Source organism: Anabrus simplex, chromosome 11, assembly GCF_040414725.1.
Source record: "Anabrus simplex isolate iqAnaSimp1 chromosome 11, ASM4041472v1, whole genome shotgun sequence".
NCBI lineage: Eukaryota > Metazoa > Arthropoda > Insecta > Orthoptera > Tettigoniidae > Anabrus > Anabrus simplex.
Window position 1 is genome coordinate 83,452,986 of NC_090275.1, and position 72,089 is coordinate 83,525,074.

At 40.3% G+C, this 72,089-nt stretch overlaps 1 protein-coding gene across 1 annotated transcript; it reads right to left on the bottom strand.

The window, feature by feature from the left end:
- Positions 1 to 1,070: 1,070 nt before the first annotated feature.
- On the bottom strand, positions 1,071 to 34,333 carry LOC136883363 (uncharacterized). Its single transcript, XM_068229613.1, has 6 exons — positions 34,249 to 34,333; positions 27,548 to 27,630; positions 25,066 to 25,195; positions 22,547 to 22,644; positions 15,980 to 16,133; positions 1,071 to 1,573 (listed from the first exon to the last, which is right to left on the bottom strand). Exons 1-6 carry the CDS (start codon positions 34,331 to 34,333, stop codon positions 1,494 to 1,496), a joined length of 630 nt encoding a protein of 209 aa, XP_068085714.1. The 3' UTR covers positions 1,071 to 1,493.
- Positions 34,334 to 72,089: the final 37,756 nt, after the last annotated feature.

Sequence of the window (72,089 nt, forward strand, 5' to 3'; positions counted from 1 at the left end):
TTCTGATCACTCCAGCTGGTCATTCTTTGTTCTCTGCTCAAGGTGCAAGATAAAGGTTTGTTTTCAATATTTTGTGAATGTCCATGATGTCCATTTTGTCAATTGTACCAAATACATACAGAAGGTTGTTCTCTGCATCTGCCATACATTAATTTCCTGTTGTCCTCCTATGCATCTGGTGAGTCACTAACAGGGTAGCGCCCTACCCTAGGCACTCCAGTATATAACACACAACTTCGTGAAGAATTATACATGAATTGTACCTTAAAATCCTTTTAGAAGAGAGATGTGTTCATTACCAGTGCCAGGGACCCACCAACCCGCCCAAAAATGTATGTTTACTTTTATAACAGAACCAAAGTTTTTCACGCGCCATCGACCATTAGCCGGCCAGCTACGAGCACGGCCATTGGCCGACGTGACGTCATTCCCATAATTCGTAACTCGCTAGTTCCGTTACCAACCCGCGCAGAATAAAAAACGCAGCAAGAAACACACCAAGAAAAATATGTAATTTAGTAGCTGTAACCTATCTTTCCAAATCCAGGCCAAGCTCTGTCATGAGAACAGTGGCCCCCAAGGGGGCCACACTCCCTTCGAAAGGCTCTTAACTATCGCCATGGCGCATACTGCCCGCACGGCAGGAAGAAACTAATTTAGTAGCTGTAACCTATCATTGCAAATTCAGGCCAAGCTCTGTCATGAGAACAGTGGCCCCCTTCGGGGGCCACACTCCCTTCGAGAGGCTCTTAACTATCGCTGCGGCGCATACTGCCCGCACGGCAGGAAAAAAAGTAATTTAGTAGCTGTAACCTAACTCCCTTCGAGAGGCTCTTAACTATCGCCGCGGTGCATACTGCCCGCACGGCAAGAAAAAAAGTAATTTAGTGGTTGTAACCTAAAACAAATTTCGCAACAGTCCGGTGGACATTTCCTTAACAGTTGGCAACAGTTCGCAGATCGCTGGCAGATTGTAAAGTACGCTTCTATCGGCAATCCCGTGAACTAAAAAAAAAAAAAAGAGCATCACTGGCCGCGGAGCTTCCGTGTACAGCAAGCGGAGTGAGTGGAGTGCCTACACTAGGGCTATGCCCACTAACAGCTAATATTTTTCTGTTGCCATTGTTAGTACAAACATTTTTGAATGGTCCTAACTAGACAATGCACTTGGACCTCACACTTAAGAAGGTTCCTTGTAAGTTTTATAAAATTGATTAGATAATAATTAAATATATAAAATATGGAGGGGGAACAAAAAGGAATGTGTTATTTTGTATGTATCCCACAGAACCTGTTTCTTACTTTCAAATTGAACTTACAGTGTCAAAAAAAAGTTTTTTCAATTTAAGTTCATTAATTTAAAAGAGCACATACCAAAAAAAAAAACCTCTGTAAAATATACAGACTAACTGATGACAAAATGTTCTTATATTACATTTTAGAGCAAAGCTCCATTTATGCAAGGAATACCTTTCTTTTTCTTTACACACCAGTTAAACTTTACAGGGTAATGTACTACCTAGTAGGTAATCATAGTAACTGTAGACCAGAATTATGAAGTAGAGAAGGATTCCTGAAAGCAGAAAGAAAAAAAAAACCCATAATCATTCTTAGGTTTAGTAAAATTTTGATCTTAAAATACAGAGGACATGGTTGCTTTAAAACGAAAATTCAAGGGAACAAATTTTCTTTCTTTGTAGAATATGATAAAAGTATTACATGTTACTGTATTCATAATTAGGACTATTTAGAAAATTTGGAAGAAGTATGATTCCAAAAAGTAATCACACATAATACCACTAGAGATTTTCTTTTTTGTCAATAAATTCACTAACAAATGGAAACTTAAAGTAGTACTTAATATATTTTGCTAAATTTGTTACAAATAAAGCCATTTGTTTTCAGTATCAAATTGGTCAATATACAAGGCATGTTTTTTAAGTATCGTTTTGATATAGAAAAAAGTAATGCAATTTTTTAAACAATTCCTTTTTTTTTAACATGTAACTCTGTATCTTAAACAAGTTTTATTAAGCAGTGGCGGACAGTGAACTGTTAGGTCGGGGGAGCGGCCACAGTACTTTTTCCACACACCTCTTTCTTGACTACTTTGACAGAAAAGAGAAGAGCAAATTGATATCTGAAGTCTGCCTTTATCAGCTGTTTTTGCAATTTGGATATACAATGATGATTACATTTAAATGATACGATCATTGAGGATGTGATGTAAAAATTAGGTATACACACAATTAGTAGAGCTTTATTTGCTGAACTAGATTAACTGGAGGTAAATAAGTCCCCTGGAAAAGTAATAGCTCAGAGCCATGATGATTCAAATGTGATAAGCGGACAACACACAGACGTACAGGCAAAAAAAGAGGCAGTGTACAAAATGCGCACTTTATTCATTGTTACGTCCATCAATTGAACTTGATTATCGAGCGCTGTGCAACCCAACAAGCAAGTGAAAGGTTTTTAAAATAGCAATTTAGAAGGATTTTTTTCAAAAAATCCTTCAAACAGACAGCCGTACTAGATGAGATTGTTTAGAAACGAGTTCCGAAAATTTTCGCAACTAGATGGAATTTTAGGGCAGGATGTAAGAACTGTTTTTGTCTCTAAAAATTAACTGAGTAAAGATTTTGGATGACTGTAATGGTTATTCCGGTTGTCTCAGAGAAATCTCCATCACATATCAACTGAAAGCGTGCAGAATAGATTGAGTCTAAAAGCTTGTTTAAATTACCCAACTCACGAAAAATTGCAGGATTATGGGATGAATTGGTTTCATTGTGTCCTCGCAGTGCGAACTCAGATTTTCCACAAAACTTAATGCAGTCACAATCGGTTTACTGAGTATGTAACAGTTTTTTTATACGTCCTCATTGAACTGTAATTTTCAATCTATACGCACTATCTAACTGGCACCTGATGTCTACCTTACCAAGCATCGCAAACTGAATACTATTGTTTATATGCTTTTAAGTAGATTTATGTGGGTTTTTTAACTCATTCAAGAGTTTTAGATCTGTAACACCAGTTAATGTCCATGCGAGATCACGAGAATTCATAGCCAAACCCATGTAGCAAACAAACGCATTTCTTATCACACCCACACAACCAGCAAATATTCTGAACCTGTGTAATATTTAAATCAGGTTTTGGAGGTCGTAGCCTTTTCAGTTCTAATCTTCTGTCAAAAGAAAGATGTCCGCTCTTGAAAATAGTGTCCACAAAATTCATGTTCAAAAGCAGGGATAATTAATCACCCTAAGATGTAAGCATTGTTAGAATAAGTATGAAAATTTTAAAAAGGAAAGACATTTAAGATTTAAGCACCAGTGGCATGCACTGAATGCTTTTTATAATGTTTAAAAAATTGTGAACATCTAAGCCAAGCCAAGTACAGCTGTCTCGACAATCCGCTCGCACTACCGCAAGGCTCTAGCGAGCTGGGTTTCCTTGCCGGCGCAAGAGAGAGCTACCCCAGTGAAATTCAAGGTTGTTTGGGTGACTCATGCACTTGAAGCTTCCTTGTCCTGGGAGCTGGGTGGATCTGTAGGCCCTCCCCCGACAGCATTTACAGTGACAGGCCAGCTAGCTTAGGTAAGGTAATGTTAGTTTTAATACTTGACACTCGAAGTCTTCAGAGCCACACACACACTAGAGACTGCAAGTAAAATATCAACATCATCTTGCTAATAAAAATAGAGCCAGTATATGAAATCAATTGCAATATAGAAGAATATATTTTAGTCTTGGGTTTCAGCATGAATACAGTTTTTTCGAGCAATTCATCGATGGCACGTGTGGAGTGTGTTCCGATAGCCACAGAAAAATATTTAAGCTGCCCAGCATGAACACAGAGTTTAGCGCGAATGGTTGTCTCTGATGATGGTATACAGTGAATTTTTGTAGTGTTCCTCTTGGATTATAGCTGAAGGTTTCGCGAGTTCTGTAGCATTCTTCATGAATATAACGTGTGTTATACGTCGTGAGGAATATTTTCCCTCATTTTTTGTTGATGCACGTACACTCAGTATGCGAGTGAAACTATAAAACTTCAGCGACGGTAAAATACCAGTTAAATTTTGCTGATTAGTTTATATTAGGCTTTTTAAGTAAAAAACAGTTAGTCCCAGTGTATTTTTGTGAAAACCATAACTCTACTATCATGAAGTGTCACCGGATGAAACTGTAAGTACATTGTTTAAAATCTGCAATAGATTAAGTTATGAGGGTGTCGTCACTGCCGTGGATATCAGTTTGGAAGTATGTGCGAGCGTGTGGTTGAAAATATTCTTGAAAGATCTTTCTCAGGTAGACCTTTCCACGGAAAACGCAGCCTTATAAAATGGTAATGTTGACCTTAGAGAGTGTAGCGAGGCTACGATTGTTTATATATATATAAACGTTTTTGCAGCTGGGGTAGTGAATATGTTCACTGCACGCCACTGTTATGCACTGTGAGCACAATTCACCAGTTTCAACTGCAGAGCATAGCAACATTATTATTATTATCATCATCATCATCATCATCATCATCATCATCATCATCATCATCATCATCATCATCATCATCATCATCATTAAACACAAATAAAGAAATTGTGAGGATATCACTATCACCACAAGCGGTTCCAAATCACAGTCGCACCGGTAAATTAACACACACTACTTTCAAAGCTTAATAGTGTACCGGTACAGAATAATCGCCATGAAGCACGAACATAAAAGAAGGTTACAGACAAACAGTACAACTACGGATCAATATCACCACACTCATTCAAGTCTTCCACGCGAAAACGAACTCCCTCACTGCTGCCTACCCTAACGAAACGCGGGATGCAAGCCAGAGGCCTGTGTTACTTCACCTTTGCAATTTGAATTGACATTCCTGGTCTCAAAAATGTTACATTTCATTATCACTTATTATTATTTTTCGTCTTCAAATATAATTAAAAATAGGGCAGACAAGGTCATGAATTATTATTTTAATGTCATTATATGCAGTCATTGCTGGCGCAAGCTCGTAGAGGGGTTTGTGAAGATACCTTTACTCCTACGGACTCGGCCGAGCTTACAGCCTCTTCCCGCACCCTTCATCCCGCCGAAGCTGTCCACCAGCGCGCTTCCCCCTTAGATCTCTCTCCCCTCACCGTCACTATATCCCACTATATCCTGGGACGGAAGCTCGAGAGTCCGTGCCTTACTTTCAACCTGAAAACATTTACCAGTGAACTGCGTGCTAAAAGTCACTTAGCTAAGTTTGATATTACCTAACATTCTTCCTTATTGATGAGAATTTACAGTTTTACAATGAAATGTAATTTTCTTCGCGTTCTTCGAGTCCAGGTTTTGACTTCAAATATCAAAAGAAAAGAAAAGAAAAGAAAAGAAAAAAACCTTTTGGTTTTCTAGAGAGGACACCGTCCGAGAGTCCTAATATTAAGGCACTTTTCATATCGTGAAACCAGCTTCTGAGTTCCATCCTCATAGAAATCTGCCATCTGATGTGCCAGCCACTCCAGCATGGTCATTTTTAGGTCATCATCGTTGTGGCACTGACTTAATGATTTTTCAAGTGCAGGAACAAGTGCTAGTCACTAGGTGTTAGGTCAGGACTATACGGAAGATGATAAAATTGTTCCCAACCAAATGAAGTGATAAGGACTCAGGTTCGATTAGCCATGTGAGGTCACGCAGTGTCATGAAGCGCAAGAATCCCCGTTGTGAGCATGCCACGCAGTTTGTTTTTTTGGATTGCATGACGGAATTTATGTAAGGTATCTCAATAAGTCTCGACATTTATTGTGTCACCCCGGTGCAAAAAAATCCATAAGCAACACTGCCTGCTTATCCCAAAATACAGTTGACTTGAGTTTGGGAGCTGAAATTGTTTGCTTGCACTTCACTTTCTTGGATGATGTTGAGTGTCTCCATTCCATGGAGTGTTGTCTTGATTCCGGCGTAACGTAAGCCACCCATATTTCGTCGCCAGAGACAATTTGGCTTAGAAACGCATCACTTCATTACTGTACTGCTCAAGAAAGTCACAGCACTGCCTATGCGCTTCTATTTGTGCACCTCTGTCAGCACCCAGGATGAGCACAACTTCGACAATCTAAGCGTCCTGACACAATTTCATAAAAAGCACTCCCTGAAATTTCAGGCAATTCATAACTTAAAACCCTTTCCAATGGAATATCTTTGACTCACTGTCGGGCGAAACCTAGAGCAATAATTTGCTTGTCAGTTATAGTTGTGGAGTACCTTCACTAAACAATTTATTCTGTGAAAACCACTTAAGAAATCACTTTCAAATTTTGTAACAATGGAAAATACACTATAGTTATTCTAAAATGATACAATGAGATCACCTAATTACACACAAGACACCCCCCCCCCCGTTCAGAATGATACATCTGAAGGCATCCAATATGTTGCACAATGTTAAACTGCTTGTTCTTGAAGTCAGTCTAAATTGCTGGACATGATGGGGCTCTTATTTTCTTGGTAATGCAGAGAACGCAGGAATTCACCCTGAATCTCCCAATTTATTTCATTTTCAGGATCAGTCGGATGAAGATATTTAGATAGCAAATCGTGTTTCCTCTCGGACATCCAAACTATAAACAATTTTTGACTGAATGGGATTGGAAGATAAATTGACATTAGTTGGAATAGGCTATTATGTAATTAAGTAGAGGCTCATAGTCCAAAACAGAATTAACTGAAGAATTAAAACTGATAATTATGTTTTTTACAAGTAGACCTAATATTTTAAAAGGAGACAGTACCTGAATGAACATTTACTGTCCTATGCTGTATTTCGATTTCTCTCAGATTCATATCCTGTCCCAAATACTTCCCATACCATTTTTATTATCATACCTACAACTTCAAACTCATTACCATTGAATTTGTCAACATATTGATCTAATTTGTAACAAATATCTTCCGCATTCAACTGGTTATGAGCAGCCATGTTGCTGCAATGTGTTTACATTCAGTCACTTGTCTGTTCTATCTGAGAAAACATAAAAGAACACTATTTTAGGATTCCGTGCATGCCAGTAGTATCTAGGAAGTGTAGGGAATTCACTGGTTCCAAAAAGTTATATGTATAGGAGACAGATGGCAGAGGAAGTCGTTTTGAAAGTCTAGTAAGCTTTACTATGCAACCCGCGGGAGAATGTGCGACTTCAGTATGCTTTACTACGCAATCCGCAGGAAAGAGTTAATGATGAAATCATAAAGCATCTGTTTTCTCAAACCTTTGCATCAACTTTTTGCAGATATGACAGATAGTCGCCCACAACGGATCTCATCGTGGACATTAGTATGGCCTTCTTTAAATGCTCTAACCCATTTTCTTACTGTTCCTTCGCTCATAGTGTGTTCTCCATACACTTCACTAATCTGCTGATAAAGTTCAACAGCTTTCATGTCTTTTGCATTTAGAAAATGAATCACAGCACGTACTTCACACTCGGCGGGACCGTTAATTGCCCAAGGCATTTTCAATACGCACAAACAAACATAAATATGGGCAAATGTTTCTGTAATGGCGTTTGTGGCTAGCCAGCAGTTGTATGTACTGAGCACACGTGCTCTGAATGATGAACGAAGTCTGCAGTGGCCATATTTAAAAACGGTACCGTACTTAAAAAACATGCTCCACAACTAGTGAGCTTTTCAGTCTTTCAAACACAAATAGAACACTATAAAATACCTGCAAAGGAGTAGAATGACATGTTTTTTCTACAAGAACATCCTCAGATTCTAACAAATCACTTTTTATCATGCATATACACTGAGTGGCCAAACGTCATGGGAAGACACTGAATGTGATGTTAATAACGAGTTGCTCCTCCCTGAGCCCTCAAAACGGCAGCAATACAGCGAGATATCGACTCTGCAAGGGGTTGGAATCATTCTGAAGGGATCTGGTCCCACGCACCTTGCACTGTTACCAAAAATTGGTCTTGTGTGTACAGTAGTTGGTGCAGGGTTCATGGAGTGTACACCAGCATGGACAGCATCCCATAAATGCTTGATTGGATTAAGATTGGAGGATCTGGAGGGCCAATCCATGGTCGTAACTTCACTGGAGTGTTCCTCCACCACAGAGCAGTGACATGGCATATTGCCCTGTTGAAACATGGCATCTCCATCAGGGTACTCTAGGGCCAGAAAGGGATGCAGATGGTCTGAAAGAATGTCCACATAATGTGCAACTGTCAATGTTCCCTGCAGCTGGACAATCAGGTCTAATTGGGACCATGAGAATGCCACCCAGACCAGAACCGAGCCACCTCCCGCCTGGACATAACCTTGTTGACACGCAGGATCAATAGCTTCATGGGGCATACGCCACACTCTCACGCGCTCATCAGCTCGATACATTGGAACTGGGATTCATTGGACCATACCACATATCGCCACTGCTCCATGGTCCATTGCTGATGTTCACGGACTCATGCACATTGTTGAGCTCTGTGCCAAGGTGTCAGCAAAGGGACACGAGTTGGTCGTCAGCTGGTGAAGTCTATGCGGTGTAGTTGCCTCCTTACAGTCCAGGTAGAAATGGTATTCCTGACTCCCAACATTCAAATGGGCGGTGATATGACTCCATTCGTTGAATGCCTGTGGTCTTCCCGTGCGGTGGTTTATGTGGGTGGTAACATTTTCTCTGCAATATTCAAGATTTACCTTCTTCGACACTGTTGACCTCTGAAACCCGAATTCGCATGTACTTTCTGCAATGCTAAGACCCATGCGTCACGCGCCGATGGTCATCTCATGTTCAAAGTCGGTTAACTTGCCACGTGTTTCCATCTTCACAATACTGGTGTTTATGACAGACTGCTCAGCTACGCCACAGGTAGCCACAATGCTCAGGGGTCATACATGGCACAGTTTCTGAATGGACACCCCTTTCCCTGACGTTTGGCCACTCAGTATATATTAACGTACAAGTTTGTTTACAATGCGTAAACTCATCAATGATTGTGAATTGCTGATATTAAACAAATTAGATGAAATCATGAATCTAGCAATCCTTTTACTGACACATAAGTAACTTTGAGACAGTTTGTGTACTTATCTGTGACCAGCTATCTTTGGCACCAACAGTTTGACTGAGTCCAGGTTAGTTGCTTGCTGTCATGGTTTGCTAACCATCTTGTCTGTGGGAGTGTGAGAGCAGGTGATAAGGTAGCCTCTTTGTTCAAATGAGACATGGGGAATGCTGCTTGGTGGCCATGGTTTATTTGTCTTTATGAATAAGACTTTGGACAGGAAAAAAAAATGTGCTCATGAATTAAAGAATACCTTGTATGACTTCTTAGTGATATGTAAGTTACCTACATAATGGTCTTGAGTGGGAAGCTGCCATCTAAATTCAAATAATTTAGAACAGATAAAGATAACTTAACCCATTTTTCAGGTGTTCTTTACATCAAAGTAACCTCTAGAGGATTCATTAAAAAGTAATGGAAATTAGTGTGAAATGTTGTTTTACTATATTCATTGATTTAAGAGCACAAATAGGGGAATTTTTCAGATGTGTGTTTGAATCCTTATGTTCATTTAAAGATTTGTTCCATTTTACTATGTGAACTATTTTAGTAGCATGAAGAAAGGGGAGTTATTCAGATGTGTGTGGTCATTGAGGTTGGCTTGGTTGGTCTTTTCTTGCTATGTAAATTTAAATCACTTCGTTATGTTTAATGATTTGCTTTTATTTTTGATGTGTAAAATTTTTAGATCTGTGCTGATGTTTGTGAAGTTGTGTGAGTTGTTGTCTACATGCTCCTCAATCGCTGAATGCTGATTATATCTAATAGCATTTTTGTGTTCTTTTTATCTGGTGTGGAAATTGTATTTTGTTTGGCCTTTATAGGTGGTATTGTATATTCATTCGACATTTTACTTCATAAACTCCTGATTTTGGAGAAGAGGTGCGTTTTGTTCAGGTTGCATTTGCTAATGTGTCATTGTATTGTGTTGTTCATTCTGTAGGCTATTTTATGATCTTGCTTTTTGAAGATGGTAGCTATTTTGCTTGTTCACATAATTGAGGACTATGTATTTCTTGTTTTCAGATGTGGTTTTTTTGCATTGTTTTTATTAATTGATCTATTGTGTTGGTTCCTTTCTTTGTGTTTTATTTTATTTCGTTTTTGAAGTACGTTGTGTTCATTGGAATGGTTATTGCTCTGTGTGTCATAGGGATGGTTGGATTTGTTGTCTGTTGTATGTTAAGTTTGAGTGGGTTTCCTGTATGTTTTTTATGCCAGGTTGTTGTTGTTTATTCTGATTGTGATGTCTAAAGTAATTGTATTAGTTTCTGGTTCCATTGTGAATTTCATTGAACTGTATCAGGAATTCAGTGTGTTTAATAAGTGCTGTGTGTTTGCGATATCATTATCATATATGCATATTGTCATCTACGCATCTGCTCCAGTGTAAAATTCCTTTTGATAGCTAATTGATTAAGAAATTGTTTTCAATGGTATATAGGAATATGTTCACTATTATTTGTGATAATTGTGATCCTATGATTAACCCTTTCTTTTGACAATAGATTTTTGTTGACGAGTGCAAAACTGCTTGTTGTTCATAGAAGGTTAATTATTTCATTTACTTCCTGTATTAAATTGTTACCTAGTAGTTTTTCTATAATTATTTTAATTGATTTGTCTATTGGTATGTTGGTGTATATGTTGATAATGTCGAAGGATATCATTCATGTGCTCTGTTACTTTTAGTTTATTAGGTTCTTTGGTTATTTCTAAAGTGTTCTTTATCGGCCTGTATCCTTTGATAGAGATTTTTCCGTTTAGAATTTGGATGAGGAGTTAGCTTACTGTTTTTGAAATTTACTATCAGTCTGATTGGACATTAGTCTATGTATTTTGTGGAGGGCTCTCAGTGTGGGGAGTTTGGGGTTCTTTTTTCTTCCTGTGTGAGAATTAGGTCCGTGTTTTTGATGGCTTGTTTTACCTAATTTTGCAATTTATTGTTGGGTCGATCTTGACCTGTTGTAGTCGGTTGTTAATGAATTACCCACGCCCCACCCTACCCACTTTTTTTTTTTTTTTTTTTTGGATTGCTGTTATGTTCTCTTTAATCTGCTTTTGTGACAATTAGGTTCTCATTTTTAATTTAGTTCTGTATGGTTTTTAATGGCTGAGTTTTGAAATTTGGTTATTAATTATTTTAGTGGTTGGTTAGTGGCTATGCTTTGTATTATTTCTCCTTGTGCTGTGGTTATGTTCTCACAAGTAGTTTCTACGTCTGTGATTAGTTGTTTTATGTCGTTTTTGGTATGCCATTCATAGCAATTTAACCTGAAGCCTTTTCCTAGCATATTTATTTCCTTATTTGAAAAGATAATGTTGCATCTGTTAATTACTCTAGGGTGAAAATTTACAATTTTGTTGTAGTAGTTGTTTTCTAGTTCAGTTTAATTTGTTTATTAGGTTACTGATTTTGTTTGTTTTTGTTTTCTGATTGCTTCTTTTTTAATGCAATCGTGCAAAAAGTAAGAATTGGAAGACCATTGAGTGAGATGCCAACAATTGTTTAGGTTTAAATGAAAATATCAACATCTCAAATCTCAATCATAATTGCTAAGGACCAAAAAATATTTTAAAGAATTGCATATATAAAAATACAGAAGAAATTAACAGACAAATATTACACATTCATTTAAACCCAAGCAACTTTCGGTACGCTACTCAATAGACTTCCTACCGGGTGAGTTGGCCGTGCAATTAGGGCGCGCAGCTGAGAGCTTGCATCTGGGAGATAGTAGATTCGAACCCCACTGTTGGCAGCCCTGAAGATGGTTTTCCATGGTATCCCATTTTCACACCAGGCAAATGCTGTACCTTAATTAAGGCCATGGCCACTTCCTTCCCATTCCCAGGCCTCTCCTATCCCATCATTGCCATAATACCTATCTGTGTCTGTGTGACATAAAGCAAGTTGTAAAAGAATAAAAGTCTTCCTATAGTAACGTTATGCGCAATCATGTAAAAAAAAATCAGTCAGAAAACAAAAGATCAATGACAACAAAATTAGTAACCTAATCAACAAACAAACTAAACCAGAAAAGCCGGTCTGAGTGGCTCAGATGGGTTGAGGTGCTGGCTTTCTGACCTCAACTTGGCAGGTTCGATCCTGACTCAGTCCAGTGGTATTAGAAGGTGCTTAAATACATCAGCCTCATGTCAGTAGATTTACTAGCATGTAAAAGAACTCCTGCGGGACTAAATTCTGGCACATCGTCAAAAACTATAAAAATAGATAGTGGGGTGTAAAATAAATATTATTATTATTATTATTATTATTATTATTATTATTATTATTATTATTATTATTATTATTATTATTATTATTAAACCAGAAAATGACAATCGCAAACAAAATTGTAAACTTTTATCCTAGAGTAATCAACAGATCCAATACAACCTTTTTCCAATAGGGAACGGCATATCAAAATCACCATAAAACAACAACTAAACACTGACATATAAATTGCCTGTGAGAATATAACCACACGATAAAGAGAAATAATAAAAAAGTGGTTGCTAACAAACCCTTAAAATAATTTATCATTAAAGTTTTGTTAAACATCCAAATTTCAAAACTTAACACTTGCCAATAAAAAACAATAAAGATCAAACTAAAAAACTACAGCCTAATTATCTCAAAAACAGATAAAGAGAACACAACAGTCAAGAGGCCAAGCGTGACCCAACAACTAAATTCCAAAATGAGATAAAACAAGCTATCAAAAATACAGATCTTATTCTCACACCACAAAAAAGAAAGATTTACCATCAAAAACCCCAAGCTCCCCACACTGAGAGCCCTCCACGAAATACATAAAGACTAATGTCCAAAAATTTCAAACATGCACCAAGTTAAAATGTACGCAAACTACTCAACCAAATGCTAAAAGAAAATATCTCTGTCAAGAAACAGGTCGAGAGAAAAAAATGCCCTAGAACTAAGCAAAGAACCTAATAAACTATAAGTAACAGAGCACACGAATGATACCTTCTGACATTATCAATATTTACACCAACATACCAACAGTAGAATTATTTAAAATTAAAGAAATACTTGTAAAGTTAACAATTCAATATAGGAGACAAAAAAGCTTCTAAGAATGACATTAAACAGAGAGAGTTTCGCATTGAATGACACAATCTATTGTCAAAGAGTTAACCATGGGGTCACCATTATCAGAAATATTAGCGAATATATTCCTAAATAACATTGAAAACAATTTCTTAACCTACTAGCTATCAAAAGGGATTTTACACTGGAGCAAATAATTAAGATGACGTAGTATGTATATATGATAATGATGTCACAAACGTACAGCACTTACTAAACGCACTGAATTCCTTATACAGTTCAAATTTTCAATGGAACCAGAAAGTAACAATAATATAATATTTTTTGACATCACAATCAAAAGAAATAATGACCACCTGTCGTACAAAATATACAGGAAACCCACTCAAACTTCATACACAATGGACAACAAATCCAACCACCCAAACATGCTCAAATTAGGACTAAATACAATGATACCTATGAACACAACATATTTCATAAACAAAATACAAACAATAAAACAAATTGCAAAATAAAACAGCCAACACCCCTGACACAATAGATCAATTTAAAAAACAACAAAGAAACATGAAGAAACCACACCTGAAAACAACAAATTCATAGTCCTCAAACACGTGAACAATAACGCATACAAAATAGCTAACATCTTCAAAAAGCAAGGTCTTACAGTAGCCTACAGAATGAACATTTCAGTACAAAGACATCAGCTAATGCAACCTGAACAAAACAGACTTCTCCAAATCAGGAGTTCATAAATTAAAATATCAAGAATCAAACTGCAATGCCACATATATAGGGCAAACAAAATGCAATTTCCACACCAGGTACAAAGAACATGAAAACACTATTAGATGCAATCGACATTCAACAAATGAATGATCTAAAAATTGTACACATTGAAAACAGAAACAAATCATTAAACATTAAGGAACCAATCGCATAAAAAAAAACAACCAAAGGAGCTTCAACAACTACATATCTGATTTGTGCTACTAAATCAATTAATGTAGTAAAATAACATTTCACACCAGTTTCCATTACCTTTTAATGAATCTCACTGGAGGTTACTCTGATGCAAAGTACCTCAGGAATATGGGTCAGGTTATCCTAAACTGCACTAAATTCTATGAATTTAGAGAGTGGCTTGCCACTCAAGACTGTTACGTAGGTTATTTATAATATCACTAAAAATAAAGTCATACAAGGTACTGTTTAATTCATAACCACACATTTACTCCATCCACTGTCTTTGCCATGCATTCATTCTATCACATGCTAAGACAAATAAGCTACAGCCAAGCAGCATTCCCCACGTCGCTGCTGAACAATGAGATTACCTTATTGCATCCCCTGGCACCCAAAGACAATCAGGTTAACAAACCATGATAGTAAACAACTAACTTGGACTCCTGTGTACCTGGAAGTAAACCAGAAATTCAAAGAGAAATTAAAAAAGGGCAATTGAAGACGTTCCCTTTCCCCGTTGAGATGTAAATGAATCTGTTGCCACTTGCTCTTAATGACTGGAATTGAGGAAAAGTTCAACCTATTCAATACTAAGTATGTCGTATAAGATGTTTACAACATGTTATGTATTATTTATGTTGTCACGTTCACCACAAGGCTATACTCTGCACACTATAACAGGGCAAACACGACTGAGGGAATATGGGGCGCAGGCACTGGCTGCGCTTACCTTGCAGTTACCCCCCCCCCCCCCCCTCCTGTCTCTTCCACCACCACTCTACCACACACCCAACTCACTCGCGTCCATCCATGCTCAGTCCATACCTCTTGTCACAACACACAACAATTACGCTGAACAAGGCGAGTCCCATATTCCGTCATGTGTGGCCATGAATTTGCTTTACCCCTATTTCAAGCAATCTGCTTTACTAACCTAGTTCTTTCTTTTTAGGCTTACTATCTATACTGAGCTGAGACAACTTTAATTTAAATTCAATCTCATTCAACCACCCAACTTAAGGTGTACCAGCTAAAAACAAATATCAGATGGCCTTGCCAACCATACATTATACTGGACCTTGACTTATATCTCCATTGATATTAACAGAAGTGTGGACATTAATTTTATTTCATAATCATATACATCAAGACTTTTACTCTCACTCACCAACTTTTAATATACAACACCAGTGTACCATACTAGACTATAATGCCTGTAGTGCGTTACATCACTCCATCATATTTTATCCATTGTTTATTTAGTCCTAAATGTAAAACTGTAACCACTTGTACTTTGCATTGCATGTACCATTGTACACAGTAATATGTTATGTATCTTGCCCATCTTGTAACTTCAAGCTGAAGATGACGCTACTATGAGTCAAAATCAGTTCTTTAAACTAATAAATAACATGTTGTAAACATCTTATACGACATATTTAGTATTGAATAGGTTAAATTTTCCTCAATTCCAATTGTGAATCTCAGTTCAATACAGAAAAATGAGTTTTTTTAACTTATAATAATTTGCTCTTCATATCAAACACCGTTTAGTGTCGAGAACGCCAGGAAAATCTCTGTTATAGAACAGGTGGGAACATAAAAGCACTGAAGTGCTCCGAGTCATGGAAGGGAAAACGTGAAGTAAATAAGTAGAATGAGTATGTTAATCCTTTCAAATGTGTATGAAACAATGTAACCGAATGGCAACGCAACATACAGCAGAATACAAAAGTAAATTTTTTGTGTGCTCATATCTATCCCTCAAAATTGTGAAGAAATCTCTTAACATTAGCACAGGACAAAGTTGAAGATAAGCATTACATGTATGAAAAGTTGAAAATAACTTTACCTGATGCTGGAACCATCCCAATAAGTACAGCTGCTCCAACACCTTCCAAGCCCAGGACAAATGTTAATGTTGCAAATGCAAAGTAAGTTGCAATCATCAATAACGTCATTATAGCCGAGAAGAAAATCCATGGTCTTACAAGTTTAGGATTTTCCTGAAAATAAAACAAATAGAAATGCACCAGCTGTCACAAGAAAGGCTGATCTGGCTGAGTCTAGGAGGGGTGATAATACTACCGTGTTGGGGGAAAGCGAGGAGAGCCTTGAATCAAGAAGGTAAAGAACGAAAGCAAGAACGTTGGACTGTACTTAAATATCAAGAATACTAAGATAATGGTGACAGCAGAAAACACAAGATAATAATGATAATGAAGAAATAGAGGTAGTTAAGGATTTCATCTCCCTTGTTTCTAAAATTAATCGCAAAGATGAATGCATCCCTAAAGTCAAGAGGAGGCAGGCGCTTGGAAGGAATGATAAGCCTGAAAAAATATCTGTAAGAGGAGAGAAATCAGTGAGAGAACTAAATGCAGACTGGTCAGTGCCATTGCTTTCTCTATAAAAAGTAAAACAAAGTCATCTCCATACGGACAATGAAGGCCCTGGAAGGGGTGGAAGGTAAAGGCTTCCACTATCCGTAACCTTAGCACTTGGTGGGGTAGAGTGGTTAACTCTACGCCCGGCCGCCTTTGCCCCCAGGAATTAACCTGGTACTCATTTTTGGTGTAGGCTGAGTGAACCTCAGGATCATGTGCATCTCCAGAATTGGAAATCTCATAATTTTTAGACTTCCTGGTGGGGAATTGAACCACATCCTTCCGGATGAACTGATCATGCCTTTATCACCTCAGCCAAACAGCCCCTGTTATTCTCCCTTTACACAGCTTAGTTATGGCTGCAAAACATGGATCCTGAAGAAAGTTGACAGGAGACAGATCGATGAATTTGAGCTTTAGTATTGGCAACGTCTACCGAGAATACTACGGACAGTCAGAATTAGTAATAAGAAAATCTTGGACCAGGTCACATAGTAGCCCTGTGTGGAGAACTAAGATGAGACTCCATAATTCCTTTCTCTAAGCTGGCTCTGTGGATCAGCGGTAGAGTGTCGGCCTCCGGATCCCAAGATAGCGGGTTCAAACCCGGCAGAGGTAGTCTGATTTTTGAAGGGTGGAAAAAAGTCCATTCGACACTCCATGTCGTACGATGTCGGCATGTAAAAGATCTCTGGTGACACAATTGGTGTTTACCCGACAAAATTCATTAAATCTCAGCCATAGACGCCCTAGAGAGTTTCGGTTTACTCGGTCTGCCATCTAGTGGGGGCCTAGAGTAAAACGGAACGTCGAAATTGACGAGCAGACAGCCAGATGGCGTCAAATTGAAATGTCTGCACACGGTAGCTGAGGCCATACGATTATTATTATTATTATTATTATTATTATTATTATTATTATTATTATTTATTTATTCCTTTCTCTATGTATTTTCTATTTTTTCTTTTCTCTTTGGAATGTACAGCATACTGTTGATAGCTGACTGTCGGAAAAAGAAGATGGATGCGCTGTAAGACGTATTATCATTACACATGAATCTTAATATCACATCACACCACGAAACCCAACACCCTGAAAATGTTTTTTCCATGGTTCCCCTTTTCTGCAGCAGGCTAATGTCCAGTTCTTCTACATCCATTTCTTCTCAGCTTTCAGCAAGCTCGTTTCTGCTCCTCAGCTTCACCAGGAGGGCGGGCGTTGATATTCATGCCATCTTGATAGATCTTCAGTCTTGACATGGAAAGTGTAGGATAAAAGGAAATCCAGCTAAGTAGTAAAAGAAATGGGAAGAAATAAAGATAAATACATGTAATAAAAGATTAGAAACACAGTGCAAACACAAAAGAAGACAAGGATCCCAAGAGGACAATACGAGGAGAGAGCCTATCGGTTTGAAGACAGCAGTATAAAATTATGTGGAGATTGTCCTTGTCTCCTATTCCTATCACTCTCTCTTTTGACACTGGCCTTTCATTGTGATAATTCTATAAAAAGGGTGAAAAATTAGAGCCTTGTCTAACCCCTGTAACTACTCTGAAGCAAGAACCATTTTTCACTGGGGCCAGATTGTCGACATAAATGTCTGTGATTGTCTGTTATCTAATAACCCTACCCTGACTCCATAATCCCTCAGTATGCCCAACATCCTTTCTCTTGATATCTGTCATATGCCTTCTCTAGATCTACGGAACATACATTTAACTGTCTATTCCCCTCGTAACAGTTTTTCAACTACTCAAAGCATACTAAACATTTGGTCCTGACAAACCCTCTGGAGTCAAACCGTATCTGTTTTTATCCAACAAATTATCAATTGTTGATGTTTGAGTCATCGATCCATAGATCCATATGCTAATCTTTTCATTTCTATATAATTTCTACATCCTACATCTGCTCCAATCTGCTTGTCCTATTCATATCTTGGTCTACCCCCACTATTCTCTCCACCTACGCTTCCCTCAAAAACCAACTGAACAAATCCCGGGTGCCATAAGATGTGTCCTCGGGGCCGATGACGATGTTAGGCTCCTTTAAACAACAAGCATCATCATCATTATCATCATCATCAAGATGTGTCCTATCATTCTGTCTCTTCATGTCAAATTTAGCCGATTGGATCTACCTATCTCACTTTCAACATTCTTCTGTAACATTGTCTTTTTTTCTGAGCTAGTTATCATCCATGTTTCACTTCCATACAATGCCACGCTCCAGATAAAAGTCTTCAAAAACATCTTTCTAATTCCGATATCAATGTTTGAAGCGAGCAAATTTCTTTTCTTAAGAAAGGCCTTCCTTGCTTGTGTTAGTCTGCATTTCAATGTCTTACATCTTATACTGACAACTTGTCCATCCTTTACCAATTTGATTAATTAATTACCATTCTCTTTTCAGCTGATTTTAAAAAGTAGATGTAGTTCACAAAACGGGTAAAAATGTTATTTCATGATATATATAATTTCATAAATGAGATACAAGAAAACAGCACAGCAGGAAAATGACTTAAGCCTACAAATTAAAACTGTGAAAATTAGAGCAACTGTAGAACATAAGACGTAGACGTCCACTGCTGAACTGCCATCCTCTGCTGGGCAGTCTGTATCCAGTTCCTCCTGGCTTGACATTGAATAGCACCATGCAATCTTGCTTGTGGTTGGCTGACACTTCTCCTCGACTCTCAGAGTACCTCCTGTACCTGAGCTTTGGGCTACTTGAGATTTCTTCTTACTACATGACCCATCTTATGCCATTTGAGCCTCGTCACCTGCTCCACCACACCTGCGATTCTTGTCCTCCTCTACTGATCTCCTCATTCCAGGTATCCCCCTGTGAATGGGGGTGGTACAAATACGCATGGCATCATCTGCCTGTCGTAAGAGGTGCTAAATGAAGGGCCAGGGAAGCTGAATCTGGCATTGCTTCCACTTACTTGTGGCAGGCTCCTCACCTTCATCTGTCCTATCCGACCTCCCCTGGTCAACTTTCTTTTACTTGATATCTTCATTTTTTGAGGACCTCTTCCCTTTTTTTTTTTTCCCTCCGATTAGTGTTAATAGAGGATGATTACCCAGTTGCCATTTTGGGCCCAAAGGCTGTGGCAGGCAGTACGTCCTCTTGATGTCACAGGATTTTTTAATCCAGGAGGATGTTAACCAAAGGCCGCTCTGGTCAAGTCTGGTAATCTCAGCTGTCTGGTTGTGTCACCCAAGTTTGACGTTGTGCCCTAGGTACACATAATTGAGAACTTTCTCAAGGATATTATTGTTGATGGTAACCTAAATGTTGTTTACTACAGGTTCATTTTCAGCTTTACAGCTTGGGAGGATTTTTGAAGTTCATGCAGCATTATTTCAAGTTCACCAGCATCACTGCTGAAGAGGAAATCGTCATGAGCGAAGAGAATGTGGTTCAGATATTTTCCATTGATTATCTCTGCATAGAATACTGAACACATTTTCTAGCACCGAGCTGAAAAGTTTGGCTGAGATAGTATCACCGTGTTTGACACCTCTCTTCATTGGAACCTTACCCTTGATCCATTCCTCGTAAATTTCGTTTGCATGGTTATAGACGTACTTGACCATTCAAAGGTATAAACTTCATTATGGTTCGGTATTGAACTGAGATCACTAAGTTAAGATTCCAGTCAAGTTCCACCTTTTCAATACAAATGTAAGTTGTACAAGAGGTTGTCTACAACATGGAGTCATGGGCCCCTCACAAGCCATGGGCTTCCCCGCCTTGCGGGGTCAGCGGGGTCCTTATCGCCACCACTGGGTACTGACTGAGGCTATGGAGAAGAAATTGATAAATAAATGGTGTAGACAACATCTTTTACAACTTACATTTGTATTGAAAAGGTGGAACTTTACTGGAATCTTAACTTTGTATTTGACCAATCTCGTATATCTGGAGTCGATGTTGGCTGCGTTAAGTACTGCCCAGGTCTCAGTAGAATCAAAGGGAGAAGAAATATTTAATGGTTATTACATAATTTTCAGTTAATACAAATAATAATATTAAATTAAAATCACTCTTCAGCTACTGAATTCAGAAACAGTCATGGGCCCCTCACAAGCCATGGGTCTCCCCGCCCCGCGGGGTCCTTATCGCCGCCACTGGGTGCTGACTGAGGCTATGGAGAAGAAATTGAATGACTGGAAAAGGAAAGTGTTGAGAAAGATATTTGGCCCAGTAAAAGATGGAGAGATCTGGAGGATTACAACTAATGAAGAAATAAGAGTCTTGAACCTGACATGGTAGCCTCAATCAAAATAGGAAGAATAATATGGTTAGGGCATGTGAAACGAATGGAAGAAGATACCCAAAGGCTCTAACAGGATATCCTGGTGGTAGAAGAATGAGAGACCGACTCCGTGGGAGATGACTGGATGAGGTGGAGGCAGATTTGAGAGCTATTGGAGTGAGGAAATGACATAGATATGCAGACGTATGGAAGTACGTGATCAAGGAGGCGAAGATACTCAGAGGACCATAGCATGAGTGAGTGAGTCAGTCTGTCTTTTCTTGTTCCTATCATAAAGGAGAATGATTTGGCTAAATTTGACCAGAAGAAGAAGAACTAGAATGATAAGACGCATCTTAAGACACCTGGGACTTGTTCAGGGAAGTGTAGGCAGTACGAACAGTAGGGGTAGACCAAGGCATGAATATATGAGAAACAGATTAGAGTAGGATGTATGCCTAGTAGTTACGTAGTAATGAAAAGGTTAGTACAGTACAGGATAGGAAGGCATGGAGCGCTGCATCAAGCCAGTCCTATAGACTGATGACCCAAACAACAACATATTTCATATTATATATGTTAAGACGAATGCTTTTAAAAGTTTCACTATTCAAAAACACCCACTGTCTTAAAAACAGGCAGCTCAGTGTATAGAAACTGGTTAAAAAGTTGAACACACGTGTGAAAAGGCTGGGAAAAAAGTCGAAGCTTTATCTGACCCTGTAATAATTAAGAGGGAAATTCCTCAAGGCAGTATAATGGGACCTTTGTTTTCTTATATATATAAATGATATGAGTAAAGAAGTGGAATCAGAGAAGGCTTTTTGCAGATTATGTTCTTCTGTACAGAGTAATAAATAAGATACAAGAATATGAGCAACTGCAAAAAGACCTCGATAATGTTGCGAAATGGACTGTACGCAAAGGTATGATGATAAACGGGGTTAAAAGTCAGGTTATGAGTTTCACAAATAGGAAAAGTCCTCTCCGTTTTAATTACTGCGTTGATGGAGTGAAAGTTCCGTATGGGGATCACTGTAAGTATCTAGGTGTTAATATAAGGAAATAACTTCATTGGTGTAATCACATAAATGGGATTGTAAATAAAGGGTACAGATCTCTGCTCTTGGTTATGAGGGTGTTTAGGGGTTGTAGTAAAGGAGAGGGCATATAAATCTCTGTTAAGACCCCAACTAGAGTATGGTTCCAGTGTATGGGACCCTCACCAGGATTACATGATTCAAGAACTGGGAAAAATCCAAAGAAAAGCAGCTTGATTTGTTCTGGGTGATTTCCGACAAAAGAGCAGCGTTACAAAAATGTTGCAAAGTTTGGGCTGGGAAGACTTGGGAGAAAGGAGACGAGGTATGTTCCGAGCTGTCAGTGGAGAGATGGCGTGGAATGACATTAGTAGATGAATAAGTTTAAGTGGTGTCTTTAAAAGTAGGAAAGATCATATGAAGATAAAGTTGGAATTCAAGAGGACAAATTGGGGCAAATACTGTATTTGTTTATAGGAAGGGGAGTTAGGGATTGGAGTAACTTACTAAGGGAGATGTTCAATAAATTTCCAATTCCTTTGCAATCATTTAAGAAAAGGCTAGGAAAACAACAGATATGGAATCTGCCACCTGGACAACTGCCCTAAATGCAGATCAGTAATGAATGATTGATGATTTACAGTTCTGAGTTGTTTCATAAAAAAAACTCATTACTGAATCTATTAATTTTAGAAGAATGTTTGTACATTTGTTTTGATACTCACCCTGTCAGCTCCGTACAGCAGCAATACACTGAGTATCAGTTGAATCACTCCAATAACTGCAAGTGCTATACATATTGACTTGGGGTCTGCAGATAAAGCTGGGGAAGAAATGTTAATGAAATACATGTTAGCAATCTCAATAAGAAAACAAATAATGCATATCTATACTAGAATTGTAAAGAAAGAATGGCTGCGAGTTTGTTTGTATGTAGAGAGAGAGGATTAAATTTCAGAACACAACATATTATTTTGGTAAATCTTTCACCATTGGTAAGCGTATTTCTTCCAGAGGGGGTATCAAGAAAATAGCCAGAATTAATTTTAGCTCGTAAATGCTGGTTGCCTTCATTCACATTCACTAACAGACATTGAAAGTATTTACCCTCGGACAAAATACAACATTTCCAACATTCAGTCTGCTGTTCAAAACACTCCCGCAAGCCCTTCTTGGATAGTCTGTTGAGTATACTCAAAACTGTATAGTTTTAACTCCTGATCGCTATGAAAATGATGACTCTCAAGCTCCTTTCTTCACTGTGAAAAACACATTGGTCGGTCGGTCGGTTGGTTTATAAAGCACAAGATACAGCTACACTGAACACATTTCACTTGTACTGTCGACAGACTAATTAACAAATGTAAACTTCCATAATAAAATATAAGAAACATAACAAATCAGTAACAAGATCAGGTACACAGCCTCCTAATAACAACTGTTCAAATCAAAAACCACAAATTGGCGTGAGTCAAGATGGCGGTATAACCATTTCACATCAACTTATATTATTTACACACCTCTGGAATATACTATTACTTGATGCTACATCAAGCTCTCATCCACTATTAATAGGGGGGGGTAATTGGGAGGTGGTTTAGAAAAGATTGTAGAAGTATTGTGTGCTGCGTGTGGGATGTGAAGATGATCTTCGATTCTAGTGGAGTGTAAAGGAATGCAGAGAGAGTGAGACAAGATATTCCTGATGGCACGATGAGCGGGCACATTGTCCTGATGAAGGATCCTTCCTTTTTGAGCAAAGGTAGGTCATTTAGTAGCAATTTTCCACTTTAGTGGCCTCTGTAGTACTTCACAATAATAGTCAACAATAACAGTGTGTTGTTTCTTCATCACATGATCGTACACATCCTTTGCACGAGGTTTATGACCTTTCCCGCACTTGCTTCAACCTTGGCCTTCTTAGGTCTTGGACTTGAAGGATGTTTCCATTCGGCCTTTCCTGTTTTGTCTCTGGGTCATAAATATTAGGGACCAGATCTTTATGCACTAACGATGTAGAAAATATGCAATAAAAATTGAACAATATGCACTTAAGAATGAGCCAATTCTATTCACGGGAGGCTTCGGTTTTACATGCGTAATAAGTAGTTGTAGTTGGGGTTATGCTGTGTCAAGAAAACAAGGTGAAACTCTCTACATTTCACAGAGAACTTGGCTCCGCATCTTCAGGAGAGAATGTCAACTATCAAAAAGAACATATTCGAATTGACCAAGATTAGTGTTGATTGCAGTTTTCGAGGTCCCTCGGCTGGTTGGTGACAGTCCCAGTGACAGCTGGAAACGTGTACATCATATCTATAATGCAAAACATAATAAAATAAGTTAGAACGTAATGCATTTATTTGTTTGAAAGGATCAGCTATTTTCCAGGCAATTTCGGCTGCCACAAGCAAATAATTTATTGTGATCTTTTTAATCTCAAACTGAAATGTAAAATTATACAAATAATATTTCCAAATCCACAAGAGTGTTCATAAACTGTCAATCAATTCACAATTAAAATAACTTAAAAAAACACTTCAAACAGTTACCGGTAATAGGTAAAAGGTGTGAAAGAGAAAATGACCGAGATTATAGATGTGTGTGTGTGTGTGTACTACTTTGAAAAGATACCGGAGCTGTAATACACCCTTAGCAATCCTAGGGGAGGGAATGACATAAGAATAATTGAAAACGACCAATATTAGCATCGAATTCATACTTGCTGCGACTACTGAGATATATTATGACACTCTGGATGCAGTTTAAGTACCAGTTCATCTGCATAGGCATAGTGAGAAGTGGTTATGAAGAAAATGTCCAAACTGACAGATTAGTTTAATTAACGAGAAATCTATAACTAAAACTCGAAATTAAATACATAACAATAACTCCTAAATTATAAAGTAGTTCTTAAAATATCCGTCAATGTCACAATAAATAAATCTACAAAAATTCTCTTCACACATAATTAACACGTAATGAATTACCTACAAGTAGGCTAAACAATCAATTAAGTCCCCGGGTAGCTCCGGGTAATATAGCTTAAAAGAAACTTTAAGACTTAAGACAAAAAAAGTCCCTTTGGGCCTTCTTCAACCTTAGAAAACAAAATATAAAGTTAAAAACAAGCATATGACATTAACATTAAAAACGCCACATTAAAACAAGAACAATGAAAGCAAGTTCAACTTTCTCCTTCTGAATGCAGTGATGTTACATGAAGCTGTTCACGGTTCCTTACCTCTGATATACCTGTTCACTTGTGCCACCTCTTCATCAGTTAATCCATGGTTACGCCCTGAGAAGACAGTGATATTCCCTGGTCTGTAGGCTTTCACTGACATAGAAACTGACAAACAAGATCCACCAAGCTGCAAGAAGAGATACCGGTACACTTCAAGATTCAAACTGATTAGAGTACAATAAAATGTTATTAATTTCCCTTTGGAAAAATCAGATGATCATAAATATGTCTTTCAAAAATGTGTGATGCGATGTTACCTAGCAACCGTGCAGGCTGTGAAGTGAAGTACTAATGGATGGCCATGACATACAGATCCATGGCCTGTGCAGCTCTCAAGGTACTGTTGCTATGAAATCACGTCACACACATTTTGTTGCACAAATTTTCGGTTGATCCCATATTTACTGTATGTCATAATAAATAAACTGTAAATCTCTTGCTTTGATAATGATGGATTTATACACTCGGATATGAGGTTTAAGATAACTCTACCAAATTACTTCATCTGTAATCTTCATAAAATGACAAAACCATACTTAAAAATTGCTCTTCCTGAAGAAAAGGTCCTGATTATTATTGAATTAATTAATTGCTGAAAATATATATTCTACGAGGGCTGTACATAAAGTACTGACAATATTGTTAGAACGCAATATTCAATTAACTAACAAGTACAATTGCATTATATTCGTTCACTGTAGTCACCCGAAAAGTCTATTACCTTTAGGGCTGCCACTTTTCGATACACAAAATAAGAGACATTTAGCAAAAAAACACGGGATTTTTTCACAAAAATAAGGGACAGTTCATAAATACTTGAAAAGTCAAACGTTAGGTACTTTTTTTTTTTTTTACAATCTGCTTTACGTCGCACCGTCTTATGGCAACGATAGGATAGGAAAGGCTATAGCGTTAATTAAGGTACAGCCCCAGCATTTGCCTTATGTGAAAATGGGAAACCACGAAAAACTATCTTCAGGGCTGCCGACAGTCCGGTTCGAACCCACTATCTCCCGAATACAAGCTTACAGTCGTGATGTTACATATTTTTTAAACTTTTTTTCACAATCTATTCTAATATATAAAGAGGGACTGTGAGTTTGTGTCTATGTAACGGGTAATCTCAGAAACTACTGGACCTAGTTTGAAATTTATTTTGCCAAAATAGGGCCTATCATAATTCCAGGTAACATAGGCTATTATCATCATCCAGGAATATCAAAGGGTTCCCGCGAGAATCGTGATTTGGGCCCTTTAGCACAACCACGTTTTAAGTCCCTACAACCAACTGTTTTCGAGATATTGACAACACTCCCCATCTGTATGCATTAACAGAATAAGATAATTGCTGAAATTCGTAAAAGAAACTAACTTACACCCTCTTAACAGTAGATAGAGTACAATGCATTAGATATGACAAAACATGCAGAAAACAGATTTCTTCTGAGGCTTCAAAGAGGAAAAAAATGGAGCTACTGTGAACTTTAATGGCGCTCAAAACAAATACGGATTATAAATATTTAGAGACGACAAACGCTAGTTTTTACGGGACAACAGTTCATAATACGGGATGCAAATGTTTCACATCAAGTACGGGATGTCCGGTACAATACAGTACAGGTGGCAAACCTAATTACCTTCTGCCAAATGTCGGCAAGGCGTTCTCTGTGACGGAGCGCCCTACTGCACGGAGTGCAGGTGCCATGTCAGGAAATACGCAGCGTCGGAGGAGTTCCTTCAACTTCGGAAACAGGTCGATGTCACAAGGACTCATGTTTGGTGAGTACAGTGTGTGTTCCACGATCTCAATGCGACCCGCACAAACGCCTTGACCCATCGTGCAACCATCCTATACGGCAGTGCATTCTCGCTATAGGCTTCACGTAATCCTCGGTAACATTCTGATGCATTTTTGCAACGGGCAACCTCGAATTTAATCCACGATCGCTGATCTCATTTTGAAAACATGCTTTAAAACTGTGAAATCGACACTCTTCACTTCCACGCATCACAGCAAAAACACTCCCATATCGTATTTGCGCATGCCCGATCTCCTGCGAGTGTTTGGACTACGTTGCCACATCTTTATTTACAGCCCTCGCATTTAAAACTCTAGCATGACATAATTTGAATCAAGCGCTGCTTACAAACATAAGACACTAAAAGCAACACACAATACAAGATAAATAGCCAACTCACAATAACATGTCGCATGTTCAACCTGTCCTACTATTTTCGGGAATACATCCCTCGTTATAACACCATCGTGTAGTTGGCGCAATAAAGAAGTCGGTATTAAATCGAGGTCTCGTTTTGAAACATTAATTTGAATAACTTACGCTATGTAGTGATATACTGTACAGGGATTATCTGGAATAGTATTAAATAATTCCACATATAATTGATGTAAGTATTTTGTATTCGGACAATACCGTGACAGATGTTACATGCAAGTTAAGGATGTAGATGATTTACTTACCGCTTGTAACACAGCCACGATTATAGTTCCCGTCTTTAGGGAACACCCACAGCAGCACTGTGACACTTTTAGCACCATTTTGTCTGAAAAAAAAAAAAAAAAAAAAAAAACCATTCAGTGACCATGGTAACACAAGGAGCTACAGTTCGAAGCTAGGGCAGGGAAAGAAGTACACTCAGATTCTCGATTCTCTCTCTCTCTCTTTTTTTTTTTTTTTTGCTCGTTGCTTTACGTCGCTCCGACACAGTCAGGTCTTATGGCGACGATGGGACAGGAAAGGCCTAGGAGTGGGAAGGAAGCGGTCATGGCCTTAATTAAGGTACAGCCCCAGCATTTGCCTGGTGTGAAAATGGGAAACCACGGAAACTCAGATGCTCTTTTGATGATGATGATGATGATGATGATGATGTTGTTGTTTGTGATTATTGTTGTTAAGGGGCCTAACATCCAGGTCAACGACCCCTAATGGTTAAAGATGAAACAAACAGCAAAATTTACCCACTGAGTAGGATTTTTAAAAAACTTATGCTATATCACGATAGTTCGGTAAGAATTGCTGTACACAGGAGGATTAGACATGCCGCCATATTTTATAAAGTACCTTTCGTACTAGAAAGTTTAAGACTGTGCCTATTTGGAAATGACAATCCAACATGCTGTGATCGAGATGTACTTTCATGTCATAGGACCAACTTTCAGAGGTCTGCCAAATTTAAAGACTGTAGCCCTGTATTAGGCGTGAAAAAAAAAAAATATATATATATATATTTTGCTAGGGGCTTTACGTCGCACCGACACAGATAGGCCTTATGGCGACGATGGGATAGGAAAGGCCTAGGAGTTGGAAGGAAGCGGCCGTGGCCTTAATTAAGGTACAGTCCCAGCATTTGCCTGGTGTGAAAATGGGAAACCACGGAAAACCATCTTCAGGGCTGCCGATAGTGGGATTCGAACCTACTATGTCCCGGATGCAAGCTCACAGCCGCGCGCCTCTACGCGCACGGCCAACTCGCCCGGTAAAATATATTTTAAGAAACTGTGAAAAACGTAGAATATCAACAGTAGAATGATAAGAGATATCACCCACTACTAACAAAGAGCAACTGGGGGTTTGTGGGCGGAGCTCCAGCGAGCAAAGGCGAGTCTATATAATGTACGACGTAATATAAAAATAGAAGTATGTAGGCTATGAGTATACATTCCACATCTCCTAAACCACTGGAGCAATTTCAACCAAACTTGGTACGCTTATGACTTACTATCTGAAAAAAATACTGTGGGGGAAGGGGGCGGGGGAAAGACATGTTTAGCACCCCTAGGAGCGGAAGTTGAAAGGGGTGTAACATTAAAATAATAAAAACGCCCAATATTAATGTAGAATTCATAGTTTTCGGGATCACTGATATGATTAGTGACACTCCGGGTGTGGTTTAAGTCCAAGTTCAGTCCCCATCGGCATAGGGAGTGAGAAGGGATGAAAAATGAAAATATCGAAAATGACAGAGATTACGGACGAACGTGTGTTATGTTCCAGCATAGCTCCCAACCAAACTTGATACACTTACTATTTGGAAATATTATTGTAGGGGCAATAAACCCCTAGCACCACTAAGGGAATGAGATGAAATGTAAAAATATCTAAAAACGACCGTACCGAGCTCAATAGCTGCAGTCGCTTAAGTGCGGCCAATATCCTGTATTCGGGTGATAGTGGGTTCGAACCCCACTGTCGGCAGCCCTGAAGATAGTTTTTCGTGGTTTCCCATTTTCACACTAGGCAAATGCTGGAACTGTACTTTAATTAAGGCCATTGCCGCTTTCTTCCCACTCCTAGCCCTTTCGTGTCCCATCGTCGCCATAAGACCTACCTGTGTCCGTGCGACGTAAAATAACTTGTAGAAAAGACCGATATTAGTGTCGAATCCATAGTTTTGGGCATAGTTGAGATGAACTGTGACACTACGGATACTGTTTAAGTCAAAGTCCGTTCCCAATCAGGATGTGGAAAATGACCGAGATTTTAGATGTACGTGTGTATGTTCCAGTATAGCTTTCAACCAAACATGGTACACATATGATTTACTATTTGCGAATGAAAACTGTGGGGTGAGACACCCCTACGGGCGGGGGTGGAAACGGGATGAAATATAAAAGTAAAAGGAAACGACCAATATTAATGTACTCGTAGAGGTGAATACTGGCAATCCAGTTATCGTTTAAGTGCAAGTTCAGTCCCCATCGGCATAGGGGTTGAGAAGGGGTGAAAGAGAAATTATCAAAAATTGCAGAGATTACGGATGTATGTATGTCCCAGAATAGTTCTCAACTAAACTTGGTTCACATATGATTTACTATCTGGAATCAAATACAAAGTACTGTGACATTCCGGATGTCGTCTAAGTCCATGGACAATCCCATCGGCATGGGGAGTGAGAAGTGATGAGACAGAAAACATCCAAAACGATAAACATTATGGATATACAGCGTGATTGTTTACAGTTTGTATGACGTCTATATAGGAAATGATGATGATGATGATTGTTGTTTTAAGGGGCCTAACATCGAAGATCATCGGCTATGTAGGAAATCAGGTGACGCAAGATCCAATGTATTACTTCTCTGTGAGATACGGAATTTGTGCTGGCATCTCTGATGTGGAAGTTCAGGTTATTACTAGCGCTACTGACTCGTGGCTGTGTCCATCATACGAATTACTAATGCATTCACAAACTCCTTCCGAAGTTGGCGCTGAGTTAATGAAACTGACCTCTGCGATACATTTATTAAAGGTACGAGAGGTCTTCGTATTCATTGGTTCCAAAATCATACCGATAAGCCTATTAAAGGAGATGCTACGACAACGACATCACGGAATTCGTTTTATGAGGAACTGGCTTCGTGTAAGAATAATATATAATATACATATGTTACGTCGTATTCCCAGATGTGCTAGGTATTTCGTCGCTGAAAATTTGTCACCTAATAGAGCGTTGAATTTAAGATAATACTGAGGACTGCTGGAGAAGTCTACTGCTTTTCGCTTATATTGCTCTTCGGGTCCATCTCTTGTAATCAGTATTAAACATAACTTCAAGGAATTTCAATTGTCATCTCACATAAAGTGATACTACTAATCAAAAATACATATTGTAGAATATTTTATTGATCGTGTCTACTCTACTGTACAGTTCATTTTTGGAAGGTGTAGGCTGTGGGTTAGAATTCACCCACGGTAACCTCTGCCTGTCGTAAAAGACGACTTAAAGGGGACCGAGTGGCCACCGGTATAAGTGCCCCCCCCCCCCCTCTTCAATGTCGCCAACAGCATCCTCCGAGGGTAGATGAACGAATTGAGGTCAGAGCACTCTCTTGTCCTTGGGGTGATAAATTGCCCCTAAAGGTGGATGAACCTATACATATTGGTCAACGGCATAGAATGGAGAAGGCAACGGGAAACCACTCTATTAAAAATCCTAAGGATATCCCAAGTAGAATGCAACCATGGAAGCTGACATTAATGAGGAAACGTTAATTACTGATCATGGATTTCGGAACCCATGATCTGGCAGGAGAGGTAAGAGAGCTTCTCAGGTCATTAGCAAGCGAAATCCCTCTAAAACCGCCATGAAGATGGGACCATGGACGAACGCTACTGAAAGCTGGAAAACTGGATGAAGTGAAAGACCAGACGAGGAAGAATGAGGTAGATATATTAGGTATGTGTGAGACAAGATGGGAAGGAAATGGAGACTTCTACAGTGATGAGTTTAGAGTAATTTATAGTGGTGGAGAGAAAAGAGGAAAGCATGGAGTGGCAGTTATAATAAGAGGAAAATGGTCAAATAATGTTTGCAGTACCTACCATGTCAGCGACCATTTAATGATGGTGAAAATTAATAGTGCACCTGTGGACTTAGTAATAATTCAGACATAGGGCCTATTTCCCAACATCGGCTCATGACTTGGAAGAAGTGGAGACTATGTATGAAGATATTGAAGAACTATTTAAACTAACTAAAGAAAAAGATAATGTCGCAATAATGGGCGATTTAATGCAATAGTGGGATCCCATACAGGCAATAAGACAGTAGGAAATTTTGATCTGGGGGAAACAAATGAAAAAGGTGAAACTTTGGTAGATTTCTGCAGTCAAAATGATATGGTTATTACAAACACATTATTTGAAGTTCCTCTTAGAAGAAGGTACACGTGGAAGGCGCCAGACAAAAGATGATTTCAGTTAGATTATACATTCGAGGCCCGGAAGGGCGTAGTATGTCTTATTTGATGTTGGTACACGCAAGTCAAGCGCTAGTCCATGCCTTGGAAACAACTGAAAAACAGGCCTAACCGTTCTGGTTTTAGTCAGTACAGGATAGTACAACGCTAAATATTACACACTACACTTGAAGGCATGTACAATGATAAACCGAAACATAGATCCAAAAACTCTTCTCACTACCTCAAACACCCCGTAAACTACGCAAAAAGATTTAACACGGTACTATATCTACTGTCCGCATAATAACAAAAACAGATGAGAGCGTGTTATTGATTTTGTGCCTTCCTTCTCTCCATCCTTCTCCAAGTTCAAACTAGTACAGATGATATATTGATAGAGCTGACAGGAATCAATTCTGGAAGTATTCCAGATGAGTCGTATTTTCGTGCTATGCAGTATTACAGAACTCAACTTTACATAACTGAAAGATATTGCTTCCAAGAAAGAAACTCAAATAACGAAGAAAATAATAAAATGGACAACTGGTTGGTATACAGGTTGAATACTGTGGCACCCAAGTTAATGGACATCATTGTTTAAAGAATACATCTCCCTGCCATTGGAGCTAGTTACGGATACGAGAACTAAAAAATGGACTGGTTTGGCATATTAAAAAAAAATCAAATAATGGGTATCCATTGACTATATCTTTAATTAATAGCAAATTACAGTAATTAATATATTAAACAAATATATAAAATGCTTTTAACTCAAATAATGGGCACCTATTGACTATATCTTTAAGTCATATATTAAACAAACATGTAAAATGCTTTTAACTCAAATAATGGGTACCTGTTGACTATATCTTCAATTAATAGCAAAAGACAATAGTCAGCCTCTGTAGTATAGTCGTTAGTGTGATAGCTGCCACCCTCGGAGGCCCGGGTTCGATTCCCGGCTCTGCGACGAAATTTAAAAAGTGGTACGGGGTCCACTCAGCCTCGGGAGCTCAACTGAGTAGAGGAGGGTTCGATTCCAACCTCAGCCCTCCTGGAAGTGGTTTTCCGTGGTTTCCAACTTCTCCTCCATGCAAATGCCGGGATGGTACCTAACTTAAGGCCCCGGTCGTTTCCTTCCCTCTTCCTTGTTTATCCCTTCCAGTCTTCCCATCCCCCAACTAGGCCCCTGTTCAGCATAGCAGGTGAGGCCGCCTGGGCGATGTACTGGTCATCCTCCCCAGTTGTATCTCCCGACCCAGAGTCTGAAGCTCCAGGACACTACCCTTGAGGCGGTAGAGGTGGGATCCCTCGCTGAGTCCGAGGGAAAACTGACCCTGGAGGAGTAAACAGATTAAGAAAGAAAGAAGAAAAATACCCGAAATAGAAACGGGAAACTAAGACGAAAGTACTAACTGCTTTGAACCACTGATTACATGTGTTCTTGTTTGTAGAAAATTTCTGCTCGAAGTAAAAAAAAAAAAAAAAAAGGCGCACAATAATGTCACAGATTGCAAGATTTGTAAACATAGTTTAAAATATAATCACCACACTACACAATAAAAAAATAAACTCACTAGCGCATAACTATCAACTCAATATCAAGCCAACAAGCACCTAATTACCAACATTTACGACAGCAAAACAATATAAATAAAACTGAAAATATGGCAATTTGCGGTATACAGCTTCCTGTCAGTGACTAGGAGGCCAGCGCTCCAGCGGCTTTATGGTGAAACTTTCCAGTTATAGCTTTATGCTAGGATTCTCGAGCGATTGTCAAGGCCGGTATAAGGAGCGCAGCAAGAGATCCATTCGACCGTTGTATGCATGTCTTTTCCGGTTTCACTAAGAGATGGCGCCAGCGAACAGTATGCAGCGTATGAATTTGACACATACGTCAGTTTGTTCGTCTGACATTAACCTCGCAACACACACAAGTTGAGTCCGTCAAACACTAGCCTCTGTATTGGACAGTTCAGTGATCATGTGGACGTTTGTGACTGAAAAAGAACATTTGCAGCACGCATTGCTTTTCTTATTTAATCAAAAGAAAAAGGCTGTGGAAAGTCATCGTTTGCTGTAGAAACATATAGTGAACACGCTCCATTGATTAGAACATGTGAGACATGGTTTCGACAATTTAAACGAGGTGATTTCAATGTGAAAGACAGTGCGCGCTCTGATAGACCACAAAAGTGCGAAGACGACCACTTGCAGGCGTTACTGGATGATGGCCCAACTCAAACTCAACAGCAATTGGCACAAGCATTTAATGTGTCACAAGAAACAATCAGCAGACGTTTACGAGCAATGGGGAGGATCAATAAACTCAGTAAGTGGGTCCCACACGATTTGAATGAACGGCAAATGGAAAATCGCAAAGTCACTTGGGAAATGCTGTTTCAACGCCACGAATTGTGACGGGTGACGAAAAATGGATTTATTTAACCCGAAGCGGAGAAAATCGTGCTTCTCACCTGGAGAAGTCGATTCTTCAACACGAAGGCCAAATTGCTTCGGCAAGAAGACCATGCTTTGTGTCTGATGGGACCAGAACGGCATTGTGTATCATGAACTCATGAAATCCGGCGAAACCGTTAATGCACAACGCTATCACCAACAAATGATCAATTTAAATCACGCGTTGATCGAAAGATGACCGGAATGCGCCAGAAGAGATGGCAAAATGATTTTGTTACACGACAGTCTCACACAGCAAAACCAGTGAAAGACATCTTGAAATCGCTTGGATGGGAATTCCTTCAGCTCCCGCCGTACTGCTCCGACCTGGCGCCATCTGACTATCACCTCTTCGCATCAGTGAAATACGCGGTCGCAGAGCAGCACTTAAGCAATTTCGAGGAAGTTGGAAAATGGCTTGACGAATGGTTTGCCGCAAAAGACAAGCAGTTTTTCTGACTTTTTTTTTTTTGCTAGGGGCTTTACGTCGCACCGACACAGATAGGTCTTATGGCGACGATGGGATAGGAAAGGACAAGGAGTTGGAAGGAAGCGGCCGTGGCCTTAATTAAGGTACAGCCCCAGCATTTGCCTGGTGTGAAAATGGGAAACCACGGAAAACCATTTTCAGGGCTGCCAATAGTGGGATACGAACTGACTTGGTATTAATAGCTTACCTGAAAGATGGGCGAAGTTTGTAGGAGTCGATGGCCAATATTTTGAATAAACAAGAAATGAATTTCCCTTGAAAATTACGGGTTTTCTTTACCACAAAACCCGGCAAAAACTTATGCACACACGTGGTATAAAGAATACTACGGAGTAGCACCGGTCTTCTAGTAGAGGTAAAAAGAAAATTCAATTTGCTTTACGTCGCACCGACATGGATAGATCTTTTGGCTACGATGGGATAGGAAAGGGCTAGGAGTGAGAAGGAAGCGGCCGTGGCCTTAGAGCCCCAACATTTGCCTGGTGTAAAAATGGGAAGCCACGGAAACCCATCTTCAGGGCTGTCCCGAAGGCAAGCTGACAGCTACGTGATCGAAACCGCACAGCCACTCGCTCGGTATAGAGGTAAGTAAAACTATGTCCAGTTCACGAAACATTCCTTCATTTCAATCGACTGAGGAGTACAGAAGGAAGAAAAGGTTGTAATACACAAAACCAATTTAGAATCGTGCAAAGTTTATGAATGGAACGTCAGTAGGTATCTATTTTAAGAGCCCATTCATCCAGGGATTATTCTAGTCGTGTGGCGTGACACCGCTCAATAACCTGGTGAATATATTTATATTCCACAGTGACTACTTAAATTCGTGACCGAACACATCATTCATTCTGTTTCTGTATTTGATGATAAGGATTCGTAACCCTTCCAATAAGAACATACTACACCTACTATAAATGAATACTTTCAAGACCTGTGTTTTCAGGGCTGAAAAACATGAGTCCATGAACAGTCGATTCATTTATTATTTATTAATTTACTAGCTGATGTACCCGTCCTTCGCTATGGGATTCTCAGAAAGACTGATTTTGTGGTTTTCCTAACTGAAGTCAGCACAGGTCATTACAAAAACGTCAGTAGGAATGCAGCGATTAAAAGCAATGTTATTGTACCGGGAGGTACACCTCAACTCCGCACATTCAAAAGATGCGCCTTAAAGAACTCTATCTAACCAAACGTAAAACTGCTATTACATGAAGTTGGAACTTTAATCAGAAGATGTCACTACTGAAGTATTAAGTAATTGTGTTATTGTGAAGTTGCCTAAACTGACAGGATTTATTTGCTTTGTGTTTGTTTACTTCAAGAAGTTTAAACTTTCCTCCATAGATGTCATTTCAAAAACTCTGGTCATGCACTCTGGTGCAAGGTGGAAGAACTTATAATTTAAAGAAGTATTGTGTTTCTAGGTTTTTATAACTGAATCAATGTCCATTTATTTTCTGGTTGGCAACACTTCCTTTTCTTTCCGCCAGTTATTGAATGTGACCAATCACTAATATTCTGTACTTATTTTTCTGCCTATCACAGGCTTCTTCCTGGTTTTTTGAGTGTAACTTTTGTATTTACCAATAAAATTGAGAGGGTGTGTCCGGACTCGTCCAGAATCCTTTCGAACCTCCCCTTCGGTTATATAAGGCTTTTCTGGCTATCTTGTCTAATGATCGTCGTCTTTCTGAGTGTGCGTGTGTTAAGGCAGGAGGCGGGGCGCCTCATTCTTCGGCAGGCAGAACAACATCCAGATAATGGCCACATAAAATCTATCTTTCTTGCTGTCTCCGCAAATTTATCCTTGGGGAAGGTCTGAATTTCTAACTATGTAACCAGCCTTTTCTAAAATGTAAATTTTCGTTCAGCTAATGTAAAAATTTCATAAAATCTTTAACGGTAATTCGGGGATAGAGAGTGCGTTACCCTCTCGAGTTCTCCTTCAACTTGGTTCGAGGTGACTACGATTTTGTGACAGTTTTTCTTCTTTTCTGTAATGCCTTAAAGTAACTTTCATTCGAGTCACCTCAGTAGCTTGGGATTAGCCCCTGTATCTCGGGGCCGAGAGCCCCGTTAGGATTTTATTTTTCGTTTAGGAGTGCAAGTTTACGCCTCCATTCATTTTGTGTTCGGGCCATTAATTCAACCTGTTATTCCTTTTCTACGAAGGCCCAGTAGGTTGGTACTAGGTACCCCTGTGTAAATCGTGCCTTGAGAGGCCAGAGATCTTAAAATGTTGTGTAATGTTGCCTCGAGCAGGCTGTAAGAAATTGAGAGCACTTAAGCTCTTTCCTGGGTTTTGTTATAGTGAGGGGTGCCTCTGGAAGGCTAAATATTGTAAATTTTGGAGCAAGTGCTCTTAAATGGGGATATTTCCGTCCTTGTCTAAACATTGAGATTTCGCAAGTTTGTAAATTGGATCCGGTATCTCAGAATTTGTAAACTAAAGGCTTGAAGCCCCAAATCTGTAAAAATTCACTAACCTTGAATTTTCCAAGTCTTGTTTCAAGATTGCTGTTAGTACCTGCAACCTCATTATTTCACTGAGTGAAAGATTTGTTAAGTTTGTGATTTAAAGAGAAATATAACCTTTGTTAAAGATTGAATTCAATGTCTGATATCGTAGTTAGACCCATTCAACACCCGCACCTTCTTTCACCTCTTTCTGCTCCACGGATATCTCCGTAGCATATAAAATAATCGATCAAATGAAAAACCGCACATTTTCTCACTTTTAACGAACAGCCTACTACGGTGCCGATCTGACACTCTAAAGTGAACACTCCTCCGCCATTATTCCGTTAAATATGCACAGTTCTAATTGCAATCAGTGCCTCAGAGTAGGAATTGAATAGCTCGAATGCTATGATAAACCGGTGTGTTAAGTACCAGTAGGTAAGGGTTGTTCTGCCCGAAGGCAGGTCCGAACCTCCGCAGAGGTGTTCCGGAGCCGGAGTTTACGTGCGGTAGGGTGGCCAGTTCCTTTCCGCTCCTCCATTCCCTTACCCCCCACCAACAGCGCGTGGCAACCCATCCAACTCCTGACCACGCCCAATGTTGCTTAACTTCGGAGATCTCACGGGATCCGGTGTTTCAACACGGCTACAGTCGTTGGCTAAGTAACAGTAGTATCGGAAAATTTATGAGAGGAATGAGATGCTAAAGAAGAAAGTTACCTAACTCCCCAGCTACTTCCCGCCAATATTTAGGCAGATTGTTACAGTCAATACGACCGGGCGAGTTGGCCGTGTGGTTAGGGGCGCGCAGCTGTGAGCTTGCACCCAAGAGATAGTGGATTCGAACCCCAATGTCGGCAGCCTTGAAGATGTTATTCCGTGGTTTCCCATTTTCACACCAGGCAAATGCTGGGGCTATACCTTAATTAAGGCCAAGGCCGCTTCCATCACACTCATGGCCCTTCCTTATCCCTTCGTCGCCATAAAATCTAACTGTGTCGGTGCGACGTAAGGCGTATTAAAAAAAAATACTCGGTACGCAGCAGTAATCCTATGTATCGGAGATTAGTGGCAACAGAAGACGAAGCACATCACAACAAACAATGGTCAATGTAATTTTATTGTTGATCAATTTTATGATCTTTCTATATTGTAGGCCTTCACATTTAGTTTTCTTTAGACTCTGTGATATTAGGGAGTCTTATAAAATTACTGTATTTATGGCGTAGACTGTAGTTCCTTATTCTCCCCACATACCGATTTTCATTAAATCCTGTTTACTCATTTTCTCGGGACTCGGCGCTGATAAGGACTTAGCAACAAAAATCCAAATTCATGAACATCTCTAACCATAGCCGGTATAGTAATAATGTATAAGACATAAATAATCGGAAATATAATACTATATAGCTTTAGTTATATAGTATTTATCGATTAGGCCTCTAATAACATAATTATTTGGGAACTAAATTTTAGGCCTTCCCCTAAACTACCATTTCATTCAGCGTCTTTAAAATTATGTATGGCCTAGATTATAGCGACTTATTCCCCGACTTTGCATACCGATTTTCATTAAGATAAGACCCTTAATAACATAAGCTTAAATATTTGATAATTCCATTGTAGGCCTTCCCCTAAACTATTATTTTTCTCAACGTGAATACAATTATTTATGGCCTAGATTGCAGCGACTTATTTCCCGACTTCCCCTACCTATTTTCGTTAAGATACGACCATTAATAACAAATATTTGAGAACTAAGTTTTAAGCCTTCCCCTAAACTACCATTTCACTCAGCGTGAGTAAAATTATTCATGGCCTAGATTATAGATACTTATTCTCCGACTTTGTATATCGATGTTTTTCATTAAGATACGACCACCAATAACATAAATATTTGAGAATTAAATTTTAGGCCTTCCCCTAAACTACCATTTCAGTTAGCGTGAATAAAATTATTTATGGCCTAGCTAGATTGTAGCGACTTAATCCCTGACTTTGCATACGGATTTTCATTAAATTCTCTTCAGCCGTTTTCTCGTGATGATTGTACATACATGCACGTAGACAGACAGACAGACAGACAGACAGACAGACAGACAGACAGACAGACAGACAGACAGACAGACAGACAGACAGACAGACAGACAGACAGACAGACAGACAGACAGACAGACAGACAGACAGACAGACAGACAGACATTACGGAAAAGTAAAATGTGCATTTCCTTGTTACTGAGGGCACGACTGATACAGAAATACCATCCTTTTTAAATTCTGAGCAATGTACAGACAAAACTCTTAATCAGTTTACTGGCTAGGGTTACTTTTTCTCCCGGACTCCTACGTCTACCACTTCGGTGTCCTGGAGGGTGAGACTTTGGGTCGGAGGAATACAACTGGAGCGGAGGACCAGTACCTAGACAGGCGGCCTCACCTGCTATGCTGAACAGGGGCCTTATAGGGTAAGAAGATCGGAAGGGATAGACAAGGAACGGCGAAGGAAACGGCCCAGGCCTTATTTAGGTACCATCCCGGCATTTGCCTGGAGGAGAAGTGGTAGAAACCTCGGCTGAGGGTGGCTGAAAGGGAATCGAACCCCCTCTACTTAGTTGACCTCTCGAGGCTGAGTGGACCCCGTTCCAGCCCTCGTACAACTTTTCAAATTTCATGGCAGAGCCGTGTATCGAACCAGGGCCTCTGGGGTGACAGCTAATCACACTAACCACTACACCACAGATTCGGACAGATGATTCATTAATTGATAAATTTCTTTTCTGAAAATCTTTTAGTTTTCAAAAATCCCACAAAGGCCCTTCGGCCTTTTACGCTGTCCAAACCGAACGCGTGAAGGTTATGAGGTGACGATAGTCATCTTGGCCATTATTCTTGGCTTTCTAGACTGGACCCACCATCTCCCAGTCAGACAGCCCCTCAATTGTAATCATGTAGGGTGAGTGGACCTGTAACCAGCCCTCAGGTCCACGTAAATAATCCCTGACCTGACCGGGACTCGAGCCCGGCGCCTCCGGGTAAGGGGCAGACTCCTACACAGCTGGGCTGGCTACTATTGCTTTCAAAGCGACGTACTAATGTTGAATTAAAATCTAACACAAACATGAACAGTCAATTTACTAAAATGTCCGGCTCCATGGCTAAATGGTTAGCGTGCTGGCCTTTGGTCACAGGGGTCCCGGGTTCGATTCCAGGCAGGGTCTGGAATTTTAACCATCATTGGTTGATCTCGCTGACACGGGAGTTGGGTGTATGTGTTGTCTTAATCCTCATCACGACGCGCAGGTCGCCTAGGGACGTCGAATCAAAAGACCTGCACCTGGCGAGCCAAACTTGTCCTCGGACACTCCCAGCATCAAAATCCATACGCCATTCCATTTTTTTTTTACTTTACTAAAATAAGAAAGAGAGAGAGAGAGAGATCACAAATAAGCCTTTCCTCTTGGTTCATTACCATTGAACTGTCGATCAATATTGTATAATATGTAAGCTTGCTAGGTGTCCTGAGTTATATGGGATTTCCCGTATTTGAAGGTATGAAGTACTGTACCGTCTTAACAGCATACGGGACGCTCTTTTTTTCCATATTTAAAACTATGTACACGTTGACAAAAATAAAATTATAATAATTAACTGTCAATCACTGGATGAATGAAATTTTCTGCCATGCCGTAGTTTCTTCAAGCCAACAGCAATTATCAATTTAAGTTAATTTTCGTTGACATTCTGATCTTCAAAATACGCAATGTATGACATTTATAACGATGCTCACTGTATTATTAAATTTATTTGAATTATGCTACTTTAAAAAAGGAATATTATTGGGAAAAATACTAAGCACTGTACTTCAACACAGAAGTTGGTATTGTTGGTGGAGCAGCTAAAGGATTCAAACTTATCGGCGAAACACTTGTCACACATACAGTACAGTACAATACAATGCACACACCACATATTTTATATGCAATGTTATATATACCGGGAGGTACACCTCTACGCCGCACATTTAAATCTTGCGCCTTAAAGAACTCCTCTACAGGAGAAACCGTGAACTTGAAACTGGACCAACTTATAAATTTTCACTGAAGATGGCACCACTAAAATTTGTTATTGTGAACTGTGTGAATTTCTACTTGTTTTTGTTTTCCATTCATCAGGAAGCTTGAACATTCTCTCATAGATGTCACTACTAACAAACTTTGATCATGCACCCTGGTGCGAAGTGAAGGAACCCTTTTGAAGAAATTTTGTATTCATAAGTTTTCTCCTTACTAAATTTTGTTCATTCATCTTTTGGTTGGCAATATTTATCTTTTCTTTCCGCCAGTTTTGAATTTAGCACATTAAGAATTTCTGTAATTAATTTTCAACCAATCCCATATTTCTTCTTCGATTTTGAGTGTAACTTTTGATTTTAACCAATAAAACTCTGTGGGTGTGTCTTGATTATTCATGAAAGGTCTCGAACTTTCCCCGAGGGTTTATAAACTGCGGATTTTCACGTCTCTTGGCCATTTGATCAACATCTAACTAAGTGTGTGTGTCACGCAGGGGGCGGGAGGCGCCTCTTTCATCCGTCAGCAGTTCTTCAGCAAGGTATGCCCACTTAACATCTTCACTTTTGCTAGCTCCGCAGTTACCCGAGGGAAAGGTTCGAAACTGTATTATGTAACCAACTTCTTGAAATGTAATTCTCCGTTTGGCTCATGTAAAAATTTCATAAATCTTTAGCAGTAACCCGGGGATAGAGAGTGATATACCCTTTCGAGCTCCCCTTCATCGTGGTTTGAGGTACCGCATTTGTTTCTGCAATGTATTAAAGTGATTTCCATCCGCGCTACCTCAGTAGATTGAGATTAGCTCCTGTGTCGTTGGCCAAGTGCCCTATAGGTTTTTTTATACATTTTTTCACGGAGCTCAATCTACGACTCCATTCCTGCTGTACTCGGGCCGTTTATTGAACCTGATCTTTTTTACTAAGGCCCCGTAGATTGGGTACTAGATACCCCCGTGTAATAAGATGGCTTTTGTAAATAGTGCCTTGTAAGGCCAGTGATTATTGGATTTTCATTCTGTGTTGCCTGGAATAGGCTTGAGAACTGAGAGAGCTTGAGCTCTTTTTCAAGTGTTGTAAAATTGCCTCTGGGAGGCGTGATATTGCAATTTTGGGAGCAAGTGCTCCAGGTATTGGAGGATTTCTGCCCTTTGAACAAATTGATGCTTTCGTAAAGTTGAGCCAGGAGCTCAAAATTGTCAGACTAGGGGCTTGTAGCCCAAAAGTATTAAAATTCTGAAGTCTTGGATCTTCTAAGTCTTGTTTCTAAATTGCTATGTCATTGTTCTTTCTCTAAGTTGTTTAAATTTTGTTGTTTCAAGAAAATATAACCTTTGTTAAAATTTTAATTAACTGTGACTTTGTAGTTAGACCCATTCATCCCGGCACCTTCTTTCACCTCTGCTGACCCACGGGTAGCCGCGTAACATTATATATAAGAATGTCTGAATCTCAGTTATAAATATAACCACTAAAATTACTCTGCTAAGAATATTTCCACTATACAATACTGATTCGTATAAAATGCTTAGAAAAGTAAAAGAAATCCAGAAGAATACCTCGCGGCCCGGCAGTTGAGAAACAATGCATGCGGTATTGAGCTCCACGAAATACACACGGTATGCAACTCTCAACACAGTGGGGTGGAGCGGGGAGCGTCATATACTTCAGGCGAACTCCTAATCAGAGATCATGACACTCACTTTGTTGAACTGTCCAGGGAGTTCCTAAGACTTTCCGTTCTTTCCACAGGAGCACATCTGAGCATTCCATGCGCTATCGTGGTCCTCTAAAGGTGACTTTTGAATGTGTCTCCGTGAAGGTCGGTCTTGATCAGTACAAATTACTAAGTATAGTAGTAAAAATTATTTTGGGGCGAAACATGGGGATTGCTAGGAGAAAGGAAGCGACCATGGCCATAATTAAGGTACAGCTCCAGCATTTTTCTGGTGTGAAAACGGGAAACCACGGAAAACCATCTTCAGGGCTGCCGACACTGATGTTCGAACCCACTATCTCCCGAATGTAAACTGATAGCTACGTGATCCAAACCGCACAGACACTTGCTCGGCTCATTCGTTGACAAGAAATGTAGGAAAGGCTTTAAATCAGGATACGGAGAAGTCTGAAGTCAGTAAGCGAATGTTTAATCTTCAGTATCACGCTATGAATAGCACAAACTTTCAATAGCAGCACATTTCCTCATTGTACTGGTAACGAATTATTAGTTCTTCCACATAGAATAAGTAAAAATTACAAATGGTAATCAAAGTGGTTTCATAGTCGAGGTCGGACTTGTTTCTCTACTGAGGACGCGGAGGAAATTCTTCGCGTGCCGGGCTGAGTGGCTCAGACGGTTGAGACACTGGCCTTCTGACCCCAACTTGGCAGGTTCGATCCTGGCTCAGTCCAGTAGTATTTGAAGGTGCTCAAATACGTCAGCCTAGTGATGGGCAACGCTCTCGCTCGAGACTAACGTCACAGATCTCGAGACTCTCGCGAGAATCTCGAGACCGATTCTCCTGTGCTGCGAGCTGTGCGGCGTCCCAGTAACTACGAGTGTAAACTTGATAGTATATCATCAGCAGTTATTTCGTGAAATAACGTTCTCATACGAAAACGTGTGAGCCAATAGATTTTGTGAAAAGCCTGGAAGAGTACTGCATGTTCTACTATGAATCCCTTAATACAGGGCCTCTCAGGGTGCATGCGCGTGGTGCATGCACTGTGCACGGTGCAAGAGACGACTTGGCTTGGTTGACCAGAGTGCAGACCCCCCACTCCTCGATTTGGAGCAATAGCGCTTACTCTCTCTTTCCTCACGCCTGTCTCGCTCGCTCCGCCTGTCTCCCTCTGCCCCACTTGCGCCGTAGCGCTCCAAATCCAGGCTGACTTGAGCCGAGCATAGGCGAGTTGAGCCGAGCTTAGCCGAGTAGCCCAGGAACGAAGCGTTGATCCGAGCCATGCCGAGCGGCAGCGATGCACAGTGCACGGAGCTCTTGCGCCTCTATCTGCACGCGTGAGATTTTGGGCGTTTGAGAGGCCCTGCCTTAATACCAATAACGAAAGTGAAAACAGAATGCCAGTATCTTAAACTGTCCACGACTTATTTCAGGTGGACATCTTAGCTGAATAACTCTGTATAATTTGTAGATAGGATGTACACCTTCTTGGATACTAGAGAAGTTGTATTATTCGAACTTGAGACGGGGAAAGATGTACTTTGCTACATATGCAACCACCATTACCCAACGTGTAATCTAAAATACCCGAGTTTGCTCCAATTCTTTCGAAACGGTTGATGGGAAACGCTCTCGAGACCGATTCTCCTGTGCTTCGAGCTGCGCGACGTTCCAGTAACTACGAGTGTAAGTTTGGTAGTATATCATCAGCAGTTCTCATATGGAAACGTGTGTGTGGCGCACTGCCTGCTCGATCTGCATCCGATGGCTGCTTATACTGCCTGCTCATTCCATATTCAAACGTGTAATACGACTTACAAACAATCCGCCGCTAGATGGCAGCATCAGACGTACCCAGTTATCGCGTGAATACAGCTAGATAAGCCTACAAGCGAAATTTTAAATCTGAAAATAACAGAAAAATTAAAGAATTGTACGTATAAAGTGGTGCTTTAGAGAGTGATAGCTTCAGGACTTTTCGAGAAAGAGGTTTCGACGAACAAGAAAACCTGGAAACTTTGTATGGTACTTCCCTACATTACTAAGTAGAGGTTTCACGAATCTGGCCACCACAGTTTCTGACAGAAGTTCCTGGTGCTTATTGTTACTAAACCGCTTTAAAATCTTACACAGGCACAAAGAGGGTAGAACATAGTTTTTTATAGTCTGGAGCAGACTTGTAGATTTCTTGCAGTACGGTAGAGCCGCCTCAACAAATTTCTGTAGCCGCATAATTAGGCCAATAAATCGTTGCTGGCGATAGCGCAGTTCATCAATGGGAATGCATTAACTGAGGTGGAAACGTTATTCAAGCACGTGCTGCATTGTTTTTCTTCGATTACATGCACTAAATAACCACCCACTAATGCATGGGAAGCAGTTTCCAAAGTGACATACACTGACTAGGGGGCACACGAACATCTTCCAATAAATCAAGTACATACTCAGCGGGCATCACTGGTTCTGTTTCGTCAAGTCCGGGGAGGATACTGAGGCAGAAAATTTTGAATTTTGTTTGTGGATAACGTTAGCACCATCGGTGAACGTTAAAATACCGGATTTCAGAATTCTCTTTAATGAATTTTGAGCAGCCCGGGAGTCAGTCATGTCATTGCACCCTTCTCCCATTCTTACAGATCTAAACATGGCTTCAACTGGATCTCCTGAAAAGGCCCGTGTCCTGGAATGAAATACCACGGCATTCTGGTTTCCTTTCTTTGATTTGCAGAAAGGCACGCAGCAGTAAACCATTTTCACTGGAAACAAGCATAGGTGCCCATATGACAGTTTGTAGGGGGAAGGGGGTGGGGGCTAGACCTGAGGATACGTAGTATTTTTAATATTTTGGAAGATGAATGGTGACTTGTATTCCGCAGTTGACTAACACCCAGGGTATTCCCTGCATGTTGATGGGGGGCGGTACTACCACTTGTAGTAATACCGACTTCTAAATCATTTTCTTGAAAGATAAACACCTGACTACATTCGTTTTTTTCCTTTACCTGTGAGCTAGAGGGGAGCCGCGGCCCTCCCTTGCCCCCGGGTATGGGCGCTCTTGGAAACAACTACAGTACTACCCTATTTCCCGCTATTTCATTCCGATAAGTCTGGAGCCGGTTGGTGCTGCCACCTGCTGTGGGTATTTGTAAACGGAGTGTTTCATTTAGTGCCGTGTTAAAATGTTGTAATGAGCAGGCAGTATAAGTAGCCATCGGATGCAGATCGAGCAGGCAGTGGTGTGGCGATAAATTTTGTCAAAAGCCTAGGAAAGCACTGCATGTTGAACTATGAGCTCCTTATTACCATTAACGAAGGTGGAAACAGAAAGTTAGTATCTTAAACTGTTCGCGAGTTATTTAAAGTGGACTTATTAGCTGAATAACCTGTATTATTTGTTAATAACTGCAGATATGATGTACACCTACCTGGATACCTCGCAACTGTTGTCGACAGGGTACCTGCCGTAGGTGTTCTGTGACGATTCCCCTTGATTGATATGTGTTTTTAAATGCCGGATCATCCCAGAAATATTTCTGCAGAAGTATTTTACTTCATTTGAACAAAAAACACAGACGGCTGTGCTATGTGGCATCTCTTCAAAATATCCGACATCTACGACTTACATTGCGTTTCGGACATCGTCTTCAAGTTGTCGCGTACAATTAGACACAATAATTACACATTGCACAGTCATATACCGAAGTACCTAGTTATGTTGCGAATATTCTATAACACTGTAAGGAATGGTTTCCTTTGTCACCAAAATATCGGTAAACACAAGCAGTGGTCATATGATATTGAATGTGGGGTCTGATAACGATGTATACCTACCTGTCGAAAGAATTGGAGCAAACTTAAGCATTTTAGATTACACATTCTACTCACACACAATGGTGGTTGCATATGCAGCGAGGAGCATCTTGCCTCGTCTCGAATTCGGATAATGCACGCCTCTAGTATCCATGTAGGTGTACCTACAGTAGCCGTCAGTTTCTGTACTTAGCCTATTCATTCGTGTACTTACCGCTGCATACATTGCCAGAATGCGTATCCTTTACAACTATGTGATGCTGCGTCAAAATAGACCTCAGTAGAAATGAACTTCCTAGTCGCTTGTTAACACGTGTTTAGGGAATGGAGAGGCGCGCGGTTTGGTATTCGCATACTCGGCACAAACAACATTCAGCTCCGTTTACCTGTAGGCCTACGACACGCTGCTCGCCACACAATGCGCGGACAACGCTCTCGAGATCTTTCAAAATGCATCGCAAGAAATAGTGCCTGCGCTATTCTCGAGAAATGAGACTTCGTCTCAGACTGCTCATCACTACGTCAGCGTCGTGTCGGTAGGTTTACTGGCACGTAAAAGAACTCCTGCGGGACTAAATTTCGGTACCTCGGCGTCTCCGGAAACCGTAAAAGTAGTTAGTGAGACGTAAAGTCAATACCATTAATTAACTGAATTCGCGAAATGTAAATAATTACTGCAGTTCTTTGACATGGCGAAAACCTAGAACATTGTCTATTTTTTTCTCGCTGTAAAACATACTATCAGGGTGAGAACAGGAAATGCCCCAACTAAAAAATTTATGCATTCAAAATTATTATCTATATATTTAAAACACTAGGCTGAATTTTGTAACCTCGATTTTGAGTAAACGGCTGAACCGACTGATATTGCAAAGCATTCTGACGAAAGCTCCTGGCCTGTAGATTTTCAGAGTGTCTTTTAAAGCATAAACATTTCTTGTAGTATATTTTTAAATTATTAAAGAAAAATGTAGCATTCTGATTGGCCAAAGCGCTCGCCAGTACTTCAAGGCCACCTGCTGGTCCACTGCCGGCCAGGTGCGTTACGGGAATTCTAAAGGACGCAAATGCATGCATGTACGCATGCACAGTCTGGGTGACGTCTCCTCACTGTAGTCTACATAACTGAGCACTCAGTCATGGACTCGTTTGTCGAGAGTATTTCACGTTGACTACACAAACATCCATCATCATCATTTTCCAGCTCCAGTTTCTCGGGTGCGGTGTAAAATCGCATGCCATTTCTTTCTGTCAGAGTAGAGTCTTTGTTCTTCTACATCTTCCCATTTCAAATTTTGGCCTTCCTACTGGTCTTTCTTTCCTCTCACTTCTCTGTCACAAACATGGTCCACCTAATTTACATGGCAACACGAAGGATTGTACCTATATTCATCATCATCAGCCGTATTACTCATTACTGAGTGTCGTGACCCCATTGTTTTGCAGTGGCGGCTGGTGCAGAAAATCAGTTGTGTGCTGTAACCCATCCCCACTCCAAAAAATAAAAATATTTAGAAACATACCGGTATGTGGTTTTCAAGAGGCTCTCCACTGAGTTTTCCACACTGAACAAACACGCAAACAACCCCAACACATATACACATTCCTCATAAAAAAACTATAAAACTATATAATTAAACACACAATAACACATGCAATGGCAAAATATTCACGATCTCAAACACTTGGTGTGAGCGCGCAAAAACAGAACTTCCCAATGTTACCAACATCATTGAAATAAAACCAGCAACGTCGTAATGCAAAATTATATGTTATGTTTTTATAGTGTCATTTATAAGCTAGACATATTAATTAAAGAAAATCACAATATCATGTCCTTATTTTGACAACATAAAAAGTACAATTTTTATAGTTCATCGATTTACAAATGTGACTATGGAATAGGCAAGTTGGTAGTATTCTATCCTCTTTGGTATTAAAAGACCTGGCGCGAACAGCTTTATAGTATTTCGTTTTCCCGTTTGCTTTGAGCGACCCTCTCTTAAATACTACCGCTGAGTCAAGAGCGTGCCAGCTGCCACGTTCTCATATCGTTCGCAATGCAAGTGTGCCTAGTGCAAGTGCTGCCTATCTGTGGTCGAACGAAGAATCGCTGTGAAGTGAAGTCTTCGCCTTGGCTGTTGTTTCCACAGCCTGTCGGAACCGCTCGGAACACATTCTCTTTGTATCGGAAAAGTTCGGCACGCATGCGCAAAAGGCAGAGTTCCTGGTTTCTGTGAGCTGTGATCGCACAGCACCCGGCGTGGAGCGCACCAGTAGTTACCTGGTTGTGAGGGGGGTTGAATAATGTCCTGTTCTTTGGCTGACGTCTTTTTCAATGCACTGTACAGTACAGTATTTGATCGTAGATAATATTTTTAAACTAATTTAATTTTCCCAATAGGCAATGTGCTGCAGCACTTCAGCACATAAGGTACGGCCGCCCCTGTTGTTTTGTCTGTAGAGAGTTACATGCTTCACAAAGTGTCGCCATTTAACTCGATCTTCAGATTTTCTTAGGACGTTCTGAAGTGGACAAGGAACTGAAGTATTCTTTCATGACACGTGTAGAGAGACGTTTCATTATCTTCAGCTCTTTAATGATGGACTCATTTGTTCTCTTTTCTGTCCAAGCTACACGTAGCATTCCACGCCAACACCACATCTCAAAGACATCGATGCCGCATTTGTTTTTAGCCTTGACGGTCCATGTCTCACAACCGTAAAAGAACACGGAAAATACTAGTGCTTCAACCAACCGAATCATCGTGATTTTGGATATTGCCCTGTTTTGCCAGATCTTAGTTTACTCATTGCTGTACGTCCCAAGACAATACGCCTCTTAATCTCTTTATCGCAATTTCCTGTGTCACTTATACATGACCCAAGGTATACTAGGTCATTAACCAACTCCAGTCCCCTTAATCGAGCTGTGAGGTGCACTTGATTTCCATGATCAATGATCGTGAGTTTGGTCTTCTTCAAATTGATTTCTAATCCGTAAATGAGACTTGCATCCTTTACTCTTGCAAGAAAATCTGCAAGCTCATCTTGACTACTGGCAATGAGTGTGGTGTCGTCAGCAAAACGCAAGTTGTTGATTTTTCGTCCAGCAATTGAGATACCACCAGACCAACCATCAAGCGCTCTCTTCATGGTGTGCTCGGCATAGATATTGTATAGCTGGGGAGACAGTACACAGCCTTGTCTTACTCCTTTCATTGATATTATGTGTTTTTAAATGCCGGATCATTCCAGAAGTATTTCTGCCGACCTAGGTGAAAGAAATCGCTTATCTAGAGCAGTTTCGTACTGTTTATATCAAAACGAAGAACGTAATCGTGAGCTGCGTTTGTACACTGTTGCAAAAATTGTTGCTGACTGAGATAATTATAAGGATTTTTATTATTGGTGATCAGTCTTATCGTCTTCCCTTCAAAACACCAACGTGAGTATGAAAGTCTCATGTCTCTGAGCAGTGAATATACTGATTATGATGATTATTATTAATTACACACAACTCATCACACTACTAACCACCGCAGGAGCACGCAAAAACAGCTTTGTCCAGTCCGTGCGTCCGTTATACTTAGTACGTTTACATTCAAGATTCAGATCGATCTGAGTACACTTTCCGTAGTGAAAATGCCATGTAAACGGGGACTCAGTTCGGATTGAGTCTCAAGGTCGATACGGTAAAATATGGGATCGTATCGTACTCGGTTCGAATCGAGTTTCATGTAAACGCGGATCATACTGATAGTATTGAAAACGACTGCGCACACACTCCCATGTTTGTTCTGCCGAAATAACAAATATAATATGCCAATAAATATATTTACCTGTATAAATGATCAACAACTGCCATCATATTATAAGACGGCCATCCCTTGCGATTAACAAAACCACGATAACCTTCTGTTGGTGGTAAAATTGGAATGTGCATTCCATCTATTGCATCAATTACATTTGGAATACCACACATACTTTCAAAACTGAAAGTTATCTCCTGGAATTATACTGCATTTGGCGTTTTTAAAAACTAAGAGGTGACATCGATTTTACTGCAATTCTGCATCGTTCGTATACGTCGATACTGCGTGGCGGATTCATTACGATACTCAAATACCAGTACTGCATGTAAAAGGGGATCGTATTCAATACGGTAAGTGTACTCAAATCGATCTCAATCCCCAAGTAAACGTGCTAACTGTACCGGAATCGTCTCCGGAATTTCCCACCGGAGAACCATCAGGCACTGATAGGTTTCTAATTTCAGTCAACTCTGAGTAATCATAAAATTAAATCATTAAATGACCACTCCACTAATTGCTGGCGAAGGATTGCCCTAGCCTGCAATCCATTCTGTACTTACCGGATTTCACAGAATTAAGAAGTAACATATCAGCGAAGTTAAACGATTAAAAATGGCAGGCATTAGAGTTGGGTCGTTCATGAACTAACTAGTTCATTTGAACGACTCGTTTATTTGAACTAGTACGAGTTCGTTCAAATATTTTGAACGGGTCATTCACACGAGCATACATGTTAGAGGACGAAGACCAAAGCAAGCACCATCTACTGTAAAATGTACGTACTAACTCGCGCCGCTCTTTGGCTAAGATTGCTCATAATAAACTACCTCGTTCATTTAAAATACCTCATTCATTTGAACGACTTCGTTCATGAACGATGTGCCGCGAGAGGATTTCCCTTGAAGACAGCACAAATGAACTACCTCGTTCATTTGAACGATTTCGTTCCTTGAACGAAGTGCCGCGAGAGTTGTTTTCATGAAGGCAGCACAAATTAACTACGTCGTTCATTTGAATAACAAAATAAGCTTGCACGCGAATGGCCAATGACGTACTCTGTTGTTAATGATCACATGACAGCACATCTCCTCACACACACTTCTTAACTGGGGGGTGGGGAGTTACAGAAAATTAGAAAGCTTATCTATCTCTCCGTCTCTCGTAGATACTAGACTGGCGGCGGCATTCGGTAGCTGTTTTTCTGCTCGTGCTCATAATAAGATAAACTTTCTTTCTTTCTAATCTGCTTACCCTCCAGGGTTGGGCTTTTCCTGAAGACTCAGCGAGGGATCCCACCTCTACCGCCTCAAGGGCAGTGTGCTGGAGCTTCAGACTCTGGGTTGGGGATACAACTGGGGAGGATGACCAGTACCTCGCCCAGGCGGCCTCACCTGCTATGCTGAACAGGGGCCTTGGTGGGGGATGGGGAGATTGGGAGGGATAGACAAGGAAGAGGGGAAAAACGGCCGTGGCCTTAAGTTAGGTACCATCCCGGCATTTGCCTGGAGGAGAATTGGGAAACCACGGAAAACCATTTCCAGGATGGCTGAGGTGGAAATCGAATCCACCACTACTCAGTTGACCTCCCGAGGCTGAGTGGACCCCGATCCAGCCCTCGTACTACTTTTCAAATTTCGTGGCAGAGCCGGGAATCGAACCCAGACCTCCGGGGGTGGCAGCTAATCACACTAACCACTACACTACAGAGGCGGACCATTATTATTATTATTATTATTATTATTATTATTATTATTATATTGATTCCTTATGCCCAACTAAGGAGCGCGTGTGAACTTATTTAGCACAACGTTTCTTCTTCCCAAATCTCTTCATCGTTTCCAGTTGTTGAGATTTTTTATTATTATTATTATTATTATTATTATTATTATTATTATATTATTATTATTATTATTATTATTATTATTATTATTATTATTATTATTATTATTATTATTGTCCGGCTCCATGGTTCAATGGTTAGCGTGCTGGCCTTTGGCCACAGGGGTCCCGGGTTTGATTCCCGGTAGGGTCTGGAATTTTAACCATCATTGGTTAATTTCGGAGGCACGAGGGTTGGATGTATGTGTCGTCTTCATCATCATTTGATCCCCATCACGACGCGCAGGTCGCCTACAAGTGTCAAATCAAAAGACCTGCACCTGGTGAGCCGAACATGGCCTCGGACACTCCCGGTACTAAAAGCCATACGCCATTTCATCATTATTATTATTATTATTATTATTATTATTATTATTATTATTATTATTATTATTATTATTATTGCTATTGGCTTTACGTCGCACCGACACAGATATGTCTTATGGCGACGATGGGACAGGAAAGGGCTAGGGCTGAGAAGGAAGCGGCCGTCGCCTTAATTAATGCCCGGTGTGAAAATGGGAAACCACGGAAAACCATCTTCAGAGCTGCCGACAGTGGGGTTCGAACCTACTATCTCCCGAATACTGGATACTGGCCGCACTTAAGCGACTGCAGCTATCGAGCTTGGTATTATTATTATTAATGTTGAAACTGAACATGTTTGACTTGTGATATTTTAAATTTATTATTTGTGGTGCGGGCTACACCCTAGTCAGCGTACTCCAAAATCCCGCCTCTTTAGTTATTCAGTAGCTCCGCGATACCTGTATAGTTTCCTGTATATCTGTCTGGCCATCAGGCTGGCTGGCTGACGTAGCCTGTCATGAGAATAATTTTATAAAAATAGTATAAGAAAACCAATCACTTTCTGTGAAATATAGGCTGTTCTGCTGTTAAATCATTTCCTAGAAAACTTTACGCTTGCCTTTTACTATTGATTCGTCTATACAGAGACTTATTTCGGAGGCCACGACGACAGCTGACATGAGGTGACTGGTGCTTTGACCTTCGTCCGGGTATCGATCCCAGTTTGGAGACGCAATGAAGCCCAAGGCCATAAAGAATACTTTTTAAAATCGACGTTCTTATTTTAAGTACAGACCTTCTCCATTATGCCTGCTTTGACAGTTTATCCTCTTGTTTAGAATTCCCTTTCTTACACTGTAGATATAATTTTTCGTTGTTTTCGGTTCGCTTTAGGGATATGAAGCGAACCGAGGAACTTGGATGCGTGGTTCGGGACCGCATATCTGTTAGCTTGCGTTCGAGATATGGTAGGTTCGAACCCTACTGTTTGGCAGCGCTGAAGATGCTTTTCTGTGGTTTCCCATCTTCACGCCAGGCAAATGCTAGAGCTGTATTTAAATTATCGTTAGAGTCGTTTCCTTCCCGCCAGCCCCGTGGTGTAGGGGTAGTGTGCCTGCCTCTCGCCTGGAGGCCCCGGGTTCGATTTTCGGCCAGGTCAGGGATTTTCTCTCGACGTGAGGGCTGGTTCGAGGTCCACTCAGCCTACGTGATTAGAATTGAGGAGCTATTTGACGGTGAGATGGCGGACCCGGTCTCGAAAGCCCAGAATAACGGCCGAGAGGATGCGTCGTGCTGACCACACGACCCCTCGTAATCTGCAGGCCTTTGGGCTGAGCAGCGGTCGCTGGTCAGGCCAAGGGCGTTACGTGCCGTGGGGTTTGGTTTGGTTTGGTTTGGTTTTGGTTCGCTTCCTTCCCAGTCCTATCCCACTCTAGCCACAAGACCTGTGTGAGTCTATGCGTCGTAAAACATTAGCAAGGATTTGTGACGGATCTAACTGAATATCTTAGAAATAAAAATTACGAATTTTTCCGCTGTACAATACATTACGAAAATAACTTTGACTAAAATAAAAAAGGAATATATTGTACCCGGATGAGATAGCCCATAGGTATCATGATTTGATATTATAAAATATGTTAAGGCATATGATAATATTGGAACATACACATTGTCATTCTGACAGAGACCAAGAGATTTCAACATGGTCAGACGTGCTCCCGAAAATCTGTCGCCAAGAGTTAAGCCTGTCATAATGGGTAGTATTATTTCCGTGTCAAAAGCTAAGAGGATTAAATCTAGAACTCAGAACAACAGTTCTAATTGCAACAAGGAAGTGAGAGAGCATTTATTCTTGAACAAGAACCTTTCCTTGTGTCACAAATACGAAGAATATTTCACAATAGAGTTTCCCACGCCTCGAGGCATTTTGTTGTTAAGTTGTCAGAGGAAGATATTTAAACGAACGGCTGCAGTGTTAGCCAATGGCAAAATTAGTATAGGACTCGCAGATGCGCCAACATAACCGAAGTCAAAATGTACTCCAGTTATCTCCAGTAATAATAATAATTAAAATATTCCAACCACCGAATTGAACAGATGGGATTTTTGTGATATCATCCCCATGTTGATTAATTGTAATCTTGATGATTTACAATATAGAATTCTAGGAAAAGGCCTATTGGTCAGCGATATCTCACCAGCATAGACGCCGACTTAGCGCGCGAAAAATGGAGGACAGAAATCAAGTAATATCTCCGTGATCGCCGAACGATATGAGATCAGAATACGGCACAGTGAATGTGTATCTCCAGTTTATTAAGTGGGATAAATTAAGAGATCCAAATCCACCTGGAAGTGCCGACTTAGGATAACGAAACCCCCTCCCTCTGGTATGACCGCGGATGACCTCGGTGGGAAACCATATCGTCCATAAATAACCAGCAGTTGGACCTCACATCACTAGTTGTTACCTGTTGTTGCCAGTCACCAGTCGTTCAGTCGCACCAGTCGTATCAGTCGTATGAAGTAGTTGAGACTCTGACAAGTTGACTCTGTAAGTCAGTACCTCGGGACGCATTCGAAGTCAGTTAGAGCTGAAAGTACGTGAGTTGTTATGAGAATGAAGACGAACAGTGAGATTATTCATAGTACCGAGTGCAAATAATCAGTACAACTGTATGTTGAATTTAATACGTTTCTAAAAGGGTTCAAGTGATTGAATATAAATAACGGAACGCCGATAGTACTTTTGAAAGGCAGTGTGCGGAGCCTGAAGTAAATATTTCAAGATAGACGGTGATACAATTATCCGAGCAGGGAACTGTAGGAGCGAAGCGATCACGAGACGGCCTAGAATACATCGGGAAGTGCCGGTTGACTAACGCGATAACCGCCGGGTCGACTAAAACGACACATCGTCGTAAGTGTCATGACTTGTGGTTCGGGTTCAAGAATGAATATAATGGTGAAAGTGTAATGGGTCTTTAGGCACCTATAAGTGTTGTTTTTGTATAAATCATTGTAAATTCTTTAGTAAGGTGTTAATCATGGGTAATCGCCCAGAAGTGTTTTGTTGTGTTAATATTATAAAGTGCGACATGATGCACGAGTAAACCAATATGGGGCCATGAGGCTTCTCCATCGCCACGAGACAGTGGAATTCTACACAGGAATGAGTACACTAATTTGATATATTTGGGGATGTTATCGCGACAAAACGGGACTCAGGGTAAATTAATCATGGTTACTTAACGTAACACATGGATCGCTTCCCGAATCCATGATTTATTTAAGATAGACGGACGAACTAATTTACATTAACGTAATTATGGGTTAGACTAATTAATTAAATATTTGTTTGTTGTATATAATATAAATATGGGATATTTCTTTCAATTAATGCATGCTGTTTGTGAATACTTTGATTTAAGTTCATTTCAAGTGTTTGATGTTTCTTTTATGCTAATCCAGTTTAATTTGATGTTTCAATCACCACGGTGATTATTTGTACCTTAGTTAGGCATATTTGTTACCAGACAACCAGATTATGAAAGTGCCAGAGTGTGTAAAATTTGTGTTTGCGTAAGGAAGGTCATGTGAAATAATAATAATACTGCTTTGTGAGTGAGCAAGTTAAAATGAAGGAAATAATAATAATAATAATGCTTTATAAGTTCGCTAGTTAAAATATAATAATAATAATAATAATAATGCTGTGAAAGTTCGCGGGTGAAAGTAATAATCAATGTAGAGATAACATGTGGCGTAAAAGACTTTAATTCGGGAAGTAAATTTTATTTTTACGTAAATTGTTGATTTCACGCTTTTGGACTGTATAATTACCATAACAATGTGTTTAGAAGTGATAGAGGAACGCGTATAGGATGGTCACGTTATGTTGAAAGCCCAGAGTGGTTTGATCCCATTTTTAAGATCGGAAGCCGTGCGAGACGAAAATCCGGCATGAGGTGAGAATTGAGCCGTACTGTTTTTGATGATGAAATAGATAAATCTCGATGCCTAAGACGATGTAAGGTCGATTCCGGTGTTATGAGTGGCAGAATCCACGCACCGAGTTTTAATTATTAAATTACATGTTTGAAGAGTTCCAGTGGGATAAAGGGGAAATCAAATGAAAAGGAAGGAATAAGTTAGCAATCGCAGGCATTGGGTGCATTTGTCCAGCCGCGATGTGCCATGGGATTTGAGATGTGTCTTGGGAGGACATGGTGTCCCCATAAAAATAACGGCAGTACGGAAATGAAGGTTGCGGTTCCGAATACTGTGGTGTCCCGATCGATGTAAATCGGATCATGGTGGTTCATATTGGGACTCAACATATGTGACTAAATTCTAGAGAATTGAAGTAAAAATATAAAACTTTCCATTTTAATAATAATAATAATAATAATAATAATAATAATAATAATAATAATAATAATAATAATAATAATAATCCAAGTGAATCTTGTCTTAAATCAATTGCTTAGTGCCAAAGTAGACCGAAATTGTAAAAGCTTATGCATTAACCATAAATATCGCTAACGGTAGTGTAACACGTGAAATTAAGTTACCATAATAACAATATGAAGAGGAATATTAGGAAGAATTTATTAGATTAATTTTGGAATAATTATGGTGAGATCAATGTAAAATATTAAATCCATGATGAATAAGTGATGCGATAATGATAATCTCCATTGATGAAAATAATAATAATAATAATAATAATAATAATAATAATAATAATAATAATAATAATAATAATAATAATAATAATAAGTTGAAGAAGAAGAAGAAGAAGAACTTGCAATAGTATTTTGAGAATAAGAATTATGATGAAAGGAAATTAAGATATTTAATGGACGATGATTCAGTATTACGAATATGATAAAATAATAATAATAATAATAATAATAATAATAATAATAATAATAATAATAATAATAATTTATGAGACTGATCATTAATCTGTGCGGATTATTTCCGAGGAAAAACGACCCTTCGTTTGAAACGTCGGCAAAGGATAGCGTAAAATCATCCTGGATGATAAATGATAATAATAAAATATAGGATGATAATTGAAATTAATGATAATAAAATAATTGATGGTAATGATATGATAATGATCAGATAAAGAATGATAATGATAATTATTTAATAATCATAGGAAAATATGATAGGGATGTCGTCATGTGTCGAATTGGTCGGAACCACATGTTGGTTTTCCACGTGGGAGATTGTTGGCGGTAGGTGCGGAATAAGCCTCGGTCGGCACATGTCTTCATTGTGCGAGCATAGTCATAAACCTTTCCATACGTCTTGTCGTATTGAGTGACTCATGTCCAACGGAACGCGGAGATGACAGTAAATAGTTACTCTCATGCCCTCGTCTCCGAAAGATCTCCAGCGGTGGAACGTCTCCACTCATACGGATGTGGATTCGATCCCCAGTAACCCATGGGGCGAATTCACCAAATATTTTACACTACCAGAGTAGTGAGGTGAATCCAAGTATTATGTCTTTTCTTTTTCAGGATGGAAATTTCTAAATGTAATAATTGTCATCATGCGCAGTTTGCAAAATAAGTCAATAAATTGCTCCTTATTGCAATTTCAGTAGGAAACAGTTTTCATATATTTTTATTGTAGTTAGTCCAGGATGCCCATGGAATTTAAGTTGCCACTTCCCAGTCCTATTGTGGAGTCTATAATTTGTATCTATGAATGAGCCGCCCCCTCTACCTTAATTTGCATGCCTCGTTCATCCCTGTGTTCATTTGGTGCGCCCATATATATATATATATATATATATATATATATATATATATATATATATATATATATATATATATATAATTGTTTTTGATTATAAATTTTTAACATCTTTTACGAACTGATCACCCCTGAGATTAAAGCTAGTCTGGGACTCAGGAGGTGAGCAGGTGCAATATATATATATATCGCCACCAGTGACAATCGCTCCCATTCCATTAGCTGTTTACACCTGCCCGTGACTCACTGTCCGGCTCCCTCCCCTGAGACAATGACCACGAGAAACTCCACAGGACTATCCATTTCATTCCAAAACTTGCACTTACCTGCTAGGCCCACTTCCTCTCATTATCGCTCCGAGTGTCATAGTGTTCTGGTCATAATTATTTAGAGCATTCTAGTTGTGCTTGATATGGAAGTTTCAACTAACAGTCACGGGAAGCGCAATCACATCTGATGGACTCGCAGAGTTAGTGTAACACTTTCCCCAAATGTAACTGGCCTGACGAACACTTCTGGATTTAAATAGTAAAGAGAACGGCCCCTTCTGGCGGCGATTGTCCATGGTCAACAGCTGGACCGGACTAATGGATTGGGACCGATTGACAGGACACCACCTATGTCTCAGGGTGCATGTGCCAGACCACTGCACGGCGCAAGGTGCAGGACACGACTTCACTAGGTTGACCAGAGTGCAAATCACCACTCCTCTTTCCCTACATCTGTCTTACCCGTTCGGCCTGTCTCTGCCTTCTTCACCTTCCCCGCTTATTCTCCCCTCAATGCGAAAAAGTTTATGGGTGGTGAGCGGAGACACTCTGTTGCATGGGACAATGTTACCGGTGTTAAAACACTCTTCTTTCAATTTGGTTTGAGCAGACAATTTATCTTATCTAGCTCGTCTTTTCCTTTTTTCTTTGCAATTATACCAGGAATGTCTGGAACAAGGGATCGGCTGACAGCAATTCTGAGAGCGTTCTTTAAATTACAATCAGAAATACTCCCACGCAATCTAGTTAATGTACGAGTCAAAACAGAAGAACAGCTTTCACATATGCATGTGAAACCAAACATTCAGATAATCTTAGCTGCTTCTCGATGCAGCTTAGGAAAATCTTCCTTCGACGAATTCTCGTAGAATTCGAGCAAAGTCTTTGTATTAAAAAAAAGAGATCTTTTTGATGATCACGTAATTATTTTCCCACAGATTAAGCATTTGACCTTATCGTCACGACTGAGAAAAAATACGAAAGTTCAGAGTTCGATTGACATGGATTTTTGGAAGTCTTTGCTTTCTTCGAAACAAGTTGCTCCATTAGTATGTTGTTGTCTTGCGCTTCTCTATGTCATTGATAAACAAGCCGTCTATCACCGAGCGCTTCGTCACTCTCATCGCACTACACCATCCGAGTCAAGCCGAGCTGAGCCGAGTCGGACCGATGCACAGTGCATAGAGTCTCTGCGCCTCGGTTTGCACGCATGAGATTTTGGGCGTTTGAGAGGCCCTGCAGTAGTGTCTCGATTAGCCGAGATTACGTGTTATCCGAGACCGACAAAAATAAATATATTGTTATTTATTTTATAATTTGCCTTGCACCAACACAGGTAGGTCTCATGGCGACGATGGGATAGGAAAGGGCTAGGAGTGGGAAGGAAGCGGCCGTGGTCTTAATTAAGGTAGAGCCCCAGCATTTGCCTGGTGCGAAAATGGCAAACCACGGAAAACCATCTCCAGGGTTGCCAACATTGGGGTTCAAACCTACTATCTCCCTGAAGCAAGCTCACAGCTGCGCGCCCCTAACCGCACGGCGAACTTGCTCGGTATGGTACATGCTTAATCTGTGGGAAAATAATTACGTGATCATCAAAAAGATCTCTTTTTTTTTCAATACAAAGACTTTGCTCGAATTCTACGAGAATTCGTCGAAGGAAGATTTTCCTAAGCTGCATCGAGAAGCAGCTAAGATTATGGTAATGTTGTTTCCGGCGGTTGAGTGAGGACGTGTGTGAATAGTGCTCCGGTGTAAATGTGTTATTTTTGCTGATTATGCTGGTTTCCTGACTTGGAGTCGTGTCTACCGATGTAGTAAGTTTCAACGAACAGTAATAACACTAAGTTTCAGTGGTAGATAGCCGTAATACTGGTTTAATTTGTATTCTTTATAAAGGATATTGTATGTAAACATTACGCGGTCAGTGTTGCAAACCCAACGAATTCAAAACACCGGAGTACGTTCTTCACTCTTTGTTCGAGATATCGACTTTGCCTACGCTTGCGATGAGCACCTGTTTGGAGTGTGGAAAATCCGTATCCAGGCAGGATACCACTGCCAAAATACAGTGTTCTAATTGCAGTAAATGGTTTCATTCTAAATGTGTGAATCTCCAAGACAGAGACTTGAAGTTACTCTCATCCAGTGATCATAAATGGAGGTGCAAAGCTTGTCATAGTAAAAAAAGATCGAGCACTGTGAGTGATGAAATGTCAATAGCTGAGATGCCATCTGCTGGTGACATCTATGCACTTCTGGTTACTCTGAAGGAGGATATGACAGCTCTAAGGAAATCAACTACTGATATTGAAAGACAGCTAGATAATTCAATTAATGTCTGCCACGAGAGATTAGATGAGCATCAGAAACTTCTTGATAATCAGCAAGCAATAATAGCAAGACAGCAAACGATAATTGACAATCTGTTATCCGAAAATCAGCGGCTCCAGAAAACAGTACATGACCTTTCGATCCGATGTGATGACAGTGAACAATATTCTAGGGTAAATACTCTTGAAATATATGTTGTTCCCGAGGTTCCCAATGAAAACGTTGTTCAGACCGTCATAAATGTCGCTAGGGCCTTAGATGTTGAGCTTAAAGAGGACATGATTGATGCTTGCCATAGATTAAAAAAGGTCAACAATCGTCCAACTGCAGGTGTTACGGAACCACATTTATTCCATGGACTGCCGTGTCATATCTTACTGGCATATCTATGAACATTACAAGTGACACCACACTGTTTATCTTGTTTGTGTAATCTTTGGTTGTGGTGTAGATCATGGCGTACAATGTATCTCTTGGTCAGTGCAGTGAATTGTAAACTTGTTTTATGTAAATAAAATGGAGCATTTGTGTTAAATTGTGTTAACGTTACATTATAAGCACTTTTCTCAACATCTGGCGACCGTGACAGGACTAGTTTCCGCGTAAATATGGCAGAAGTTACGAAACTGAAAAGTGAACGAACACAATTGCGCCGATTGTTTACACGTGCTGGCAATGACTTTGAACAGAAGTTAAATGCAGAACAACCCACAAGAGAAGAGGTCTCCGCAGGATTCAAGATCTTCGAGGACAAAGCTGAACGATTATTCGTGTTCGATGAAAAAATTCGTGATGTTTGGTACGCCGGAGAGCACGAAGAAGAAGAAGAGATCGCTGCCGAATACGAAATCATGGAGGGATACCGCGAAAGGTGGTTAACCTTAAAGACCAGGTATGAGAATTTTTTGCATGATGACACGCTCAGTGACAATGGGGCAAATAGTACTGCTAGTACTAGTTCTAGTAAATCCAGGAGTAAAGTAAATTTAAGATTGCCTAAATTAGAACTTAAACAGTTCGATGGAGATGTGCGTAACTGGATAGCCTTCTGGGGGCAGTTCAGAAAGATACATGAGGATGACGAAATCGAGGAAGAGGATAAATTCCAATACCTTTGCCAGGCTACTGTACCCGGGACGTCAGCTAGAGAACTCGTGGAAAGTTTCCCACCCTCAGCTTCAAATTATCAGAAAGCTATAGAGCAATTAAAATCGAGGTTTGCAAGAGATGAACTTCTGATTGAGATTTACGTTCGTGAACTCTTGCAATTAGTACTTCAAAAGAGTAGCATGCTAAACGATATAAGTCTACGGAGTCTTTTTGATAAACTGGAGACCCAGTTAAGGGCACTAGAATCACTAGGGGTTACTAGCGATAAATATGCGGCAATGCTCTACCCGCTTGTAGAATCAGCACTACCAGATGACATTTTGAAAGCATGGGAGCGGTCTCGTATGTCGCAGGCATGTAAGAAGGGTGACCAATCTAATTATCTCGAGACACTTTTGAGATTTTTGAGACAAGAGGTAGAAAGTGAAGAACGTCTCCTTCTGGCTCGTTCTAATTTCCTAGGTGGCTGTGGGAGTGCATCGCAAAATAACAAAGAAAAGCTACCGACAGCAGCAGTAATTTTCTCGAGTGAAGAGAAAAGGGGTGATAGGGCATGTAATTGGTGCGATAAAGGGAACCACATGTCTCAAGACTGTTTTAAAGCTAGAGGTCTCACTACAGAGAAAAAACAAGAAGTTTTGAAAAAGAAAGGAGCATGTTTTCATTGCCTCAAGGTGGGCCATAGTGCAAAAAAGTGCAAAGTTGTACTCAAGTGCTTGATTTGTTGCAAGGGGCATCACACTATTATGTGCAAGGGTTTAAAGGATATAATTCCAGTCGATAGCAGCAAGAAAAGTTCAGTTGAGAAAGGAAACGAACCAGGTAGAACAGAGAACTTACTGTCTCATCAAAAGGGTCAGACATTGTTGCAAACTTTGGTAGTTAAAGTGTCAGTGGACAAGGCTGTTAAGTTGGCAAGAGTGTTGCTAGACTCGGGATCTCAAAGATCATACATCACGAAGGACAGTGTTCACAAGCTTGGGCTGAAGAAGATAGGGGAAGAGACGTTAATACATAATCTGCTTGGTGGAGTAGAGACAGGGCGAGAAGTGCATGGTATTTATGAAGTTACTCTTAGAAGTTTAGATGAAAAATTTGAGTGCACCATTCCTATGTTGGACCAACAGAAAATTTCTGAGACACAGCGGTATTACCCAGTGCTTCGAAACCACAACATAATCTTATCAGATGTAGGCTATAATGTTCCTGAGGTAAAGATATTACTTGGGGCAGACGTAATGGGGCAACTGCTAACAGGCTGCAGATTAGTTTTAGATGACACGATGGTTGCTCTCGGAACTAAGCTGGGCTGGACGGTGATGGGGCAGCGTAGAATATTCAGCAACTGCAGTACAGTAACTGACCTCTTTTGTATGGCAGGATTTAATGTAGCTGATTTGTGGCGTCTGGAAGCCATAGGCATTAGCGACCCGGCAGATGTCAAAACCAAAGAAGTTCTAGAAGCAGAGACACTTGAATTCTTCGAGAAGACAGTGAAAGTTGACCAAGAAGGAAGATACGAGGTTTGCCTTCCCTGGAACGAGGGGCACCTGCAGCTGAGGGACAACTACGATCTAGCGGAGAAGAGATTGTTGAGTGTAAGCAAAAGACTAGAAACCATTGGCAAGTTGGAAGAGTATGATGAAATCTTTCGTGAATGGCTGCGGGAGGGCATAGTGGAAATTATACCCTCTGCCAGCAAGAATGATGGTCACTACCTCCCTCACCAGCCAGTAATAAAGGAATCTAGTATGACCACCAAAATTAGGCCTGTGTTCGATGCCTCAGCCCAAGATAAAAGAGGCAAATCACTTAACAGCTGTCTGGAAAAAGGGCCCAATTTGGTGGAATTAATACCCAAGCTGTTGATACAATTCAGAAAACATGCTATTGGAGTGACAGCTGATATCAGAAAGGCATTTTTACAAATCAAGCTAGCCCAAGGTGACAAGGATTTTTTAAGATTTCTTTGGTGGAAGGACTGTCGTAACAAAGAGGTGGCAATCCTCAGGCACTGCAGAGTTGTCTTTGGAGTGTCGTCTAGTCCATTTCTACTGGGTGCGACTATATCACATCACTTGAGACATGCGCCTGAGGAACTGAATAGTACTGCAGAGCGACTCAGAGACTCTTTCTACGTGGACAACTGTGTTACCAGTGTAGCCAATGAAGAACAGTTGCAGAAATTTGTGAGGGAAGCTACTGCACTGATGTCTACAGCACAATTTGATCTTCGCGGATGGATCAGCAGCCCCGTTCATCAAGAAGACAGAGCTGCGATGCAAGATGGAGTTGTTCCAGTCCTGGGTCTCTTATGGGATGTCACTACAGATGAGCTTCTCTGTGATGTCAAAACCATTGCGATGACCACTTGTCGAGTTACCAAGAGGAATCTGTTGTCTGTGGCTCATCGTGTTTTCGACCCAATTGGCTTCACATGTCCGTCTACCTTACTACCAAAGCTGATGTTGCAAGAAACATGGAAACACAAATTTCGATGAGATGAAGAGCTTCCGGATAGCATTACAAGTAAATTCAAGAACTGGGTGGAGCAGATGCAATGGTTAGCTAGATGTCGCCTTCCAAGGAGAATGGTACAAGTGGACTGGGGAGCGGAAGATATCAGTCTTCATGTATTTTGTGATGCGAGCAAACTTGCTTATGCAGCTTGTGTATTCTTAAGGGCAAGGAGAGGCGCAGAGGTATCCGTCCAGTTGGTCCAGGCTAAGGCGAGGATTGCTCCTGTCAAACATGTCACTATACCACGTTTGGAACTGTTGGCAGCAGTCATTGGTACCAGAATTTCTACCCAAGTGAAAGAGGCGTTGGGACTACAACGGTACAGAACATTCTTTTGGAGCGACTCGTCAGTAGCCTTGACTTGGATAAAGCGCGCGGACAACTGGAGTACATTCGTGGGTAACCGTTGTCATGAAATACGACAGTACACCAATACTGAGGATTGGCGCCACCTACCGGGGACTCTGAACGCAGCAGATCTTCCATCAAGGGGATGCAGTCCAAAGGCACTCTTTGAGAGCAAATGGTGGGAAGGACCACGGTGGCTAAAGGATAATCCAGAGCAGTGGCCTTTTTATGAAATTGCCGCACCTGAAGACGAAGTCAATATTGAGAAACGGAAGACAGTTATATCGCGTGTGGCGTGTAGTTCACCTGACTTTTGCTCGCGCCTCTTGTATTTCTCAAGTTATGTCAAGATAGTCAGAATGATTGGTTGGATCATCAGATTTTTCCGCAACCTTACTAAGGCAAAAGAAGCAAGAAGAGGTGAACTCACTGGTGAAGAAATGCAACAAGCCGAGAACACCTTGTTGAGAGTTGTGCAGCAGGAATGCTTTCGAGATCACGAGCAGGAACTTGAGAAGAAAGTCAGGGTATTCAAGGACGAAATGGGAGTTCTGAGGGTTGAAACAAAACTTACCTTTGGGGAAGAAAGTGAAGCATTCACGAAACCCATCTTGCTGCCGTCAAACCATGCCGTCGTGACCAGATTGGTTTGGGACGAACATCATCGGTCACAGCATGCAGGGCTACTGACGCTGTTAGCTAGACTCAGGGAAAGATTCTGGATTCTTGGAGTTAGGAAAGTGGCAAAAAGAGTTATTGCAAGATGTGTCAAATGTAAAAGGTACAAGGCTAGTCCTACAGCACCAGCTTTTGCTCCTTTGCCCAAGGATAGAGTGGGCTCAACAGCAGCTTTCGAGGTCTCGGGAGTGGATTATGCTGGACCGCTGTACCTAAAGTCTGGAGAAAAGGCGTGGGTTGTATTATTTACTTGTGCGGTGTATCGTGCGATACATCTGGAGCTGGTGCAGTCTTTGACAACTGATGCTTTCATTCTGGCGTTAAGAAAATTCATTGCCCGGCGTGGAAGAATTTCTGTGCTGTACTCAGACAACGGGACCAATTTCATAGGACTTAATAATGCCCTGAAAGCGTTGGATTGGGATGAGATTGTCACCCACTCGGCTGTGAGAAAGATTACTTGGAAATTTATCCCACCTACAGCAGCCTGGTGGGGAGGATGGTGGGAGAGACTAATCAGAACAGTGAAAGAACTACTGCGTCGAATCTTGGGACGAGCCTCTGTGTACTATGAAGAGTTATATACTGTGTTATGTGATTGCGAGGCGACGATCAACTCTAGACCAGTTACATACATTGAGGACCATTCGTCTGAACCAAAGACTTTAATATTACTTATCTAGACTCACAGAGCGCGCTGATGCTATGCGGAATATTGAACACATTCGCGCATCGCCATGTTGCGGGCGCTTCAGCTTCGAATGCATGGTTAGCACGTGGTAATGTTTACTGTCCCTTGCATGTTTTCGTTTTGAATCATGTCTGTTAGTGGATCTGTTGTAGTATTATATGTGACGGAGTGATACTATATTGTCTAATATCGTCAAGGAATGTGAGAACTTGTACGACACGCTAGTTAAATTTTTCGGGAATATTAAATGGAAGTAAGTTAGGCCTTACGCGTGGAATGGAAAGGTACCGGTACCGTATTCACCAGGGTGAATTCGTGTGCAACCTTTATTTGAACAGATCGCTATCAGAAGGGATCTGGTATTTCTTTTCACATATGAGTAAAAATTGAACTGTTATAAAATGACTTTCAATGACCATATTAGAAAACTAAACAGGTTATAAGGTGGTTGATTCAGACAACGTATGGACATTAAATTTAGAATTTTTAGGCTTCTTCTTTTCCCTCTTCGCCTCTTTCCAATTCATCGGGGATAACCTTTTAGAACTAAACAGCTTTTCTGAAAAAGCACACATATTTTTCGTACACACGGTGTACCGGTTTTACAAATTTGATAAACTTGGGCCTAGAATCCGTAAGATATGACTGATAAAGCTTGATAAAACCCTTTTAATATTATGGTAAGGTATTGCTTCAAATTATCATCAGTTACGGTATCTGAAAAATGATTTATTGGTGTCGTAACTTATATCTTAAGTTCTCCTAAATCCAAATCACACAGAAATGATCATTTAAGTTCTACTCATACCATTGCGTTATATCATATATAAACCAAACCAAACCTAAAGGCCATGGCCTACCAAGCGAGAGCTGCTCAGCCTGAAGGCCTGCACATTACGAGGTGTCATGTGGTCAGCACGACGAATCATCTCGAACTTATTCTTGGCTTTCTAGACCGGGGACGCTATCTCACCCGCAGATAGCTCCACAATTGCAATCACGTAGGCTGAGTGGACCTCGAACTAGCCCTAAGATCCAGGTAAAATTCTCTAACCTGGGTGGGGACTGAACCCGGGTCCTCCGGGTAAGTGGTAGGCACGCTACCCCTACACCGCGGAGCCGGTATTTCATATTCAGAAAATGATAAATGTATCTAATATTTTATAAAGATTTTCGCAGTTATGTGCTTTTTAAACAAAGTGTGTAGAGACTTGAGTAAAATTTGCTGTAATGACTTATCAGAGAGGAATTATAAGCTATGTAGGCCTACCGTTCATAGAAATATTTTATTTCACAGGTTTCTTTTTGTTGATACTGAAAATTATTGTTATCGGTACAGGAGTTTGTAAATATTTAACTAATGTGTTCTCCAGTCTGCTGAGAGACGGGCAATTTTTCTCTCGCGATATGTAATCGTACTTAAGTTGTAGACCGCTGTCATTTGAACATGCCTTCGTATTCTCAATAAAGCTCAAGTGTAGAGCCTAGGTTTCAATTACATGTATCTGTTCCGAATGTTCAAACATATCAGTTACAAACATGACCCTTATATTAAAATGAGCGACATGATTATGTTTAAGTACCGCTAGGCCTATATACTGCTTTTTTTCTGTTTTCGGGGACTGAATTTCAAATAGGAGTTATGCATTTTTTTTGGTGTATTTTTCAGTCTTCGTATTCAGTCTGCTAAAGGTTTTCTTATTTTTAAATTTTCTTTTATGTGGGCCACTTATACGCTATCCAAAGGATTTGTCTAGATTGTTCAGTACAATGCAAAATGTGTTCAGTTTTTATACATAAGTATTTTTTAATTTTACCGCAGTCTTGATATTATGTATATTTATTGCGTATGTACATGATAGTCTGTGTAGGCTGTCATTAATTTATTAGGGCAGGTGTTTTCATATGTGCGAAATGTAAGTTTATGCATGAATTCCATACTACGGTCTCCACAGCGAGCTGTGGAGTGCCCGCAACATGGCGGTACGCGCATGGACATATCTTCCCCAGTCACACGCTTCTGCGCAGCCAGCGGTGTGGGGCCTTGGTCTGAACTAAAGCCTTTGACACCAGCAACATTTCTGCAGGGTATTCCTACAAATGAGACTCCAGACTTGGATGCAGTTGACAAGGTTGACTATGTTAAACGATGTAGGTACCTCCAGAAACTACGTGAGGACCTACGACAAAGATTCAGGAATGAATATTTGGCGCCCCTAGTTCACCACGGCCAGAGGAAGACCAACAGCATCAAGGTGGGAGATGTGGTATTGATAGGAGCAGATTCCACAAAACGCATCAACTGGCCCCTCGCGGTCGTCGTGGAAGTGTATCCAGGGAAGGATGAAGTAGCAAGAGTAGCCAAGCTGAAGACATCTGAGGGAGAGCTGATCAGACCACTCCAGCGTCTCTATCCATTGGAGGTGCACACAACTCCAGAGGATTGGAAGCAGCCTGAAACTGTGACTATCACTTCGCCTGAGACAAAGCCTCCACATGAAGAATTCAAATTGTCAAAAGGGGGGCGGAGAATTAAAGTGCCATCAAGACTTGATTTGTGAATACTCTTGATGTGACCTTGCTTTTGTGTTCATTTATTTATTGTGTTATGTGTTTGTGTTTCAGTTGTGGTACGGAGTATTTTGCAATTGAAAATAACAATTGCAAGGTGGGAGGATGTTACGGAACCACATTTATTCCATGGACTGCCGTGTCATATCTTACTGGCATATCTATGAACATTACAAGTGACACAACACTGTTTATCTTGTTTGTGTAATCTTTGGTTGTGGTGTAGATCATGGCGTACAATGTATCTCTTGGTCAGTGCAGTGAATTGTAAACTTGTTTTATGTAAATAAAATGGAGCATTTGTGTTAAATTGTGTTAACGTTATATTATAAGCACTTTTCTCAACAGCAGGCATTATTGTGAAGTTCGTTCGCAGATGTCATAAGGAACAGCTCCTGGAGAGGCGAAAAATCAAAAGAAACTTATCGACTTCTCACCTGGGCTTTACAGTTACTAATCTTGTGTACATTAATCAGTCCTTATCCCCAGGGAGGAGAATTCTGTTTGCTAAGGCAAAACAGCTGCAGCACGACAAAGATTATAAATACCTATGGGTTAATAACAGTGGAAAAATAATGATCAGGAAAGAAGACGGAAGTCCTGTTCATGTCCTTCGTAGTGTCGAAGATTTAGGTAAACTGTAATGCGTTTTGGTTTCCTTTACTACCCTTAATGTTTGTATATTTTCCAATGACCAGTCATTTGTTAACTTCTACATTTTATTTAACATTTTTTATTGCCTTTTAAATGTCAGTGAACAATTTGTCAATTTACTACCAAAACGTTAGAGGACTTCGTACCAAGTGTGAGTTATTTCTTCAAAATCTCCTTTGTTGTTCATTTGATGTACTAGTGTTAACTGAAACGTTCTTGGCGAATGATGTATTTGATAGTGAATTATTCGATGATCGATATGTAGTATTTAGAAATGATAGGGACGCATCACTAACAGGAAAGTCACGTGGAGGTGGAGTATTAATAGCTATTAAAAAGGGATACTGTGTAAAGCTATCCTCTGTTTACAATAGTCAACAATGTGAATCACTAACTCTTCAAATTCTCGGTAACAAGCGAAAGTTATTTATAAATGTTGTTTATATAACTCCCTCTTCCGGCTATTCTGTATATCAGGATTACATTAACTATGTCGAAAACATTGATCACCTTATAATGTCCGATTGCATCATTATGGGTGATTTTAATTTAGCTGCAATTAATGATGTAAATTATAATTTTACTGAAGGATCAACGGCCAGTCGTAGTCTAGCAAATTTCATGTCGTATTTAGGATTGAAATCATATAACAATGTTCTCAATTTTAACTCTAGAACACTAGACTTGGTTTTGGCCAACATACCAATTAATATAAAACATGAAGAATTCGTACTGGTACCAGAAGATTTGCATCATCCCGCACTCTCTTTATTATCGTTACCAACCAGGAAACTTCCCATTTTTAAGAACATATGCCGTGAATATTATGACTTCAAAAATTCAGATTTTATGAAACTTTACTGTGAAGTGCGTGACTTTGACTGGAACCCGTTGTATTCCTTTGAGAACGTTGACCTTGCAGTAGATTTCTTTTACACCTCACTCTACAAATGTTTTGATGTATGCATTCCCAAGAGGCATCTCATTCAAAAATCCAAATATCCCGTATGGTTTACACATGATATTATCCAAACTCTAAAGCAAAAAAAGAAATGTGGCAGGAAGAGAAAGTTTTCAAAATATTATGACGATCGATTTAGGCAGCTTAGAAGTGAACTAAAATCTAAAATAAACATTGCATATAAAATATATATTCACAACTTAGAAAATGGAATAAAACACAATATTAATAATTTCTGGACGTTTACTAGTAGTAAAAGAGAAACGCGAATAGGTGATAATGCCTATTTCTATAATGACAACACGTATGAAACTGGAAATATTGCGCAAGGTTTTGCGCAATATTTCTCATCGGTGTATACCATCCCGGACTTTAATTATAATATCGATAACATGGAGTTGGATGAGATTCCTGTATTACCAACTATGGATGTGTTCAATATTACACTGACTGACAGAGCAAATGCAACACCAAGGAGGAGTGGTTCGAAAGGGATGAAAGTTGGAGAAAAAACAGAGTCGGCACGGAAGAATAATTGATGTTTATTTCAAACCGATATGCAGGTTACACAATGCGCACGGCATCGACTCAGTAGGATGTAGAACCACCGCGAGCGGCGATGCACGCAGAAACACGTCGAGGTACAGAGTCAATAAGAGTGCGGATGGTGTCCTGAGGGATGGTTCTCCATTCTCTGTCAACCATTTGCCACAGTTGGTCGTCCGTACGAGGCTGGGGCAGAGTTTGCAAACGGCGTCCAATGAGATCCCACACGTGTTCGATTGGTGAGAGATCCGGAGAGTACGCTGGCCACGGAAGCATCTGTACACCTCGTAGAGCCTGTTGGGAGATGCGAGCAGTGTGTGGGTGGGCATTATCCTGCTGAAACAGAGCATTGGGCAGCCCCTGAAGGTACGGGAGTGCCACCGGCCGCAGCACATGCTGCACGTAGCGGTGGGCATTTAACGTGCCTTGAATACGCACTAGAGGTGACGTGGAATCATACGCAATAGCGCCCCAAACCATGATGCCGCGTTGTCTAGCGGTAGGGCGCTCCACAGTTACTGCCGGATTTGACCTTTCTCCACGCCGACGCCACACTCGTCTGCGGTGACTATCACTGACAGAACAGAAGCGTGACTCATCGCAGAACACGACGTTCCGCCATTCTCTCATCCAAGTCGCTCTAGCCCGGCACCATGCCAGACGTGCACGTCTAAGCTGTGGAGTCAATGGTAGTCTTCTGAGCGGAGGCCGGGAGTGCAGGCCTCCTTCAACCAAACGACGGGAAATTGTTCTGGTCGATATTGGAACAGCCAGGGTGTCTTGCACATGCTGAAGAATGGCGGTTGACGTGGCGTGCGGGGCTGCCACCGCTTGGGGGCGGATGCGCCGATCCTCGCGTGCTGACGTCACTCGGGCTGCGCCT

Bases quoted from the DNA above. Each gene is read 5' to 3' on its own strand.
- LOC136883363 (XM_068229613.1), bottom strand. From the start codon at position 34,333: ATGCCGTTCTGGTCCCATCAGACACAAAGCATGGTCTTCTTGCCGAAG. The intron at 22,645-25,065 runs GTAAGGAACCGT...TTTCTTCCCCAG, and splicing joins AGTGAACAGGTATATCAGAG to CTTTATCTGCAGACCCCAAG. The intron at 16,134-22,546 runs GTGAGTATCAAA...TTTTATTTTCAG, and splicing joins TGCTGTACGGAGCTGACAGG to GAAAATCCTAAACTTGTAAG.